Below are 72,089 nucleotides of genomic sequence, written 5' to 3'. Positions count from 1 at the left end.
AAGCACACCAAAACTTTATATGATCAGTCAAAAATTTAATCATTTCCATGAGCTTTATTTTTTCCCAGAAAATTTTAATATTTTCTATTTTAATAAAGAATCACAGCAATTCTATTTTAAATAAATGTCTCTGAGGCTATGAAAATGTTTTCTCTACACAAATAAAGTGAAATATGTCCTTAAGTAGAATAGTACAGTTGTTTATTCTCATTGGAAAGAAGCCTCTATTAATATCTAGTTCATATATTAAATTTCTTCTCTTTGTTACAGTTTGGATGTTTATGTGGTAACCTGCACTATCTTAAATGAATGAGATCTGACCTGGCTGGTGTGGCTCAGTGGATTGAGTGCCGGCCTGTGAACCAAAGGGTTGCTGGTTCAAATCCCCACCAGGGCACTGCCTGAGTCGTGGGCCAGGTCTGCATTTGGGGGTGCACAAGAGGCAACCGCACATTGACATTTCTCTCCTTTTCTTTCTCCTCCTTTCCTGTCCCTCTAAAAATAAATAAGTTTAAAAAACTAAAGAATGAAATATGATGAACATCTTCATGTGATCATTTTAATTCTTACATAAAAATATACTAGATGAGGTAGAGGTATACAATAATAGAAGCAAGGAGGCTACTTAGGAGGTTATTGAAAAAATTCAGGAGAGAGAGAATGTTTATTCTCTCTCTCACAATGTCAAACATTGTGGTATCAGTATGGAAGTTCTGGGGAATGACTGGATTATGGATAATTTAAAGTTTCAGCTTCTTGGATTTGTTGAAAGATCAGATGTAGAATTTTAAAGAAAGAGAGAAATCAAGGACAATACCAAGTATTAGTCTTTCAAAATGGAAAAATGATGTTTCTATTTACTGAAAAAAAAAAAGGATGGACAGAACAAGTTGGGTAAGGGGAAGATCAGAAGATTAGCATTCAACTGATATAATATTTGAGATGCTTATTGACACCTAACTGCAAAAGCCAGATAGGCAGTTGGAGATGTGAGTCCAGAATTCAGAGGATATATCTAGGCTGTAAATAAAAACTTAGGAACCATCAACATGATGATATTTAGATGGTATTTAAATTATGTGATGAGCCGAGACAAACAAGGGAATGAGCATGGAAAGAGGAAGAAGTCCAAAGACTGACCTCTGGGACACTGAAGTATTAAGAAATTGCGGAGATGAAAGGAAATCAGCAAATGTGACTGAGGCTGAAATCTGAAGGAGATAGGAGAAAATTCATGAGAGTGTGTTAGCCTGGAAGCTTGCTAAAATCTTAAACTCAGAATAAAAAAATTTTCTTGGACTATTTGAGACTTAAAAAATAATTCTTGAGCCTGTAATCTTCCCTAACAGAAAGCAGGCCATGGATGGAAATCCACTTTAGGTATATCTGAAGAGAACAATGGATCTAGTATTTATTCCAGAGGAAAAAAAAATCAGGTAACTTTTTCTACCTCATGCCTCTACAACATCAGTTCTGTGAGATTTTAAAATTTAGAAAAAAAAATTTTTAGCCCCCACCTGAGGATATGTTTATTAATTTTTTTCTTTTGAGTTTTGTATTTTAAAAAATTGTTTTGTTTTTTGTTTAGAGTGCGAGGAAGGGGAAAAGAGAGAGTGCAAGAGAGAAGAGAAATATCAGTGCTAGAGTGGAACATCAATGTGAGAGAGAGACATCAATTGGCTGCCTCTGTATGTGCCTGATCAGGGATTAAACTGCAACCTAAGCATGTGCCCTGACTGGCAATCAAACCCACAACTTTTGGTGCATGGGACACTGTTCCAACCAACTGAGTCACCAGCCAGGGTGAGATTTTAGAATTTTTATGGACAGTGATGACTGTTTCTAAATGGGAGTGTTTACTTTGTATATCCTGCCTCAGTTTTATCATTGCACATTGGGTATGTTTGTGATGCTGATAACGTGGATTTTCAGCTCAGTTTTCAGTAATGAGATGTCATATTACTGTGTGGTGGAGTGTTGGAATCTTGAATTTTGTGTTACTTGACAAGAAGTGCTCTGTGCTTGGGAAGAACACTGAAATGGATGTATTTTAACTGGCAAAGTGAGATGTGAAGATAAATGCTATGTATTCACTAATTTAGCATTTTCCATCTGCTCTTATTATACTAGGACCATGTGACTGCCTATTAAATAATGGAAGATGGACAGAAGTGATAAATCCTGTCTTAATCCTGGCCATAGAATTTTCTTTAAATCTTGTATGTCCTCTCTCTTCTCTATCAGCTTAGATGAAAAGCAGTGTTTTTATGGTAAAGCCACACAGTGAGATTAACTCAAAGTTTTGATTCACTAATTAAAAGAAAGACCCCTAGCAGAACCATTCAACTTCCACTAGGCTGTGGAATCAAATAATAATTTCTCAATTATTATTGAGAAATAATTTATTACATTATGCTGCTGTAACTTGGGGGTTTTATGTTACAGCAATCAACCTATCTTTAAAACTTGAGAGAATACCTAAGGTAAACAAATTTGTAAAAGACTAGAGGTAATGGGAAGTCCCATTGTTGGGGGTTATCAGGTATTTTTCTGGTAACCAGAAGTCATATAAGTCTTTAGAGTTAGAGTAGTGACATGATCTGATGTAGAGTTGGAAGAGGTAATGAATGGATGAGGGTGTTTGCAGTCATCATGTAGGAGATTTTTGAAGTAATCCAAGTCAGAAAAGATAATAGCTTTAGCCAGATGGTGGAAGTAGGAAGGGTGAGAATTTGTTAGTTTCTGCATTATTCCAAAGGTAGAACTGACAGTATATACTGAAACCCTTGCTGAAGTTTATGGGTGAAGGGAGTGCGAAAAAGATGACTCCGTATTTTGTGTGTTGATTTATTGAGATGCGAAAGAAAGAAAAACAAACAACTGTTCATGTCTTTATGACATGAAAGGTAAAAAGTTCAGTTTTTACTCCTAGAAGGCTCAGTAATAAGTAAAATTGGGTATTTCTCGAGTCTATGAGTTAAGATTATCTCAATATCTGTGATAAAAATTGCACTGAAATTAAGTAATACAAATTCTTCCAGTTATTAAATTCTCAAAAATTAAATTGCTTTTCCCTTTGAAAATATCTATTTAAAGTTAAAAACTGCCTATTTATTTCCTTATTTAGTTGAGTATGAGCATTTCACTACATATGCTGGTTGAGTTGGGTCTTGTATTCAGCAACTGCAACCTGGGTCATAAATTCTTATTCTCTGTGGAGAGAATCTTCAAAGAAAATTGCCATAATTGGGTATAGCATTGATGCCTATCATGTTGCTTTGCTTATCAACACTTAGTATGTTGGAAGATAGAGAAATAGTAAGAGAAAAAAAGATTAATGTTTCTACCTCTATAATGTAGTAGCTAGTTTATACCAGTTCTCTCTTTTTTTTCTATTTTTTTTATTTTAATCATTGTTCAAGTACAGTTTTCTCCCTTTTACTCCCATTCCAGCCCACCCACCCAACTCTCCCTACATCCCTCCCATTACCACCCTCCCCCTAGTTTTTGTCCATGTGGCCTTTAAATTTGTTCCTGTAAAACCTACACATTCTCCCCTGAAGTTCTCTCTTCTCTCCCCTCTGGTCACTGTCAGTCTGTCCTCTATTTCAGTGTCTTTGGTTATATTTTGCTTGTTTCTTTGTTTTGTTGTTTAGGTTCCTGTTAAAGGTGAAATCATATGGTATTTGTCTTTCACTGCCTGGTTTATTTTGCTTAGCATAATGCTTTCCAGCTCCATCCAAGCTGTTGCAAAGGGTAGGAGCTCCTTCTTTCTTTCTGCTGCATAGAATTCCATTGTGTAAATGTACCATAGTTTTTTGATCCATTGATTTACTGATGGGCATTTAGGTTGCTTCCAGCACTTGGCTATTGTAAATTGTGCTGCTATGAACATTGGGGTGCCAGTTCTTTTTATAACTATGAATATAAATGCTGGCATCGGAAATTTCTTAGATGATTTTCAATTGCGGAGCCATAGATCTCATTTGATAGGGAAATGGTACCTATGCATAAAAGGCTTTTTAGATTGAGATGGCACAATTTTTGAGAATTTTTGCATTTTGGAACATTTCTATTATTCAACTTTTACCCAAGGTTTTCCTTAACTTTTTAGTGTTCCTCCTATCTTCTCAAAGATCGTAATTATATGTTGATTGTTGCTCTTTATGTTATTAATATTCAGTCATATAGTGAGTACAGAATCTGAGGAGATTGGGAATCAACCTCAATCATTTCCTGAAGTCAAAATCTTAAAGATGTCAAAGTCTGTGCTCTTTGGGCCTCAAGGAATCAAGACTTTTCTCAGGTTTTGAATTTTTTAGGCCATCACTAACCCGTGTCACTGCACGAGCAGCAGATAACTTTCTGCACTCACTTTTCCATCAGTACTGGCATATGATTCTAGTGCTCCTGGGTCTTTAGTTCACCTACTTCGTGTGAGCAAATCTCAGCCGACTTTTTAATTATGTTCCTTTCCTTCATGCTTCATGTAGGAACAACTCTGTTTGCATGATCTCAGTCCTTTACATTTTATTTCCCCCTGATTTTTAGGTTCAAACAGACTTCACTAGGAACTCACATAAAGGGGATTTATATATTTCAACATATGAAGCCATGAGTTTGCCAAAGCATTTGTTCATTGCTCAAACAAATACTACCTACATTTCCATGACTGTATAAGATGATTTTACTAAGGCAGTGATTTTTAACATTTTTCATCTTGTGGAACACATAAACTAGTTTTTAAAATTCTGAGGCATACCAAAAAATAAATTTTTGTCGATCTGACAAAAAATAGGTATAATTTTAATTCTTTACACTGGATGGCTATTGTTGTGTTGGCTGTTGTCATTTTTTTTTAATTTGACAAACCTAAGGGAAAAGATCTTGGTCAGTGTCCCCTGACTAAACAGTCAGGTATGGCATGTTTTAAAAATTCTTGTGGCACACCATTTGAAAATTGTTGCACTAAAGAGTTATCCTTTCATCAATCCAATACCCAACTTCAATATGAATTTCATCTATTGCCATTATGGCATAGTGTAAAATGCCCACCTCAAACCCCTCGTCCCCAAGAGATGTCTCTAATCCTTGGAACCTGTGAATGTTATCTTTTCTGAAAAAAAAAAGAGTCTTTGAGAAATGTGATTAAGTTAAGGATTTTAAAATGAGTAGATACTGGATTATCAGAGTGAGCCTTAAATGTAACTCCATGTATCTTTATAGTAACAGGCAGAGGAAGATTGGAACACACACAGGGGAGAAAGCAGTGTAAAGAACTGGGAAGAGAGAGAGTCAATGGTGCATTCCTTGAATGCTGGAATGATGCAACCACAGTTAAGGAGTTCTAGTAGCCACAGAGAGAAGCTGGAAGACTCAAAACTCTCTCAAAGCCCATCAATGTACCATGGCCCTTTTGACCCATTGATTTCAACCTAGTAAAATGGATTTTGGACCTCTGGGACTGTGAAAGAATGATTTTTTGTTAATTTAAGCCACCAATTTTGTGCTAATTTGTTACAACAGCAAGGAGAAATTAATAAAACTACCATGAATAACTTGATATTAGCTTGTGTTATCTTCTAATTTCTAAAAAAGTTCTAATTTTGTGTTTTCTTGGTGTGCTATCTCATCTTCCCTCTTACACTTTCCTAGCTGTTTAATCTTGGCAAATCATTTATCTTCTCTGTTGTGTTTTTCTAGTGTTTAAAATGGGGATAATAGTACCTACTTGTGTCACTGAACCCAGATTCAGCTACCTCCTGCAACAAAAGCCAAACTTGTGAGATGGGTGCTGGTAAAAAAGAAAGAGGTTTATTCAGGTGCAGGTCAACTGAGAAGATGGAGAACTCTTGCTTCAAAGCCTATCTTAACATCTCAGTTAGATGCATGCAGAGGTTCTATAAGGAGGTAGCAGGAAAGAAAAACAAAGAAAAGGGGAAGGCCTTCGGATGTGTAGGCAATGTCCTTGGTGGTACTGATATGGATTTTCATGGTCAACATCCTTGAGTTGGCCATATGGAGTTTAGTCAGCTGAATTCCTATGTCTGGGCAGTAGGCATTAGCCAGGGCCTTGGGGGTCAGGCTGCTCCTTAGATTCACACAGGAATGGAATCTACTGAACTGTAAAGTATACTAAAAAAAACTTTTAACATGCAAGCTCTCGTTTCAAGTGGAAAATCAGGTTAGTGTAACAAGCTGGGTTTAAGATTAATGTAGGTAGCTTTATATAAGTATAATGTATTCATTCCCCCTTACACTTATATGGCAACTATAAGGGGTTATAGGCTAATAGTTCTTAGAAACTTAGAAGAGCACCTAAAACTGGCAAGTGCTATGTAAGTTACTATTAAATAGATATTTTAAAAGTAGACAAAATATTTTGGGGAAAGTGGGGTGGGAAGATTCATTGAATGATGGTTGTTTCCCCTTCAACAACTTTCTGTGAACTTTCAGAAAAAATAATTTGAACACAATGTTTGTTTTTAAATTCTATTTGTGTAGTGAGTTATTATTTTAGACAGTGCTCATGCAGGAAAAAAAGCATGTATTAGGAGTTCTGGCCAAGATGGAGGCATAGGTAGAAATACTTCACTTTCTTGCACAACCAAAAGAAGGATAACCACCATTTTAAAAACAACAAACAACCATAAGTGCTAGAAAATCAAACTGCATGGAACTCCACAACTAAGGAGTTAAAGAAACATTCACCCAGATCAGTAGAAGGGGCAGGGACTGGCAGCTGATCACAGAGGACTTGTGACAAGGTGCCAGATGGTGAGGGCAAAGGAGGGCTGGCTGAATGGGGAAACTAAAGACTCAAAACCTCTAGCTGTAAAATACTGTGGGGGGTTGTGATGGTGGGAGAAACTCCCAGCCTTACAGAACAGTACTTTGGAAAGTGGGGCTAGGGTGAAGCAAGAAAATGGCATTATTCTCTCTCTGACTCCTCCCCCATAGACAGTGCCACAATGCAGTGAAGAGGGTTGCCCTGCCCTGGTGAATACCCAAGGCCCCATGCCCTTACAACATAACAGGTACACTGAGACAAAGAAATACGGCCCAAATGAAAGAACAGATCAAACTCCAGAAAAACAATTAAGCAACAAAGAGATAGCCAACCTATCAGATGCTGAGTTCAAAACACTGGTAACCAGGATGCTCACAGAAATGGTTGAGTATGGTTGCAAAATAGAAGAAAAAGTGAAGGCTATGCAAATCAAAAGAAAAATATACAGGGAACCAACAGTAACAGGAAGGAAACCAGGACTCAAATCAATGATTTGAAACAAAAGGAAGAAGTGAACATTCAACTGGAACAGAATGAAGAAATAAGAATTCAAGGAAATGAGGAGAGGCTTAGGAACCTCTGGAACAACTTTAAGTGCTAAAGCATCCAAATCATAGGGATGCCAGAAGGAGAAGAACAAGAGCAAGAAATTAAAAACTTTTTTGAATAAATAATGAAGGAGAACTTCCCCAATCTGGCAAAGGAAGTAGACCTCCAGGAAGTCCAGGAAGCCCAGAGAGTCCCAAAGAAATTGGACCCAAGGAGGGACACACCAAAGCACATCATAATTAAAATGCCAAAGGTTAAAGATAAAGAGAGACTCTTAAAAGCAGAAGGAGGAAAGGAGAGAGTTACCTACAAATGAGTGCCCATAAAACTATCAGCTGATTTCTCAAAAGAAACCTTACAGGCAAGAAGGGGCTGAAAAGAAGTATTTGAAGTCATGAAAGACAAGGATCTACATCCCAGATTGCTCTATCCAGCAAAGCTATCATTTAGAATGAGAAGGCAGATAAAGTGCTTCCCAGATAAGGTCAAGTTAAAGGAGTTCATGATTACCAATCCCTTATTATATGAAATATTAAAGGAACTTATCTAAGAAATAAAATAAGATAAAAAACTATGAACAGTAAAATGACAAACTCACAGATATCAATGACTTGAACCTAAAGAACAAGAGAAAAAACTAAGCAAGCAACTAGAACAGGAAAAGAATTAGAGAAATGGAGATCACATGGAGGGTTATCAGTGGGGAGGTGGAGGGGAAGAATGGGAGGGGAAGTTATGGGGAATAAGAAGCATAATTGGTAGGCATAAAATAGACAAGGGGAAGTTACAAATTGAAATAAAGAACAATGTGACAATAACTGGAGAGGAGGGGGTAGAGGGATAATGGAGGGGGGGCCTCAAGAGACATGTATGAAGGACACATTGAAGAAAGCCAAAGGGGATGGGTTCGAGGTTGGGAGGTGGTGATGGGTGAGGAGAGGGGGGATGGGGGGTGAAAATGGAGACAGCTGTACTTGAATAAGAATAAAAAGTAAGAATTTTATTAAGAATAAAAAAGTAAAAGAAAGAAATGCCCTGGCTGATATGGCTCAGAGGATTGAGCACTGGCCTGTGAATCAAAGGTTCACAGGTTTAATTCCCAGTCTGGGCACGCACCTGGGTTGTGGGCCAGGTCTCCAGTAGGGGGCACACAACAGGCGACCACACATGATGTTTCTTTCCCTCTCTCCTTCCCTTCCCCTCTCTAAAAATAAATAAAACCTCTAAAGAAAAGAAAAGGAAAGAAAAAGAATATTATAGGAAATAAGAACTTCTATGTACAACCTGTGAACTTGAACTAAGGGGGGATGCTAGAGGGTGGGGGTGCAGGGCAGAGGGGGAATAAAGAGGAGAAAAATTGGGACAACTATAATAGCATAATCAAGAAAATATACTTACAAATAAAAAAATAAAAAAATAAAACCTGGAAAAAAGAAAAGGCACATATTGTCTTCAGATATTTAAGTCTCTGAAAATTATTATTTATATATTTAGGAGGTAGCCTTTTAAGTATTTGAACAAAAAGTACACCATAAACATTGTTTTGTATAAACTAAGTTCAATGAAAAACATCACAAACCAACCTACATAGTGCGACTGATAGTTTTAATATAATGAAATGAAAATCATTGGAAAAAAGTAAGTTTTTATAGATTTCACTGACTTCTGCACCAGCATCTGAAAAAGGAAAATGACATATTAGTATTTATTAGTATTATATAATAAAATTACCAAATTGCACTTAAAGCAAAATCACAGTTGTTGTCATCTACAAATCCATGCTATAATTAAAGTACATGTTTATGAAAATCAAGCTTGACTGCAATATTACACATTTTTGTAATAATTAAGTCATTTAAAAATGTCATGTTAATTCAATGTTATGATTTATTTGTATGCATGTATATATTATACATGATGTTTATTTCTTTGTGTATTAGATTCGGATAAATAGTCTCCTCAATCTGAATAATTTGAAATAGAATTTCTTCTCTGCCTTAAGAGATGTTTATAGAAAAATAACTTACCTGGTGTGAATTAAATAATTAATGTAGTAAGAAACTAATACAAATGCTTGATGAGAATATGAAATTATTAAATTTACCTAATGTCTTGAACTAATTCACTAACTGATATTCTTTTGGATACTATAAAATAAGTAAAAACCAAAAGAATATAGGAATATTCAGGGTTTAAGTAAAAAATGAAGACTTTCAATTTTTTTTGTCCATAGCTGCTCTTAAGAGGCATCACCAACAATTTTAACCATCATCACACATTTGGTTTTCAGTTCTACTTTACTGATGTCACCTCAATAGAAATTCTGATTTGGCTGATAAGCAAATAAAGCCTTGTTATTCTCCTGTGCAGGGAATATTTATAACAATAAAAATGGAACATCTTTTTTGGAAAGAATGAGGAATGAGAACTTGGAAAAGTGTAACTAAATTTTTTTCTTAGATGACTAAAATGGAATGAATCTAACAGCTTTTTGAGCAGTGCCTTTCTTACCAGGACACTGTATAATGGGGAATGGAGGTAAGGTTGTGGGGGAGAAGGTGGGCTGTGGGAGATTTCAGATCTAAATTGTTTGTTTATTTGTTACTAAAACAGTGGTTCTCAGTGTGGGTTAAGGATGGCGGCTGAATGAATAGCATGCAGAAAAATCTGAGAACTTTAATAATTGTTTTTCTCATTTACAATTAAAATCCTTCCCCGTATGAAATTTCTTTCCTACATTGACAATTATTATTTTAGAATATTTAGGTCATAATTAAATTGGATCAATTTGAAGAACTTTCTAGTTGCTTGTAATTTGCCTGAGTCCCTCACATAGGGCATGAGTTCATAATCTCAGAGGTTCTGAGACAGACTGCTGGTACCCCTCCACACCCCACTTTCATGTTCCATGTAGCAAAAATATATTTAAAGCTAGTTCCAGATTATGAGGTTTAGTTTATTTAATGTGTTATTTTAAAATTTCATTACTAATGTAACTTACAGAAACAAGTACATGATACTCTCTTCCTTGAAGAATTTCATTTTTTTCCCTATAAAAAAAGAAAGATTTTTCACACATGATGAACTATACTTCATTTCATAGTATTGGGCCTGTCTTTTCTTAATAATCTTTCTTCTTTAAGAAACTGTATTCTGCCGATCTCTTCAAAACTCATACTTCAAAAGCTCTATATAACCACCATATTTAGCTTTTGGAAACAGACAACTGGTCAAATCATCTTTCTCAAAAAACATCCTTAGTAAATTTTTTTTGGCCATAGGATAATGTTCAAAATCTTTAGCAGTATTTTCAATACCGCTTCTTGTCAAGTTATATTTCTTTTTATCCATACTTTTAAACATTTCTCCTCTATCCCTGTGTGAGCCATAAATTATGGGTGTATACTGGTAAGTGGAAAATGCTTTGTGTCAAAGAAACCTACTGGATGAACATGTTAATGTGTGAAGCATTGTAGAATAAGTCTAGCTCTTTATCCCTCTATGAATTGTTCCAATAAACTATTTAACTTGATCCTGATTCCTATCAGAAATGAAGGAACAAGAGAAAAAGTTTGTACCTTCTTGTAGGAAATAATTTTTAGAAGTATCCTGTTACTGACAATGTACTGAAGAATGTATTACTTGGTGGATTTAAGCTCACATTTCTTTTTTAATACATTTTTTATTTTTAAATTATGATTTACATTCATTATTATTCTGTATTAGTTTTAGACGTAGATCAAAGTGGTTAGAAAATCATATACTTTGTAGAGTGGTACCCTTTCTGCTTCAAGTAATTTGGCCCCATACGTAGTTATTATGATATTGAGTGTATTTCCTATGCTGTAACCTACATCTCTGTGGGTATTCTGTCTGTACCAACTGGTACTGCTTAATCCCTTCACCTTTTTCACCCAGCCCACCACTCTCCCTCTTTGACAACTGTCAGTCTATTTTCTGTATTTATGAGTCTGTTTCTATTTTATTTGTTTATTTTGTTCATTAGATTCCACATATGAGTGAAATCATATTGTGTTTGTCTTTCTCAATCTGACTTATTTCACTTAGCATTTCACTTATTTCACTCTAGGTCTATCCATACTGTTGCGAAAGGTAACAGTGCATTTTTTTTTATAGCTGCATAGTATTTCATTATATAAATGTGCTGCAGCTTTTTTATCCACTCATCAATTGATGGGCACTTGGGCTGCTTCAGTTTCTTTTCCTCCTGTGCCATGGTTCAAAATATCTTCTACATAGTTTGGAACCCCACTTTTCCTTTTATAAAATAGCTGAATTGTTTGGACCACATCTACTAAAACTTAGTGACTATGTGCTTCTTAAATATTTTTGCAAAAAAGATTGTTTTTAAAAAGGTTAGAGGACTACTCTTTACGTCAAGATGAGTTACAGGAACTGAATTTACCCTCTTGCCTAAAAAATATTTTATTGTACTAAAATTATGAAAAGCATCAGTCTCTGAAGATCTGAACATTATTAGGCTATGAATGACAGTGATTCCTAAAGTCAGGAAGCAAATACGATGACTCCTATGATTAGTCCTAGTTTACTGCCTGGAGATAAATAAGAGAGGGATGGGTGCCCATCTAATCACTTTTATTCAACATTGAACTGGAGGTTTAAGCCAGGATAGTATGCAACAAATGAATAATTACATGGAAATAAATAAGTGACATTCAGTTTGGAAATTAAACTGTTCATCAACAGATGAATGAGTAAAAATTATATGATATATCCATATAATGAAATAATACTCTGCAAAAAATAGATTGAATTACGTGGGTAAGTCTCAACATAATTATGTTGAGTAGAAAAAGCTAGATGTAAGAGTATACTGTATAGAGTATGCTTATATAAAATTCTAGAAAATGCAAACCAATCTGTAGTGACAGAAAATAGATTAGGGGTAGGAAAGGGGTGGGTGGGATTATAAAGAATAGGAAGAAACTTTTGACTCTGGTGGATATAGTCTGTATTGTAGTGATTTTTTCTTAGATGTATTCATAAGACAAAATTTACCCAAGTGTATACTTTCAGTGCATGTAGTTTGTTGTATGCACTCATCTCAATAAAGCTATTCAAAATATTTAAGCTGATGTGTTCACTAATGGAGAGACTGTGTTTCTTTTCTTGTCCTAAAAATATATTACGGGAGTAAGATTCAGGCAACCCACCGGATCAAGAGAAGTAGAAGAATAAGGCTCTGGGGCAGCATGTGTGACCGGAGCAGGTGTGGCCGGAGCAGGTGTGGCTGGAGCAGGTGGGGCTGGAGCAAGTGGGGCTAGAGCACGCTCCACTTCATCAGGCTGGGTTCCAGCAGGCTCAATCGCACATGCTGGGGCAGGAGGCAGGGGTGCACTAGATGGCTTAGCTACATACTTTATGGGGTCAACTGCACTGGATTGGACAAAAGGTCTTATAGGTCTGTTTGAGGTGTGAATGACAGAGGAATCCTTCTGACGAGGCGCATCCAACCAGGTAGGTGTGGGAAAACTAGGAATGCGGTTGAGGGGTGCTCTAGGAGCACTGAGAATCCAGGGATATTCAGATTTTCCTGGATCAGTGTTAGGATTCCCAAGGTTCTTGGGTAAATTATTCTCAGAAGGAGAGCCAGGAGGAGGGAAATTATTCTCTGACATGGGATAAGGAATATCCATAAATGGGTTAACTGGGTGATCCTAAAGGAAAAGCAAAGAAACCAATTAAAATTTGTTGTTTCTGTCTATTTTATTTAATACTCATATTAAGACTGTGGTGATGTACAATGAATGAATGTTACTTTTTAAAGAAAGAATTCTAGTTAAGTCTCTGTCTTAAGGCTGATATCAATAATAGACACCACTTATGAACATGAAGAGAACCAGCAACCCTTTGGCTTACAATCCACTGAGCCACACCAGTTTTCATATATTTTGGAAAACACTGCATTCTTTGTGAACAATATCTTTTTATGATATAAAAACTTTATTTGTATAATAAAATTTCTTTTTTTTTTGATTTTATTTATTTATTTTTTAGGGAGGGAAGGGAGGGAGGAAGAGAGAGAGAGAGGGGGAAGAGAGAGAGGGGAGGGAGAGAGAGAGAGAGACATTAATATGCGGTTGCTGGGGGTTATGGCCTGCAACCCAGGAATGTACCCTGGCTGGGGATCGAACCTGGGACACTTTGGTTCCCAGCCCGCGCTCAATCCACTGAGCTACGCCAGCCAGGATAAAATTTCTTTTTAAGTATGTTTTATTGATTATGCTATTACTGTTGTCTTATTTTTTTCTCCCCTTGTCCCCCACTCTTTCCCCTCCCGTTCCCTGCTGATAACCCTCCATGTGAGCTCCATTTCTGTGGGTCTGTTCCTGTTCTAGTCATTTGCTTAGTTTGTTTTTGTTTTTGTTTCTTTAGATTTAGTTGTTGATAGCTGTGAGTTTGTTACTGTTTTACTGCTCAAAGTTTTGATCTTCTTCTATTTCTTAGATAAGTCCCTTTAACATTTCATATAATAAGGGCTTGGTGATGATGACCTCCTTTAATTTTACCTTATCTAGGAAGCATTTTATCTCTCTTTCCATTCTTTTTAAAAATGATTTTATTTATTTATTTTTAGAGAGAGTAAAAGGGAGGGAGAGAGAGGGAAGCAACAGTGTGTGGTCGTCTCTTGCACAGCACCCCCTACTGGGGAACCTGGCATGAAACCCAGGCATGTGCCCTGACTGGGAATTGAACCAGTGACACTTTGGTTCACAGGCTGACACTCAATCCACTGAGCCACACCAGCCAGGGCATGCACTTCCATTCTAAATGATAGCTTTGCTGGATAGAGTAATCTTGGATGTAGGTCCGTGCCTTTCATGACTTTGAATGCTTCTTTCCAGCCTCCTTTTTCCTGCAATTTTCTTTTGAGAAATCAGCTGATAGTCTTAGGTGAACTCCTTTGTAAGTAACCATATCCTTTTCTCTTACTGCTTTTAAGATTCTCTCCTTATCTTTAAACTTGGGTAATGTAATTATGATGTGCATTAGTGTGTACTTCCTTGGGTCCAACTTCTTTGGGATGCTCTGAGCTTCCTGGACTTCCTAGAAGTCTCTTTCCTTTGCCAGATTGGGGAAGTTCTCCTTCATTATGTTTTCTAGTATGTTTTCTATTTCTTGCTCTTCCTCTTCTCCTTCTGGAACCTCTATGACTCAGATGTTGGAATATTCAAAATTGTCCTGGAGGTTCCTAAGCCTCTCCTCGTGTCTTTGAGTTCTTCTTTCTTCATTCTGTTCTAGTTGAATGTTCATTTCTTCCTTGTTTTCCAAATTGTTAATCTGAGTCCCAGTTTCCCTCCCTTTACTATTGGTTCCCTGTATATTTTTCTTTTGCTTTGCGTGGCCTTTACTTTTTCTTCTATTTTGCAGCCATACTCAACCATTTCTGTGAGCATCCGGATTACCAGTGTTTTGAACTCAGCATCTGATAGGTTGGCTATCTCTTTGTTGCTTAGTTGTTTTTCTGGAGTTTTGATCTGTTCTTTCATTTGGACCATATTTCTTGCCATTGTCTTGGCATGCCTGTCACGTAGTAAGGGGTGGAACCTTAGGTATTCACCAGGGTGGGGCAATCCATGTCACCATGTTGTGGCTCTGTATGTTGGGGAGAGATCCAAAAGGGAACAATGCTGCTTGCTTAGCTCTCACCCGCTTTCAATCACAAACCCAATACCCACAAGCAAATTGGTCCCTTGTGGTACTGATTTCCTGGGTGGGTAGGTTTTGTGTACATTCTAATACCCTGTGGGTCTCTTCAGTGAACTCTTCTGTGATGCTGGGAGTTTCTCCCACCATGGCAATCAGCACAGTTTTTTACAGCCAGAGGTTTTTGAGGCTTTAGTTTTCCAGGCTGGAACTCTGGGTTTCACAGTCTGTGTTGCTCCCCAGTTGTTCTTCCTGGTTTATCCACACACAAATGTGGGGCCCCCAGCTATTGCCTTGCCTTCCCAGTCTTCCAGCTGCCTTGCTGTGCATCCTCTCTGCCCTGCCTGTCTGTCTCTGTCCTCTACCTGTCTGGATGAATGTTTCTTCTTTAACTACTTGGTCCTTGGACTTCCATACAGTTCTATTTCCTGGCAGTTCTGATTGTTTTTTGTTTTTAAATTTGTTGTCCTTCTTTTGGTTGTGTGAGGATGCAAAGTGTATCTACCTATGCCTCTATCTTAGCCAGAATTCCAAAGAAGTCTATATAATTAAAGCTCATTTAAAATAATTTAACCTAATGAGCTGACAGTGAAACTAGAGTATCAGTAGGAATAAAAATTGCAGCATATAGAAATATAGGTATGCTTACATTTATATATTTATTTTTAAATGAGCCTATTATAGTAAGAAAAGAGAACATGTTCTTATATCATAGCTTTTAGGGAGAAAACAGTAATAATGTTAAATTGTTTAATATTAGATAGAAAATATTGTTTTTTAAAAATTGATGATGTAAAATACATTTCAATTTCTTAAAGTATAAGCAAATATGACATATGTTTTCTTTTCATTGGATGAGAGAAATGTCTAAAACAGCCAAGAAAACAATACTTGTTTTAAATTTTATGGCACTAAAATATATATTTCTTTAGAACACTACTTAGATTCACAGTGGCTATACCTGACAAAATTCATTGAGTGACTTTAAACTTTTAAGCAGTAGAGTTTTCTTTTTTATTTAATTTAACTTTAATTTAATTTAATTTAACTTTATTTTTATTGTGGTTCAAGTACACTTGTCTCCATTTCCACCCCACCATGCCCCCCACCCCACCCATCCCCACCCCCCACTCTTGAACCTACCCCCTTTGGCTTTGTCCATGTGTCCTTTATACATTTTCATTGATGGCCTTTCCTCTATTATCCCCTATTATCCTTCTCCTCACCCCAGTTACTGTCAGTTTGTTCTTTATTTCAATGTCTAAGCAATAGAGTTTTCTTATGACAGTGTGGAATAGTCTTGTTATTCTAAATAAATTCTTACAAAGTAGTTATGCAATGACCAATTTTTAAAACTAAATTTTTTTGAGGTGACATTGGTTAATAAAATTATAGAGATTTTAGGTGTAGAATTCTATCATACATCATCTCTTTATTGTGTTGTGTGTTCACTACCCCATGTCACTATCATTTATCTCCCTTTACCCTCTTCTAGCTATCCCCACCTTTCCTGCTGAATCACCATACTATTGTCTGTGTCTATGAGTCTTTTTCTTAGTCCCTTCACCTTTTTTCACCCAGCCCCCCAAAACCCTTTCCCCTCTGACAGCTGTCAGTTTGTTTTTTTATCTATGTCAGTTTCTATATTGTTTGTTAGCTTATTTTGTTCATTAGATTCCACATATAAGTGAAATCATATGGTACTTGTCTTTCTCTGAGTGGCTCATTTCACTTAGTGCAATACTCTCCAGATCCATCCATGCTGTTGCAAAAAGGTGAACTTTCCTTCTTTTTACAGTAGAGTAGTATTCCATTTGTAAATGTACCACAGCTTTTTTTTTAATCTACTTTTTTCATCTACTTGGGTGCTTTAAAAGCTTGGCTATTGTAAATAATGTTGCAGTGAACATAGGCATGCATATATTCTTTCAAATTCATGTTTCAAATTTCTTCAGGTAAATTCCCAGACTGGAATTACTGGGTCATGAGGTAGTTTCATTTGTAATTTTTTAAGGTAACTTCATACTGCTTTCTGCAGTGGCTGCACCAATCTTCATTTCCACCAATAGTGCAGAGGAGATTCTGTTTTCTCCACATCTTCTCCAAATCTTGTTGTTTGTTGATTTATTAATGATAATCATTCTGGCAGATGTGAGATGATAATCATTCTGACAGATCATCATTCTGACAGATGTGAGGGGATATCTCATTGTGGTTTTAATTTGCATTTCTCTGATGATTAGTGTTGTTGAGTACATTTTCATATGCCTATTGGTCATCTGCATGTACTCTTTGGAGAAGTGTCTATTTAGGTTCTTTGCTCATTTTTTAATTGAATTGTTTTTTTAATGTTGAGTTGTATGAGTTATTTATACATTTTGGATATTAACCCCTTATCAGATGTATCATTGGAAAATATATTCTTTCAGTGCATTATCTTTTCATTTTGTTGATGGTTTTCTTTGCTCTGCAAAAACTTTTTAATTTGATGGTATTAGGTCACAAATACCATCAAACTAAAAAGTGCACATCCAGACCATATTTCTTGGCCTTTCTATTTTAGAGTGTTATGTTTAGGTACTACACACTTGTGATTAGGTACAAGTATAGTTTTCTTAGCACTCTGTTATCATTGTAATTTGTGGCAAAAGTAACAAGTAAAAAAGGTCTAACATCAATTAATTGATGAATGGTTTGGTCTTCTACATTGAGATACTTTAAGGTTATTTTCTGTACAGAAGTCATCTAATTCTTTGGGACACACTCCTCCTGCTAGTAGTTCCTAGATGATATTGTACTTCCTTCTGCTCTAATCTTTCATACAGGCAACATATAGGCAAAGCCTTCCTGGATTTATCACTTAGTTTGTTGAAATAAATTTAGTGCATTTTAATAAAACTTTATAGAGCCATGAGGAGAAAAACTTGGCATAGCAAAAACTGTATCACTTACTTAAGGTTCTTACTCACTGAAAAAAGTAAAGACCTTATGGTAAATATGTTAAACAGAAATGTGTAATCCATAAAGATTTTTTGTATTAAATAAGAAGAGATTAATAGCACTGATATTTTAACAGTATTAGTAGTCACAAAATTGTACTGTAAATAAATCAGTTTTAAAATGTAAGACACTCTTTAAGGTAAAAACAAATAGTGATAGGTAAATGAATTTTTTTTTTTACCTCACCAAGGAAGTGGAAACGCTTCTAAAACAAAGAAAAAAATATTTCATTATGGTTATTTACTTAAAAACATTTGTACCCAGTACTTTATGTCACTGAAGAATTTGTACAACCTTATTGGTATATTTTTTAAAAATATGAGAGTCATTAGTATAAATTATTTGTATACTATTGTTATTATCATTATTATTACTATTATATGTTTTGACCCAGACAATTGTCTAAGGAAGTTTTACATTGGCTGATGGATTTTGGTTTGTAATATTCTACATATGTGTGAATCTTTCCATCTAAAAATTAATCTCTTATTCATGCATATTATTATGCTGTTCTCTTTCACCTCTTTGGATTTGGTTGCACTCTGTGTGTATGTATGAAGTAGGTCTGTTGCCACCTCTTTACAGATGCAAAAGGACTGTATATCCAATTGTTCTGCAGTTAAACTTCAATGTATTTTATGAATTCACCACAGATTATACACCATAGCATATGATAAGAATAAAAATGGTGTAGGAAAATCATCATTTACAGTTGTTAAAAAGGTAGAGTAGGCGTCATAATTTTCTTCACTTTACAAATGAGAATTAAGAATTTTCCATCAACCATTTCTTATATTAGAGTCTCATCTATTGACAGTACATTGAAGGTCATTGTATACATTTACTTTTATTAATTTACACATAAATAACCCAGCAATGAGACTTCACTGCCAGAGGAAACCCAGTCCAGCTTTCTATAATTTGAAGACATAAACTAAATGACCTACATGGTATTCTTGTTCCTTATAATTTTATCTTCTTCAGCCCAATGCATTTTTGAACTCACTTCTTTTCCTTGCTATTAATCTATTTTCAGATAACTCAAGTTTATTGTTTGGGCTATCAAAATTTATTTTGAAAGTTTGGCACAACAAACCTCATACCATTGACATGCCTTGCTGTATCATCAACACTTTAGTGGCATATTATTAATGTAAACCCTTGTCTATAATTGTTTGGTGGTTATACTACAACTACTACAATTTTAAAAGTCCATTTACTTACCCTCCTTGCAAAAGCCACACACACAATGCAAGCCAAAAGTAGAATCTTCATTTTGATTGACCCTATGAACATTAATATAAATTGGTTGTTTCAGAAAATACACAATATTTCTCTTAGTTATTTCTCTTATCCTAAGAGAGAGACAAAAGAACCCATGGCTTTATTAGTCTGACTAGTATGGTCCTTAACAGAAAATTTGGTATCACTATTTAACTACTGTCAGCATGACCTAACAATGACACTACATCCAAAATTATCTTTCTTTCCTTCTTTTTTTTTTTTTTTTTGCAGATGCCCTTCAGCAATTAAGTGTAAATCAACTGATTTAATTACCTCGGGCTACATTTTGCAATTAATTTGTCTTAGAGGGATTAACAGGAAATAAAATTGCTTAAAAGTAGGAATTCTAATGGCTGTTTTATAAAGATATTTTAAGTATATAGATTCATTTAAAGATTGGTATCACCTACTTGGAAAAATTTCTAGTTCTAAAGTTGTTGCTACCATGTACTATGGTACCTTTAGAGTTTTGATCACTGTTTTTAAAATCTATTTCTGAGAAATCATAGGGCAGCCATATATTCAGGTATATGTCTGGATTAGCTCAATTTTTTTTCAGAGAAAGTAAAACTAATCTCTAGTTAGTTCATTACTAAATATATGGTTTCTGTCTTCTTCAAAAATATAAATCATCTCTACATTAAAAATAATGTATATACAAAACATTTATTAAAGCATTATTTTGTATTACTAAAGCATCATTTTGTATCTCAAAGTGTGAAAAAATTTCCATAAGCATGTTAATATTAACAATAATATTATGTTTATGATCTTTTGCAAAATAGATTTTAAAATATTAAATATAACTAAAGCATTTAATGGGATATTTCTAATTAATTGATGGGTGATTTTAAAAAGCAGTTTTCTTAATTCAGTTTTATCTTCTGTAGTCTAAAATTTTTTTTAAAAGATTTTATTTATTTATTTTTAGAGAGGGAAGGGAGGGAGAAAGAGAGAGAGAGAAACATCAGCGTGCGGTTGCTGGGGGTCGTGGCCTGCAACCCAGGTATGTGACCTGACTGGGAATCGAACCTGCGATGCTTTGGTTTGCGGCCTGAGCTCAGTCCACTGAGCTACGCCAGCCAGGGCTGTAGTCTAAAATTTTTTTGTGAAATGACAATGTATTACTTGTGTGCTAAATATGTTCTAATAATGAAAGACAAATACCATATGATCTCATCTATATAAGTGGAACCTAACCAACAAAGCAAGCAAGCAAAATATAACCAGAAACAGTGAAATTAATAGTAAACTTATAGTAACAAGAGGGAAGGTGGGAGGGGACTATGTGGAGAAAAGGGGGAAGGGTTTTCAGGAACATGTATGAAGGATGCATGCATAAAACCAAAGGTGGGTAGGATCAAGGGTGGGAGGTGGGGATGGCTGGGGTAGTAGGGAGTGGTAGGGGGAAAATGAAGACAACTGTACTTGAACAGCAATAAAAAATAAATAAAAATATGAAAAAAATTCAAATTTTAATGAGACTGCTTATGTTTTACTGCCCATTTTTTAACATTATGCAGGCCAGAAAAATTATATTCATAGAGGAAGCTCTCAAAGTTCATCCACTTCTCAAAATATATTTTTTATTCTGGGTCATTTTGCTTACCTGTTAAGATGGTTTTGACCATATACTGAATGGTTTTTACTATACTGTTCTTTGGTATCACACAGATGGTTTTTATTTAGAGAAAATTAAAACAAAATACTAACATGCTTATTATTGTTATGTTATAAAGATATATAGGCTAAAATCTGTGCTTCATTCCATCTCTGCAGATATTTATGACAGGGTCCAGCCCCTAGGATTTTCTTGAGCTATCGGTATATTTTCATGTCTCAGATATACTGCTATTGTCTATTTCTTGATTTTGCATTTATTTTTGTTTGTTACCTACCAGGAATTTCAAGGTCAAATATCATGCCCACTTTTAGAACTCTACAAGGTACCTCATTTAGGGATGCTTACTTCATCTCTGAATTTATGTTATTTAACCTAGTCTCATTGTTCCCTCATCAAAATATTTGCATAGTCTTTTAAACTTTTGTCTTATTTATTTTGCAAGCTGCCTTAAATGCTTTTAGAATGAGTCATATTATAGACAAACATTAAAAAAAATAAATTAACCAATCAAATGAATTCTCCTAAAATTATTTATAGTGTATAAATTTCTTTTTAGTATATTTTAACATTTTTGTAAAAAGAAAATTAAAAATGGTTAAGTAGTGAAACAAAAATATTATGAATTTGTGCTTAAAGAAGATGTTTTATTCCTAATATAGTCCAATTATTTTTAAAGTAGTCTATATCTCATTATAGAGCACACATGACCTAGATTATCAATAGAAAGTTAGCTGAGGTTTTGATCTTCTTTCTAAAATCATTACTTTTATTTCTATTTGGGTTTCTGAAATAGAAAGGTTAATAGGCTGGGGTCAGATATTCTCAGATATATTGGGCAAATTATCTAATGTACCATGAGAATCTGTCATATTTTCTCATAAACATCTAACAACTGCCATATTATAATTTAGAAGAATCCCTTACACCATTATGATTTTGGAAACCTATGAATTTGATTATATATAATGATCTATAACTATATAAATACAAATAAAAGAGATAATATAAAAAATGCACATTCACCTTTTTTGATGTCCTTTTGAAAAGGACATCAAAATAAATGGCAATAAAAATACAATAAAACAATGTAAAAAATAAAAATTACATTAACTTTTAAAAATTCTGGATAAGTTGTTCAAAAAATACCAGCTTAAATTATTTTATTATGGATAATCCAATAAGCATATTTTACTTAAATTTAACTTTTTTCATATGACAGCTATTATTTAATTTATTTTTATTGTTTTTTCCATTACCATTTATTCCTCCTAACCATCTTCCATCTCCATCCACCCCTTCCCCCCACAATCACCACACTGTTATCCATGTATGACAACTATTAATTTCTTTTTTTTAAAGATTTTATTTATTTATTTTTAGAGAGGGAAGGGAGGGACATAGAGAGAGAGAGAGAGAAACGTCAATGTGCGGTTGCTGGGGGTTATGTCCTGCAACCCAGGCATGTACCCTGGCTGGGAATCGAACCTGGGACACTTTGGTTCCCAGCCCGTGCTGAATCCACTGAGCTACGCCAGCCAGGGCTAACAACTATTAATTTCTTAAAGCTCTAATGCATTAGCAATTCATTAAAGGTGAGAAAGTATTTCTTCACAAAGAATATACAGAAACAAGGTGTCCATTTATGTCAGAATAATTCACAGCTAACAAAAAATAATGGAATTGTAGAATCCTGAAAAAATTACTTGAGAAATAGAAAAATCCCTGCTTTATCAACATTTAAAGTTTTTCTTCAGCATCTCATTGTCTCAATGTATTTTTCTACTCATATATCACTCATCATTTTGTACTTTAGAATGTTCTAGAAGTAACAAAACATTCATGTCCCATCTAAACAATACTTTGTCCTCCTTTTCATTTTTTTCCCTTCCAATAGTTTGTAAGTGACATGGGCTTACTTGACCCCATTGTTCAGTTCTTCAGAAGAATATGAGAATTCCTAAGTTGAAGAAACCCATTCTTGTAGAGTTTATGTGAATTCTAGAATCCAGTCCAGACATAGAGAAAAACAAATTCTTTTGGTAAGTGTCCTCTTATATAGGCTTGAAGTGAGAATTCAGGTGTGTGGATTAGACTTACATGACACCCTGTGCTGCCAACTTCTCAAAACCAGGAGAGAATATAAATATGCCATGAATTCATAGGCACTCCCTCAAAGTTTATCTAACTGAGACCAGGTAGAGAATCTTTAAAATGGGAGCATCTTAATATGAAAAAAACAAAACAGAAAGCCTTTTTTTCAGGTTGAAAACTAATGGCTGTGGATGCTGGTCTAGGTCTGGACAATGTGCCTCACTCTTTTTCCTCCAGGGGTATATACAACTAGTCCTTAATTTAATTATTTATTTTGTTTTGAAATAAATCAACATCAAATCTGACCACAATAAAAACTTTCTAATTTAACTTATTTGGCTGTAGATTCCTTCATTTCAGAGAACCATAAAAATGAGGAAGTTCCCATAATATGACAGTAAAAAACAAATTTAGAAGTGACATTAAACTTAATTCCTATATTCACCTTTAAATATTCATTACTTGACAGAATTAGGTATCAATTAGAAAGTGTGATGAAGTAATCTTTCATTTTATGTTAAGCATGGAATATAATGGATTAACATAAATACTTTAAAAATAAGTTTGATGTCTCTTTCTATGTAAGTGTTATAAATATAATTGCCTATTAGAAAAATATTGAAACCTGGAAGAGCCCTTTTATCTTGTGAGTTTGTTACTGACAACAAAATACTTCTACTTATATGTAATAACAAATAAGAAATCATAAGCCCTGGCTGGTATAGCTCAGTGGATTGAGAGTGGGTTGGGAATCAAAGTGTCCCAGGTTTGATTCCCAGCCAGGGTACATGCCTGGGTTGCAGGACATAACCCCCAGCAACCGCACATTGATGTTTCTCTCTCTCTCTATGTCCCTCCCTTCCCTCTCTAAAAATAAATAAATAAAATCTTTAAAAAAATTTTAAAAAAAGAAATGATAAAACATAGCTGGCAAGTCATACGTTTAAGTCATAATCAAAGTAATGGGAAGTGACGTAGCTTGATGCCCTCTTTGATCATAATAGTGGGTGTAGTTTTTGTTAAGAGTTGGAGAATCCTCTCTTCCAATTATGTAATTTTCTCTCTGTGGAGTCAATTAATAACCTCCCTCTCCACACACATTAAAGTCCTCACAGAAGGAAAAGAGTGCTCATATACAAGCATAAAAATATTTACTTCATTATTGACTGAACTATAACATTCAGCATTCAGTAAAATATTTCAAGTCACACAGAAAGGCAAAGAATAAAAAAGTCTGTAGATAAAAAAGCAATCATCAAAACCAGAGTCAGATTTTTTATGTAAATGTTGAAATTCTCAAATAAGGAAGTTAAATAATTTTGATGAATGTTGAAGATCCTAATGATAAGATAGACTTGCAAGATCACATAGGTAATTACAACACAGAGATGAAAATTATGAGGAAGAAACAAGTGGAAATTCTAGAAATCAAAAGGTTCACAAACAGAAAAAGAGTACATTTGATTGGCTCATCAGTAGACTGAACACAGCTTGAGAAAGAATTAGAGAACTTAAAAAATACAGGAAAAATATGTGAATTTAGAAAAGAAATGGCTGAGGTCAGACACTTGGAGAACATCAGTGGTTGTGTGGGAGAAAGAAGAGGAGGCCATTCAAATAATTTAGAAGAAAAAGCTAAAGTAAATTTATAAGAATTACTAGGAAGTAAGTCTTATTCAATAGGTCCAAATAAAATTGTGCCCCTGAGGCCGCTTTCTTTTTCTATTATAATTTCAAGGTATAATATTAAGTTATTAGTAATATAATAGTAATGTTAATAGTTGAAGACAAATATGTTACCCTGTACATATCTACTCAATCAGTCATAGATATTATAATCATCATTATGACCTTTGCCACATATTTAAAAATGATAGATTACAGAAGAAAATTTCAAAAGCACTGAAAGAGCTATTGGGACTTAGCTCTTAACTCAAAGAGCAAATGCCTCCTAAGTTAAGAGCTAAGTCCCACATGCTTTGAGACTTGAAGGAAACAGTTAAAGTTATGTTGAGATTATCAAATTATTGAAGTGTCATATGAGGGAGATGGATAAAGTTTAGGCTTAATGGAGTCAATGTTGTCAATGTTGACAATGAGGTAAGGGGGAAATGTTTTCTAGTGAGATTAGTTGAGAGCTTAAAGAGAGTTGAAAAAGGCAGCTAACTCTAATGCCAACAAGACAGAGCCTGATAAGCAGTCTTCTCTGATCAACAAAGTTTAAAAAAGAGACTTACTTTAGAATTCAGCTGTTTGATGCGGCGGAGGTAGAAATCAAGTTTACAGTGTTTTTAAGGTAGGACTAGGTAAAAAGAGACAGAAGAGCTATACAAAGACTGTGTTTAAAATAATCAAGGATTAAGTCTGCGCTGTGTAAGAGAAGTGAGGCTAACAGGGAATAGAGAGAATGGAGTATAATCAGAATGTTAAGGAATGGAATGTTCTGTGATGACAAAGAAAAATTCTTAACTTCTACCTGTTATCCCCTTTCAAAATATATGTCATATGTTACCTCCTTCTGAAAATAAAAGTCCAGCCTGAACAAGAAAGGGAAGTGAGGCTAAGAAGAATTTGAAAGAATGGTTTGAAAAAGAAAAGTCTCCAATTTTCAAATCTTTTCACCAGACTCATATCATACAATGCCACCCCCCTGTGACAACTCCTCTAATGTCTTCCCATCACAACCAAATGTTTAACATAAATTTTTAAGCTCAAATAACTTTCATCTTTTTTTCTTCCTCATCCAAGGACATGCCTATTGATTTTAGAGAGAGGGGAAGGGGGTGGGGAGAAAGAGAGAGAGAGAGAGATAGAGAGAGAGAGAGAGAGGAACATCGATCCATTGCCTCTTGTATACACATTGACTGGGGACCTAACCCACCACATAGGCATGTGCCCTGATGTGGAATTGAACTCACAACCTTTTGCTTCATGGGACAACACTCCATCCAATTGAGCAACACCAGGCATGGCATAACTTTTATCTTTATTCCTTTTTCCTGATCCACTTCACTTTAACTTTCCTCATCCCTATAGCCTCTCTGGACAAGTTCATCCTCCTAGAGTTTTTTCCTATAATCCATACATGCATCAACTTATTTACTTTTGCTTTTTTTTCATTTGTTGATACCATTCATAAGGGATTTGGAAGATGTATGTTTTTGTAGGGGTTCAAAACATGCCATCCCAAGATATGCCTCAGTAGTATGAGGATTATTTTGAACTAGAGGCAACTGAGGCCATGTGGGATCAAGAGAATCTTCTCCCCACTTAACCATCTAGATGAATTCACATTAGGAGTCTGCCCCATGGTAAGAGTTTAGACCAGACATGACTTTCTATCCATCTATATGGTAGGCCAAACTAATAATTACTGAACATATGTTCTCCCTGCAATTATTTTCTAAAGCCCCAAGATACGTTACCTCATTCTTAGCTTAGAATGTCATACACACTTCATTTTCTCTTTCTGTCTCTGAACTTCTTATGTCGTATGGGGTCTCTGACCCTCCTGTCTTCAGGATTCCCATACACATGTGTATAAATAATTTGGTCATTTTCTTTTGCTGATCTGTCTCATGTCTATTTGATTATTATTATTAGACTAGCCAAAATAACCTTCAGGGTAGAGAAAAGTTTCTTCCCTCCTACATTCTCAATGCCTGACTCCCTACTGTAGTGTGAAAATGTGAACTGAGAGAGGCACAAATTGAGGGTTATGGTGAAGGTTTGAGACTAAGGTGGTGGCAAATTGTTATGATGAATAAATCAGAGAGATGGAAGGATGATGGCTAAATGGAAGTGTGAACCCAGTTTTGGTTGGAGAATATGATTTGTAGTGTTCAAGGGTCTCCATTCTGAGAAGTACATTAAAGTACCGAGAAAATGTCCAGTTGTCTTGGTGTTAGCCAAGCTGGTTTAAATTTAAATGTTCAAAGACAATTTATATTATCATCAGCAGCCCAGTGGGCCAGTCTGAACAATGGAAATGATGATTACACACCAAAAGATGCATTGGAAATTTTATTTTTTGAGGAAAAGAAATGTGATTCCATAACAGAATGGTGAAAACTACTCTTAAATAATTATCTGCCCAGCTGGTATGAAATCACAATACAGACCCAGCATATTCAACATGACCTAACAGGAAGAGTATAAAGAATTCAGAAAATACTCCACTCAGTTTTCTATTGGCTCGATATGTATGCCTTGTTAATAGGCCTGTCCAAACATGCTGGTATTATGAAGTAGTATCATAGGTAGAAAACTGCAGGAGATAGATTTTCCAGTCAAACCTAAAAGGAAAAAGACAATACTTGCATTATTTATTAGACTTAAAGTGTAGCCCTGCCCTAGGCACGCCCCCCCCCCCCCGCCCCCCGCATCCCCATGCACAGTTTTGCCTTCTGCAGTTTCAGTTACCTATGGTCAATTGTGGTTTAAAGATTAAACAGAAAATTCCAGAAATAAACAATTCATAAATTTTCAATTGCATGCCATTCTGAGTATCATGATAGAATCTTGTACTATCCCACTCTGTCCCACCTGGGTTGTGACTCATTCCTTTGTCTGTCATGTCTCTGCTGCATGTACTGCCCACACATTAGTCACTTAGTAGCCTTATGGATTATCAGATCACCTTTCATAGTCACAGTGCTGTGTTCAGGTAATCTTATGGTGGCTTAATGCTACAATGCCTATATCATTCACCCCACTCTGTCTCATTATGTAGACACTGTATCGTCTCATATCATCATAAGAAGGGTGGGTATGGTAAGTACAATAAAGTATTTTGGGAGACTATATTCATATAAAATTTATATAGTATACTGTTATCATTGTTCTATTTTATTTTCACTTATTGTTTTTAATCTCTTACTGTGCCTAATTTATAAATTAAATTTTATTATAGGCATGTATATGTAGGAAAAATTTAGTACATGTAGGGTTTGATACTATTTTCTTTGGATTTCTATCATGGCTTTACAACAATGATTAAAGTGTCCATGAGAGAAACTATGAAAACTAGAAAAATAAGTCTTCAGTATTATTTAATAATGATGATTTTCCAGAGAAAATGTGTGGGAATTGGTTTCACAATAACTTGACTTATATAAGAAAGTTTTGATATTCCTGTATCTTCAAACAAACTGAAATGTTGTATCTGAAGTTTTTGTCTCAATTCAAACATGACAAGTAAACATCTCTGTGAACATTAGGCTTGTGAGAATTTCCACCCAAAGCCACTGCTTCTGGCTGAATGTATCATCAGTTACAGAGAAAAGTTTTTATATTTTTAAAAGTATTTATAAAACACAGGCATGCAAATTACACAGATGCCTTACATTTGTGAGTCAAGAACATATAAACAGAATTTAAAATATTTCATAAGACAAAATATTATTTAATTAAAGTTGAAATTATGTTACTGAATATATAAAGGTCACAGTCTTCACATAAATTTTCTATTTAAATTACTGTTTAAATGCTAAACCTAAAGGCACTTACCAAAATCGAGTAGAAGCAGTTAATTCAAGAACCTTAAAAGTACCTCTTTAAAAGGAAGAAATGACATATTTTAGCTACTAATAATAAACAAAGAATATTTACATCTCCATGGAAATACTTAGAACTCTCTTTAGGCATTATATTAAAAAACTACAGAGGGGAAATTCATATTTTCTCTTCTATGAAGAAGATATCTTTAAATGCTACATGTATATCTAAAAAACTAAATCATATTTTAAAGAATCCTGAGAAATGAAGAGATTTGCCCGAAATCAAAGCTTATTTATGTCAGGTCTTCTGATTTTAAATTCCATATATTTTATATTAAATTATCAGTTCTTTGGGTTTGATTTCCTGCTCTTCCACTTATTCTTCATATTAAAAAATGTTTCCAGAGTCACATTTAAAAGAATAAAATAAAAAATATGTTACCTTGAGCTTCATCTAGCTAATTTTTATCATTTCAGACACTTTTGTAAAATGGAAATAATATTTTATATCTTGACCTACCTCTAAGAATTGTTGTAGGAGTTAGATGAAATATAATAAGATAACACTTAAGAAATTTAAATCCAATATAAATGCAATTTATTATTATAGTTATTTTTGTTTATCATAGCTATATTTACACTGTGATTTATAATTTAATTTTCAACCTTGAAATTTTCATTTTGTTTCAAGCTTCTACTTGAAAACTTGATATTTTATTTCTTTATTTGATTTGTTAGCATGCTTTTACTATAAAAGATAACTCTATTTTTAAAATTAAAAGTAAAAAGAGAGGACTCACCACAATGGGGATAATTTGGTAAGCATTACTCTTAATTTGATTCCATGGCTTCATAGCTGTCTGGTATTGAACAGTCTTGAAATGTTGAGGCGAGGGGAACTTCTGGTGATATTGGGCCATTTTATTCTACAAATAAATTATAAGTAAGTTATAATATATTTATAACATAAATAATTTGTAAGCAAGTTAATGTAATTTATTTATCAATTAGAAATCCCATGTGTCAGGGCACACTTGGCCATAACCAAATAAACTAAAACTTTATTTATCTGGATCAATTCTGAATGATATCAAACACACCTAACCAAAATAATATGTATCATACAAATTTAATTCTGTATTCATATACACAGAATTAACTGTAGGGATGAGAATATTTGTTGCTTAATTCAGATGCCCAAGGCCAAAATGCCTAAGTAAAAAACAAGAACAAAATAAAACAACAAAAATCAAAAAATACAAAAAAAAGTGAAAGAAAAGAAGTATGGGAAGGAGACAAAAAATACATTTTTAATTTATAGAGATAAGTATCTCAGATTGTGGTTTCTTGTCCATGTCTAGAGAAAGGCTGTGGTTCTTTGAGTTTAGAGAATGTGTGATTTCACTTAGTAGAACCTGACACTGAGATAATTGTTATTCTCTCTGAATGGCACTCACCTTGTAGAAGGTGATAAAAGTACATAAGTTAATATCAAAAGAGCACTTTGCATAATACCTGTCACTCATTTTATGGTTACATATTCTCTTCCTCCATTCTCTATTTTAAACTATATATATGCACATGGCTATAGATTATTATAGGAATTAAAACTGAAATTGTATACACATTGTTACATGCCTTCAGGATAATTTCCTATTTTTATAAAATGGAAAATCAATGGATTTTCAAAATAATCAGAAACAGCGTTTGGGTGGATACATAACAGGTACAATGGGAGACAAATTATAATTCTCATTTATAGAAATTAGAGTTTATAAAAAAGTTTTTGCTGTTATTGAGAGGATTGTAGTACAGCAGTGTCTAAGCAAAGTCTGAATGTGTTATACATGTTTGTATGGAAACTTACCAGAAGATTTAGAATACTCTTGTTTTCTTTAGTCAGCTTAGTTTTCTGTTAGGAGCAAAAATAAACCAGTAAATATGCATATAAAAGAAAATGTTATGAGGTGATATTTAATTAATTTTGTTTGAATACAAATGATTTTGTTGAATGAATACTTCAGTTGATTCCTTAGGGAAAGAAAAGAACCAGTTTTACTTGGATGGCCCACCAGTAATATTGTCTCGATCATAAAGTAGAAAGCTAGAGTGAATTATTTTAATGATTTAGGGCCAAGCCACTGCTCTAAAGAATGTGATGTTTTCTAGGAATTTATTGTGAATTAAATGAGTTTAAATATTCATTATCAGAGTATTTGTTTCAAGATAACGGTACTTAGTGGAAAATTTCTTATTTCAAAATTTCCTTTTATCTGCATTGTTCATATAATGTCAAGTTGTCATGGAATATAGGGAGATGCCAAAAATAGAGAGAAAATGTGAGAGACAGGGAGGGAGGGAGGGAGAGAGTGTGGGCACTGGAAACCTAATGGAAAACTAATCAGGTCTAAGAGGTCTGTGGTAAAGCCTCCATGTCCTTTCTGGGAAGGCTATTGTTCTTACTTTTGGCCTTGGGCCCAAGGTTTGAGAGAAAGGGTAAAAGCAGGATTCCGAAGGCACTGAGGAAGAAGACCCTGGGCTGCAATCCATGCTTTATCTTCTCCCATTTTCCTACTGTGCTTATCCACTTTCATTTTTCTAACACAGTAGGTACTCTTTTACCTGGGATTTACACACTCATAGCCAAATCTAGTGTTTAACTCCCTAAACAATATGAGAGAGAATCAGGGTAAGACTATGGCGAAGGCAATTGACAGGATCTTGATTTGGCATTGGCGTATTTTAAAAAAGCATTTTTCCAGTGAACCAGAGTTCACCTATATAAAACAACCACTCTTGCCTATGTAGACAGCTTATTCCAGACCTTTAAAACAACTTTGCATGTATGTTTATTTTTGACAAGGATTTTTCTGTGTGCATTGGACATGTTGAAGTGGCTCTATTAAACTTTTGGCAATACCTAATTTACCAAAGATAGTTAACCAGTAGCATGCAAGCACAGTATTTCTTAATAAAATAGTGAGTCTTTTTATTTTAAAAGTATAATTTCTCACTAAATGAAATGCTAGATCTCTTGAGAGATAACAACAACAACAACAACAACAACAACAATAATTTGGGGGCCAGGGTAATTGTGTCTATAGCAATATATTCTTTATATCAGTGGAATGAAAGATCTCTCTCATATTACAATAAGGATATTAATATGACAGATGAAAAAAAATTGCAGTAAAATTTCCAGTTCAAAAATAGTAAAATTCTGAGTTTTTAGAAAAAGCAGTGAAAATCATATAAAACTAAGGCTATGTGGAAGAATCTTGCTTACATGGAAGGAATTAATTGAAAGACTTCAGCACAAAGTTAAGAGGTAGAGTGGAATTGTATTATTAAGGGAAAAATATCACTCCATTTTATTAAAAGAAGAGCATTTCAGATAGGCCTAATTAGTAATATTTTAATATTAGTTTTTAAAAATAAGAATTAAATATAGCTTCATGTAAAATCAGTACCTTACCATATCAGTACTCTTGGGGATTTCCTTAAAAAAATAAAAGAAGAATTAGAGACTTCATTCTCACTATACTAGATATACATAATTTCCTCTTGAATATATAGAGAAAATAACCCTCTTTTATAAAGGAGAAGAATAAACTTTAATTTTATCCCTTCTTTTAATCATTTATATATTCCCAAGATCTAGGAACATGTAGTACTTATAAATACATATTTCTCAAATGAATGATGAGTGAAATGTCTCTTCAGTGAACCAATAAATAAATGAATTTTATCTGACTAGTATACTTAACCATATACTTTTTCTGCTCATGTTTATACAAAATAAATAATATTTATTATATAGCCATAACAAAATAAAAAGTAATTTTTAAATATAATTAATATTAGTGGTTTTCACTTACTTCCTGAGAGATGCTGGCAGATTCCTTTAAAAAATGAAATAATACATTTTAATCTTATTTATAAAATTTTTATTTTAATTTTATTTTTTTGGACTTTTATTCATTCTCAGGGATTAAATAATTAGGAATAAAACTAAGTTGTTTTTGGGTGTTGTGAAAATATCTTTAGTCATCTGTGATGTGCAGGAATACATTTGGCCGATAGCACTTTGTATGTATCTGGATCAACTAAATCCTTATTCCAGAATGACACATTGCATTCCTCTACCATGCTGACAACATTTAAGACATGCACTGTGCTGCTCAGGCTGTGTGGCTCAGCTGGTTGAAACCTTGTCCAGTGCACCAAAAGGTTGTGGGTTCAGTCCCCGTCAGGATACATACTGGGTTGAGGTTCAGTCCTCAGGTGGGGTGCATATGGGAGGCAACCAACTGATATTTCCCTCTCTCTCTCTCTCTCTCTCCCTCTCTCTCTCTCTCTCTCTCTCTCTCTCTCCTTTCCTCTCTCTCTAATATCAATAAACATATCCTCAGGTGAGGATTAAAAAAGTATGTACACCATGTCTCCTAGTGTGATAGCAATATTGAGGTGATATTTTTAAAAAGTAGTATTAAAATTTTTGGTAAAGTCTACTGGCATAAATCTCATTCTTTTGTGCTTGGATATGTACAATTTTGTTCTGTCTTCCCAAATTTTTCTTAGAAGTATGAAGTTCTAATTCTCTAACATATGTAAATCTAGATTTACTGCTTAAAAAACTAAATGAAAGGTTATCTAGTACAGTGTATTATATATATACATACATATGTATATATGTATATAAATTATATACACATATATAATTTCTAGTTACTGTGGTATTGTCTACATATTAAAATGTCTTACCTTGCCTGTGGAAAGCTGTTCTCTGCTCTGTATCTCCCCCAAAAAAGGTCAAGAGAAGTTTTGTTATTTATTCTTCATGTGAGAAAACATAAAACTTTTATAAAACAAAATGGAAGAGAGTACTTAGACTTGCAAGTTACTTCACTTCCTTACATTGTCTTACATTGTTATTTTCTCATTATATAGACATAATGATTTCTAACCCCTCCCACACAAGAGTAACCAAGCAAAATGGTATATGAGCACTTAGGACATGTATGCTAAATTTAAATGAAATTGCTCACTTGGCAGTATTGTCATCATTGATATTTGTTACTCCTCTATTTGGACTATATTTCTTGCAATTTAGTTTCTGAATCACAAGGTTATATTCACAATTGTTCTATGGTACTTTCTAAATTAGAACTTGTTGGACACTTTGTCTCTATTTTACATATCTTTATCCTGAGTTCATCCCTTACCAAAACCAAAAAGAACAAAAGAAACCCATAAACAAACAAATAAACAAAAAACAAAGAAAAAGACAGCACTCACCACAGCTGAGAAAAAGGGGTGGGCACTTGATTTAATCTGATTCCATGGGTTTCTAACAATCTGAGGTTGACGAAGAGCCTGGAAATATTGAAGGAAGTTCTTTTTCTGATAAAATGGATTGATTTTGTTCTAGAGAGACAGAAAATTATCAGATTTACTCCAATATTGAATTTCTTACAAGGGGGAAAAGCAAATTTTAGCAGAACAAAATTCCTTAGAACTTTAATTAGATGATTTATAAACAGTAGTAAATTTACCTAATGAAAGAATAGTGCAGGCCCGTACAATTTACTATAACTGTCTACATTTATAACAAATTATAGAACTAAAGAAATTATCTTATAATTAAGGCCTCCAAAACATTCTCTGTGTGAGAAAAAATGTATATCGATAATTCCATGAATTAGAAAGTATCTTTCATTTCTTTTCCATGTGTATAAGTAGTCTGGTGTTTGGAGTCAGAACTTATTTTAGATTCCCTTGATCCTGAACACTAGTATCAAGATCCCTTGATCCTATTGCTTAATCTTTCTGAGAATTAGTAACATATAGGATTATATCTGTTAAAATATGTAGCAGTTTGCATAATGTCTTTCATTTTTTATCTATTATCTATCATCTATCTATCTATCTATCATCTATCATCATCTATCTACTTAAACTTTAATCATCTATCAGGCTCAATAAATTGCCTAATAATTTCCAAAGCCTATGATCTAACTCTAAAGATTTTTTTAAAAACAATAAAATATCCCTGGCTGGAGTAGCTCAGTGGATTGAGTGCGGGCTGAGAACCAAAATGTCACAGGTTTGATTCCCAGCCAGGGTACATGCCTGGGTTGCAGGCCATGACCCCCAGCAACTGCACATTGATGTTTCTCTCTCTCTCTCTTTCTCCCTCCCTTCCCTCTCTAAAAAATAAATAAATAAAATCTTTAGAAACAAACAAACAAAAAAAAACAATAAAATATGAAACCACATGATATCTTTTTCAGGACAATTTTCATTCCATACATATTGAGAATAAATGTCAATTGATCTTTAGAATTGCCTTGGAGTAATTATTCCAATTATTGAATGATTCCATTCTAATTAGATTAATAGCTGTGCAAGGAAGAATGCTACTGTTTGACAAAGTATAAGAATGGCCTTCATAGTAGTTAGAATTGCCTAAAGAGAAAGGTTTTATGTGGAGAGTCCCATTTTTCAGTGTTCAAAGAAAGGTTGTTTCTATTATGAAGATTTTAGAAGGAATTCCTGCTCTGTGTAGTGATATGATAAGGTGTAACCTTTTTAGATACATCTAGTTTCTGTGTTCCAACATTTAAAAAACATATTTTACATAGATATCATCTATTATAACTCTTCAGGGTTAATATAACTATCTTCATTTTTAGTGGAGGAAACAGTAGCATGGAGATGTTAATAATGGTTTGTGGTCTTGGGTTTGGAATGCAAGTTCCTGACTGAAGTGTGTGCTCTGCCCTTGCACAGGCAGCAAACTTCTCCAATCTGTGAAGGATAGGGTGCTTGACCACCTGTTTGACTTGAAAACTATTATTTTCAAGACATCTGTGCATGATGCCATTGTCAAAGAGAAGCTGAATGGGCAATAATGTCATATCTCAACTACTACACTGGTATCTAACTTGCACCATTTAAACTTGAAAGAAATTTTCAGAAACCTCAGTTTATGACTCCTTCAAAATCAGTTAGATAATTACTTGACCTTCATTTTTCCTAAAATATAAATCCACACATTTGACAAAACAATAGCAGGAAAGTAAAGTAATACAAATGGAAAAATATATATTACTATTAATATTTCACTGGGATGAAATGAGTTATGTGATCATTTGGGAGAAGAAAAGGCCATGATGTAATGGCTTACTTGAAATTATAAATTATATTAGAAGTTTATCAGTTGTTTTAGGTAGTGTTTTGTCTTTCCAGAGTGAACTTAACTCTCCCTTAAGAAAACAAAAACACTTGATACAAAAACATGCAAAAAACCTCCCAGCATTTAAGTGGTAATTATTTTACTTGAATGAAAATTACTTACCTCTGTGGGAACTTCACCAGATTCCTTAGGGGAAGAAAAGAAGAATGAACTTAATTTGCATGACTTAGCCTTAGAGATGTACTACAGGAGAAGGGGCAATTAATTAAATATTTAGGGCTCCAGCAAGTACTAATGAGAAAAATATATCATTTAGGAGGAATTTAGTAAGGTAAATATTTATCATCACTCTGTGGCTAAGTAATAACATGTAACTGAAAATGTTTTATTTGAAAGTTTTGATCAATTCTACATTATTCATACAATATCAAATGCTTACAGAGTGTAGGCAGGTGACGAAAAGTTACTATGTAGGTATGGAGACTAAATCCTGTATACTTGTTCTAGAGGACACATTGTTATTTAGAAGTGGCCATTGGCTCTCCTTTTGAGCCAGACTTGCAGCCTAGAGAAAAAATGAAGCTTCCTAGACACTAAACTGGAGGACTTTAGGTTTGTCTCTGGCCTCAAGGCTCCAGGCCACCGCTGTGCTTCCTCCTTTTCCAAACACCTTTAGCTCCATTGTGCTTGCTGCTTGGGTATTTCTACCACAGCAGTTGTTTCCCATGCCAGGGGCCATACATCTTGATCCATTCCTGAATTTGCTCCCTTTAAACACTAGGTTCTCATATTTAAAATTACCCAGGTGATGCTGATTCTGCATGTTAAGGGAACACCACCTGAGAACTTTGAAGTAAGCAACATTGAGAGATTTTTCAGGGTAAAACTATTTTGAAGGAAAATGGTAGGCTCTTGATTTGACACTGACTTGATGTAAAATGCACTTCCTTTTGCAGCTAAACATCTGATATTCCCTGTCAAAGAGCAGCAGTGTAAACCATGGCAGAGAGGGTCACTTTCTATTTTCCCCCCAAAAATGATAACTTTGAGTAGATGATTTCTCCCTTGCTTACCCTATTTGTGACTTTAACAACAATTAACACTTTGCTAGAAATCACTAGTTCTTCATAAACTTGCTATTTAATGTTTAAGGAAAAGTTTGCTTACCTCACTAGATGAGCCGACAAAATGTTCCTTGGAAAATAATAAAAATAATCAAAATCTGGCAAGTAGAAGAAATCTTCAGCATTCTTTTATTGTTGGTGGTCATTTAGGATATCTCATGTTACGTACATGGTCATTAGTAGGATAAGCTAAAATCACTGAAATAAAAGCAGTATTTGGAAAACAAGTGAAAGAGGTAAAACTGATTTTCTAATTAAATGAAAGTGTCTCAAGAGAATATGGACCAAATTAGGTGAATACTATTCAAGTGGACAGGGAAAATTGTCATTTTGAGGCAATTTATAAATCTTTTTTTAGTTTATTAAAAGAGGGAATTTACAGATAGTTCCAAATGCCATGAATATTCTAATATTACATATTGGTCATACAAATTAAGAAATTTTCAAATAAACAAATTTCTCACCATTTCTTTTACATTCCTTGCTCTTTCCTTAAAGACAAAAGAAAAAAATTAGATCTATTATCTCCACGGCATTTTAAATAAAACTTTCCTAAATTCAGAGGGAAAAAGCACTCTTTCATAAAGAGAAGCATTAGAATAAATTTATCTTTATTGTATGAGTTTTGTATAAATTATATTAAAACTTCTCATTTGGAAATAAGCATACAACCACTGGTATGCATTGTTCTTATTATATTTATTATTGTAACCCTAGAGACTAAGGCAGTTTTCTGGACAGAGTTCTTGTTCAATAAATGTTCGTCAAATAAATAAGTGAATATGCAAGATTAGTTTAGGCATTACATGGATGAGCTTTTTACTTTTCATTTGAATAGTCATCCTACTACATATTAGAAAAGTATAACACTAAACATGTGTTTTTAAAGGAAATATACAGTTTCTATGACAAATAGATCAACTATTTTTAAGCTATTTGTAAAATGTTTAAATTAATTTCAAGAAAATATTGCAAAAAAGAAAATAATTTTTAAAAAGGAGAAAGTGTTAAGTTTGGAGCTTTTACAATTCTGAGAATCAAGTGTATCAATTCATGCAAAAATCTGTTTTCTTTAATAAAATTAAATAATAGGGTGCAATTTTTATCTTATTTTAAAAAAATAATCTTGGTTTTCTAATTTGTTTGAATTGGAATATATTTGGTTCAAAGTACTATAATGTTTTCACATTTTACTATAGATGTGAAATCAATATATACCTCACAAGATGTGGAATAAATGCCTTCCTAAAATAAAACACACAAAACCGAAAGGGATATAACGTTTACTAAAATGCAATTGAATATCCTTGGGCATAAAGTGAAAGCCAAGATAATATGAATTTGTGGACAAAACAGTACAGAATTGAGAAGAAAAGTAAAGGTAAGAGACCATTAACAAGAATTTTTTTCAAGATATTCTGTTTTAACAATGTGGCTTGCAAATGCTCCCAAATCCTTTCTTAGGATCCCTTTCATGGTAGTCCATAATATTTTGGTAAAACAATGAAACATCACCATTTTCACAATCATAGTTAAAATAATTTTAATTTTGAGTGAATGAGAAAATGACCCATGTTCCATAGAAAAAGATATCAAAGATTAATAGATTAAAATATTTAAAATTTACCTTAATGGGATAAATGACCACGTTTTTTTCTTGCTTAAATTTCTACAAAACAAATAAATTTATTTTTTAACCTCAATTCAATAAAAAAGTTGAAATACATGTAATTAAAAAATTAGCACTTACTTCATGTGACATGTTGACAGATTCCTTAGAAAGAAAAACAATGTAATTTATTTACCTTAACTGTACTCATGTTAGCCATAAAGTATCAATCCACAAGCCTTATCCATTGGGTAGATAACATGTTTAGTTTTTGCTTGGATTACAGAACAAAGTTGACCAAAGTTTCAGTTTCTTTATATAATTAACTCATCATATTTCAGATACCAAACTCATTCCACACTGTGCTTTGGGTTGTGAATTAAAAGCTTTTCCAGATACTATTTGCAGAGAAGAAAATTTTTTTTCTTTTGTACAATTCCCAATTTCCTTTTTTTTTCATTACTACCTTTTTTTTTCTTTTGAGTTTTTTAAAGAGATGAAATACATCACAGGACAATGAGAAAATCTGTAGGTGATGCTGAAGTAGTCTTTGGGCATCTGTCATACACCCATGGGCAAGTAGTCACTTGGAAATTAGCATTTAAAATGAATCCAGAAAAGCATGACTCCTAATTGCAGAGACATAGATTGGATTCCTGTCACTGTACTCACAAAACATACAATGTTCATAAGGACTTCTGAGCTAATATCATTACTATTGAGAGACTTTTAGGTAAAAAACTCCACAAGTCTAATCTTGGTAATTTGCACAGATTTTTTTGTTTTTACTACTCCATAGGTATTGTTTTATGGTTGCACTTCAATTTTCTAAGACTCTATAGCTCTAGACATATTGACTTAAAAAAGCAAACAAAAACCTGAATAAAACTATTATAAAGACTTAATATTTTAGGGCACATTATGGTTTTACTAGGTGAAAGGATTTTATGTTTATGTTCAAATATCTTACCCCACTGGATGAGCTATGTTTCATTTTCTATATTGGAAAAAAATCCCCCAAACAAAGCATAGGTTTCAGTTTTGTGGTTTATTTAAAATACTAAGCTCTCTCACTGTTTGTTTGTTTGTTTCTGTTACTGGTTTGGTGGCAAGGGACTTTTAGAAATCTGGTTGTGGGAACTTTTAGAGTTTAGTTGAATGTTTTCTATAATATTAATAAGCAAATCATTATATACCTCAAATAAATCCTTGTTATGGTTCAATATATTTCTCACTTTTAGGAAGTGGTTGGGTTCTTGGTTTTAAAGCATTAATCCTGTCACATTTTAAAGTATATATGTAGATGTGCTACAGAATCTTAAAATGCTATAATATAATGATATTATTATTTTCATTTAGTTTGTGTTAATTGCTAGATTTATTTAATCTGAAAGGAAAGATTGAGGACAATTACTGATTTAGAGAGAAAGGGAGATGACTGGTTAAGGCTAGTAGATTATAAGCAGTAGAAACAATCAAGCTTGATGTAAGATTTATCACCAAAGCATTATTAGTATTTTTTTCTATTTACCTAACTAAAATTTGTACCCTACTTATATTCTTGAATTGGCACTAAATTTAATAAATAACAAAAAACTTTTCAAGATTTATGTGTGAGAAACAGAAATGTGGAGGAAACAAAGAACCTTGACGGTCCTGAGGATATGGCGCACTTGGAGGGGTGACGGTGAAGGCTACGGAGTAAGAGGGGGAGGAGCTCCTCCTGAGGAGCTTTATAGGTTACTGAGATGTGGTTTCAGAACACAAAGCACCTCGTCCACCTTTGTCATTCTGTGATATGAACATTTTTGTAACATTCTCCCCAGAAGAAAAATATGGTGCTTTGAGAAGGTAAGGATTATCTGATGTTTGTGTATTTGCCAAGGGATTTTTGGAGTTACTGCTCTAACACATCCTTGTTTCCTGTCCAGACATCACGGATGCTGATCTCCTGGAATGAAAATGGTGAAATTCTCACACTTGCTTGAGAGATGGTTTTGGAATCTACATCTTATTTATATGGTTGTCTGGAACTTTCAAATATATCCTAGTTACGGTTTATATGTGGCTATACATGATTTATATATGGATTATATATGGTTGTATATTTCCTATTTTTAGGAAGTAGTTCTTAGAGTGAAAATAGTTGCCCAGTAAATTCAGACATGAATGGAAGTGTATGCTTTTTAACCTAGAACTAAAATCTCCCCAAACCTACAAGAAAAATGTTTTGTATAAAGAAGTTTGTCCACCTTGATAGCTTACATAAGCCAGGACCAATGCTACTTTTGATTATATAGTTTTAAAGATCACACACTTAAGTTTTCCTTGTTGCCTATTTCTGCTATCATGTGCGTAAAAGATTCACTCTTCTTATGTTTAAATATGAATAAAGTCATAAAGTTCTCATTACACTTACATGCTTTGCAAGAGCAACAGCCAAAAGGCAGGTAAAAATGAAGAACTTCATGTTGACTTAGTCCTGTAAAATACATAGAAAGTCAATAGTAGTTTTACTTAAAATCACATATTTCCTTATTATTTATCTTGATTTACCTTTCTTCCAAATAATTGGGAAAGGGGAATACAGACTGATAAAATCAAATTCATTGAGAAACACACAAATATGAATATAACAAGCTCTTTATATGGACAGCTTTTGTTAACAGAACATAATGTAAATTCTGTCAACTGTAATTAAAAACATGAAATAAAAAATAAAAAAACAAATTCATAATATCTAAAATGCAGAAGTCCTTTACTGGCATAGCAAGCTAGTATTATTTGTATTATGTATAAATGACTAATTTATTTATTAACTTACTCAATGACTATTTGCTACCACAGATCACATTCTATTCCAGACATGAAGATACAGTGATGAAAAATAGGTATAATCTATTAGGTCATATTATTTACAACTCTTGTTCAGTCTTGTGGAGAACAGCTATCAGAAATGCAAAATACCAAAGGAACTAAATTTTTATTAAATTTGTTGGGGTGATATTGGTTAATAAGATCATATAGGTTTCAAGTATACATTTCTATGATACAGGTTCTGTATATTGCATTGTGTGCCCACCCCCTAAAATCATGTCATCTTATATCACCATATATTTGGCCCCTTTTGCCCTCTACTACCCCCACCCCCTTCCCTCTGGTAACCACTATACTAAACTAATTTTTTAAAACATTTTTATTTATTTATTTTTAGACAGAGGGGAAGGGAGGGAGAAAGAGAGGGAGAGAAACATCTATGTGTGGTTGCCTCTTGTACATCCCCTGCTGGGGACCTGGCCCACAACCCAGGAATGTACCTTGACTGGGAGCTGAACTGGTGACCCTTTGGTTTGCAGGCTGGTGCTCAATCCATTGAACCACACCAGCCAGGGCACTGAATTAATTTAATTTTTGATTTTTAAAATATTTTTGTATTTATTTTCATAGAGGGGAAGGGAGGAAGAATGGGAGGGAGAGAATCATAAATTTATGGTAGCCTCTCAAATTCCCCCCACTGGGAACTGGAGCCACAATCCAGGCATGTGCCCTGATTGGGAATTGAAATGGTGACCCTTTGGTTCACAGGCTGGCGCTCAATCCACTGAGCCACACTAGCCAGGACTAAATCAACTTTAAAATCAGATTTCTAGTGAGCCAAAACATGCAGTGTGGCTTCCTCATAAAGAGAAGTAGCAGGTGAAAATATTACTGTGTTGGGTACACAGAGATCTACTAGTCTTGTTTGCACCTGGGACTGATTGCTGAAGCCTGTTTAAGTGGCTGTATATCACTGCACCTTATTTCTTACATCTAGCAAAAGAGTTATTTGATGAAGGATACTTGATTTCTAAGCCCCTTTCCTGCTCAGTCTTTAATACTGTCACTATATATAAATCCACAAAGTTCTCTGACCACATATCAGTTCAACATTTTCTATGGATAAACAGAGAACTGAAAATGAAATAAATGATTCAAATGCATTTTTGATATATAACAGTGCTTTGCTCTCTAAAACTAGAAATACTAAATTAATTACTTTTAAAGGGCAACATTTCATTTTATTCAAGCAATATTAAGTTTGCTGGTGATCTGTACCTATGCACATCTAGAATGTATACACACAGATATTTTCTATTTTAGATTTGCATTGCCTCATTTTGTTATTAATTTTTTATTTCTACTAAAAATCTCAGACATATTTATTTACTTATGATAAGGATGACATGTATAATATTCATTTAAAAGCATTTCACAACATTTTAAAGTAAAATTATAAGCATATCATTGCCTCTTAAAATCTGAAATGAATTTTTACATGTTGTGGCTTGCCTTTATTTTACTTAGACATTTGCATGGATAGAAGAAATTGGAACATGAAAAAATGTTAACTGAGAGTTAAAGAAATGCTTTTAGCTGTTGTTAAATGAGAAACAAAAATAGTTACAGTTACTGGGCACCTGCTATATACCAGGTATTGCACTGGGATGTAAAAATATTATCTGTAGTCTCCAGAACAGCTATGTTAGGTTAATGTGTCTGAGTAACAGATGAAGAATGTGATCCAGGAGGTCACACATCAAATGTATACTGCCTGGGATTTCCAAAAAATCTCATTATGATGACTTTGACTTTAAAATTACACTTTGGCACTTCAGTCTAAGATACAGAAGTATAATAGACGGTTTCCATGTGTATATGTTAATTGTACCCAGAAACACTGAAAAGGAAATACATCAGTAGCTTATGTTACAAAACGACTTCTTAAAGTGTCTTAGGGTACACTGATATTAGTTTCTTTAAAATCTATTTTAGAGCATTGTTGTTAGGTTTTATAATATTACAAGGGATGTAGAATAACAAAAAGATGAAAAAATATATTACCTTGTTTCCCACGTGGAAGACAAGAAGTCCAGGCAGTAGGAGATCTGCAAAAGGTGACCTGCCACAGCACTATTTAAACCTTGTTCCTCCATGGTATGGTAATTCTGTGGTTTAAAATACCTAAAATGAATTTGAATTCTAAGAAGTCATGATGATTAGAAATTGTTGTTTATCCAATGTTTGTAGCAGATATTCCAAGAAGTACTTCCTCTCAGGTTGATTTAGGACATAGCAAGAAATGAGGATCTTATAATGTGAAGTGATTATCTCTATTCTACATTTGTGTAGCTCACCTCTGCCATATACTAAATGTAGACGTTCAGGACAAATTTTTGTTTTTTCCTGGAGGCATCTTAATGCTATTTCTAGTCTAAAATATCTTGAATAAATATCTAAACTGACACTTTGGATAGGTTATTTAAAATGTCATTAGTGTATTAAAAATATCTTCACCATATACTGTGCTTACAATTTGCCAGCACTAAAAATATGATTATCATATGCAAGTTCATGTGAAATAATGGGAAACCCAGCTCTCTTATTAACTGACACTAACTTTCATACGCATGTACTTTCTTAATGTCTCTCAGTAGTTTCTGAATCCATAAAATAATAATAGTCATATTTAATCCAATTTATAAGACTGTAATGATTACAATAATTTATGTAAAGTGAATTTGTATCTATATGGCACCGACTTTCAGAAATCAAAATGAAGTGGCTACAGTGACCAGGCAGGCATCATAACTGTCTAGTTATCATGGGGTTTAAGAAAAATAAGATATTGTAGGGATTGCGGGTTTCCTGAAAATTGCAAACCTGGTCTGAGGGGAACGGTTAATACTCAGCTCCAGTTAATTTTGGCGAGCAATATAGTATATGCTGCACTGCTGCTGCAACTTCCATTTTTTTAGGATAAAATGTTTTATTATTTATTGATACTTTGTTCATATATTGTCAACAAATTAAAACTGTTTATAAAGGCTGTGTCTGCTGACAGAGCCCCAGCACAGATGGATTTTGCCCAGTGCTGCCAATCTGAGGCTTCTGGAGAAAATGCAAATTTCTAGGTGCATGAAATTATTGGAAGATGAATCATTTTGAAAACCAAGTCTTCTGGTTAGCTGAAGCATTACTGTTTAAGCATCAAGATATTAAAATTCCTACTAATTTTATGTAGCAATCATTGCAAAATTTACTGCACATGTGACTATATTCTTAACACTTAGGAAGACTAATTATAGTACTCATGGTATTCAACAGCTTAAAGTTGTTTCTCCCATGGGATTATGTGCCATGGAACTGATATTTTTACTTATTTTAGTTTTTAGTTTTTTTCCTAGTAAATATTTTTATTTTTTAGGTACAAGGTTTACTTTTTAAAAAATAATGTTTGTACATTATAAAAGAAATTAATATGATCTTTGTGGTCTTTTAAGTGGTATCAATCAAAAGGAATTCCATGACTTAGAAGGGTTGAAAGCCCCTAGAGTAGTCTAAGGGCAATGAGCACAAAATTTTTCTCTTTTTAAAAAATCATTTTACTACAAAATATGTAGAGAGAAGTCTCTTCTATCATGATGTCTGTAAAGTCATAATTTAAATCAATCTATTATAGTTTCAATGTGTGTTCTCTTTAAATTTGACTTGTAATTTACATATTTTCACATACTGCCATTATTCACACTCTTGTTATTTTTAATAGCTAAAATGCATCCTATGATTTGCAATTCTCCAATATTCTTTGATTGGTGCTATGAGTCCATGTAACAAAGCAGAAACTGTGTATTTTTTTAATTGTTGTTTAATTACAGGTGTCCCCATTTTCTCCCTATTACTCCCCCTTTCCCTACCCACCCTGCACCTCCCACATTCAATCCTATCCCACCTTGTGTTTGTCCTTGGGTCCTTTAGACATGTTCTTTGACTTGACCCTTCCCCTTCTTCTCCCTGCTACCCGCCTCCTCACTCCCCTCTGGTCACTGTCAGTTTGTTTTTTATTCCCATGTCTCTGGTTCTATTTCGCTCACTTGTTTGTTTTGTTGATTAAGTTTCACCTATAGGTGAGGTCATATGGTATTTGTCTTTCAGTGCCTGACTTATTTCACTTAGCATAATGCTCTCCAGCTCCATCCTGTCCCATGAGGTGAGGAGGGTAGGAGTGGAACTGTTGTTTTTAATGTGTTTCTAATTCTTTGTCTCCTTTGCTGCTGCCTAGCAACCATCTTGTTGTTGTTATTTTAATGGAATTATTTAAATAACTTTGTCCTCCAAAGAAGAAATCTGGCTTTCCATCATTTTTTATCTGCCACTTAGATTGGCCTGACACTTAGTCTATATTTAATTTCCCTTGACAATCAGGACTACTTGCCTTTTAGCAGCAACAATTTCAGCGTTTACTTACTGCTTTTAATTTTTAAGGGCATGGTAACAGGACAACCATGCTTGTTCATTTCTGTGACTCTCCAGTGTTTGACCTATGAGTTACTTTTCTAGGAGGTATGAGTCCATCTGCTCCTTCTCATCCTCTAAGAACTTATCTAAAGTTTATCCCTTTTCCCTACTATTTGTTTCCTTTGTACTTGCTCCTTTGCTAAGACTACAATATCCTGTTTTCCTTCATCCTACTGATACCGTCTCATTCGGTGCCAGCCACTGGCCACATCACTCATTTTCTTCTTTCAGTCACCACTGAACTTATTGGGAGACTTCTACCCGAGGCTTCCTTCTAACCTCTAAATCCTTCTGCATCAGTTTATCTTCCATTGCTTAGGTAATTGTTAGGAGCTTCCTAGTAGATCTTTCCACTTCTTTATCTATTATTTTTAAAGTGCATTTCATAGCTCTTTATAAATATTTTCTTTCTAAAATAGATTTTGTTGTATCAAAACATTTCCAGGGTTTCTTGTACTGTCCAGGGTAATTTTTAAGATATTTAACATAGAATACAATTTCATTGAAAATATCTCCTTACCAGGAGATATTTTGGGCTCTCTTTCTTGACATGTTTTATGCAGCATTCACAATCTTCCCAGAGCACACCGTGAAATGTCCCTGTCCCATGTTCCTTCTGAGTGAGAATGCCCTTCCATCATATTCTCTGCTTCATAAATGCCTGTGTGTTTGTGAGTATCTAATTGAAATTTAAACCATCTATGAAAAGATCTCCTAATTTTTGATGTACTTGAACTTTTTAGGTATGCTATGAACAAAATATTTGGACAGATGTTGAAGTTGAAAATGTAGTTAAGATTCTTTACTTTATTCAGTGAATAATTCTTGAATACCTGTATGTGCTAGAAATTATTCTTAAGCATCTAGAAAAAAGCCATGAACAAAAGAAAGATTTCTGCTTTCATAAAGTTTATACTTTTACTGAGAGAGATAAACATATGGTAAATAATAAATTGGTGGTTTGTAGTGATGTATGCTGTGGAGAAACTTGAATTGGAGAAAGGAGATAGGAAGTATTGGTAGGAATGGGGCATTCACTCTTAGACAGGATGGCCAGGAAATGCTTCTGTGAGCAACAGAGAAAAAACTAGAAGGAAATGAGGAGGTAAGCACTGAAGACAGTTCAAGAGGAATTCATCTGCAATGGTCCTGGTATATGAGTGTGCTTGGCAAGTCAGAGAAGTATTGAATAAGCCAGTGTGGTTGGAAAATAGTGAGTTTGGTGGAAATGATCTCAGAAAGGCAAATGTGGCCAATAATGCAGAGTAAATAGTAAACAATATTGCTTAAACTACCTAATGGGATTAACAAAAGTGTTAAAGGATAGACTAAGACAAAACCCTTATCAGTATTTACGGTCATCACGGTTTCAGCCTTTCCTGATGCTATTGATGTACAGCTAATGTGAGAATGCAAAGAAAAGGAATCTCATACCATCAGTTAAAAATAAAAGACCTAGAATAGAGAAGCTCAGTAGGATATAGATAAATAGAGAGAAAGACTAATAATATAGGAAGTCCTGTATTATTTCACTGGGTGTGTGCATATACCTATTGTCATATATTTAATGCCTTACAATGGTTATAGCTCATCAAGGCACTTAGTTTTATACAGAAATGTCCTTATGTATAAGGAACAGGTCCAGAAAGAAAATAATAAATGAAGGAGATTGTGCAGAGTTGAGAGAATTGGGAGGTAGGATATACACAACCAAACAAAAGGCCAGCAGCCCTCTAAGAACGGAAACAAAACTTGAACACAGGTTCATAAGAGCTAGAAATAATTAAAGGTGTCTATTACCACTAAGCATACTAATAATTGATTAGAGAATGTTAAGTCATTGGAAATAACTTGATAAGTTTCATTAATTTCAGTCTTAGGGGAAATGATCTCTGGTAGAAGAATAATTTATGAGAAATACGTCTAACCATTTGTCTTTCTATAAATATTTAATTCCATATCTATTCTTGACATGCTTTAAAAACCTATGAATTAATTCTTATGCGGAATCAAAACATGAATAGTTACCTCTAATTTTAAAACCATAATTGTTGGGGACTGCTTTGTGTGGTATCGGAGACTGTAGTCCTGCGAGACCAAGGACTTAAAAGAGGCCTGTAAGTCTCCACCCACAAAACTGGGAATGCAGGTGGCAGACATGACACAGTACTGACACCGAGGGTTCCTGTGGGAATTCAGGCCTGAAGAATACATTGTACCCTTTGAAGCTTGTTTTGCCTTGTATGGCACTGTTGATATAAACTGGATGTTTAAGTTCAAGGCATAAGGAGTGAACTCCTTAATTCATGAAACTCGTCTTAAAGACCATCTGGCATCAGCATGTCTCACAGACCCTGAGGCAGATCTCTGTGTTACTTCAGTCATTATCTATAGACAATACCTGTTTTCTATAACTATGGCATTATGGCATTGATTGATGAGCTATGTGTGCATGCTGTATACCCCTACACATACCTATTCTAACAAACTGTTTTGGAGAAGGGCTTGGGGCATTCTCTACTAGAGGGTATCACCACCCCCTTTCCTGCCAGAACCACAGATTGTGTCTGGGAGGATTCATTTCATCCTCAACTGGGAGGACTCTGTGGGACAGGGTTACCCTCACATACTGTTACTTTAATACACAGAAAAAATACTTTTAAGCTAAAGAGCCCATTGCTATATGTATGTGTAGTACAAGTATAATGTATAACACCTGGGAGGCATACATACTAATTTCAGAATCGTGATTACCTCTGAGGAGATATGGTTGGGGATGAAGCTGAGTAGGAAGAACAAAGTTTCAGTTATATTGTTAATACTTTTTATTTTCATTAAGGGCTTTTAAATGACAAAATACACATATATTATGTGTATAGGTCAATTGATTACCAGGGTCAAGGTATATAACATTTCATTCACCCCAGAAAGTTTCTTTCTGCCTTTTCCCATTGATCACCCCTCTCAGAAACAATCATTCACCTGAATTGATTAATAATCAGATTTTTCTGTTTTAGAACATCACTTGTATGTGATCACAGAGCATGGCAAAATGTTTTTGAGATTTATGTGAATTATGATTAATTTAAGAATCTACACATTTTTAAAATCCATCTTCAATTGAAGGGCACCTTGGCTATTTCTGGTTTGAGATTATAATAAATTAACTTGCTATATTATTTGTACAAGGAGTTTTTAAAAAACATATACTTTTATCTCTTTTGGATAAGACAGGTGGCATTACTGGGTCATATGATAGAAGCACATTTAATATTTTCATAAACTGCTAAACAGTTTTCTAGAAAAATATTTGGGACCATTTGAAACTTCCAGTAGCAGTAGATGAGATTTCCTGTTGCTTACTTCCTAATCAACCTGAATTTTTAGTCATTTTGACTTTGGCCATTCCAACATGTGTATAGTGGTATCACATCTTGCTTTTAAATTGTATTTTTTCTGATGAGTTAGAGCTTGAGCTCTAAATTCTACATCTCTTAGAATTTATTCCTTAAAAGCAACTTGCCTCAGATGCTTTAATTGTACTATTTCTGGGGAAAATGGCATCTTTTGTTTAGTTATCCATCTATTTACTTTATCAATTAGTAAGAAGAGATTTTTGAAGTCATGGTATACTACTGTTTCATACTAAAGTGTTATGAGATATTTAAGTCACATGTCATTGGAAAGGTTAGAAGGAATGAAATTTAGAAGTAACTTCTTGCATTATGCTATGTTATTTATGACAATTTATATAATTACCATCTAAAACATGCTAGAAACATAGTATCACAAATATCACTAACATCCTAAATTAGGCATATACTGTAGTTAATAATAAAAGAAGCTCAGAGTTTCTTCAGATTAACCCATTTATTTTCCAGATGAAGATGATAGATAATGAAGATAAATTACTTCCAATTTGGAATTTTGGCATTTTCTGATTCTGAATATAAAATAGTTGCTAAGAGAAAAATATCTTTAGGTAATGTAAGATTATATATTCTATTTTTCTCAGAGAAAGCTTACAAGGTAATGGTTTCTACTAATGGTTTCTGTTTTAACTTCTGTTAAAACAGAAATATTTGAAAAATAGATTATGAATAGTTAATGTAAATAAATGTCTTACTTTTCTAGATGAATTATCAGATTTATAGTAAGAGAAAAGCAGAGAAAATATCTTTTATAACATGGTTGAGAGTAAAGTTTAAACTGATCCTATGTCATTGTTATGCTTAAACAGAGAACTGATGTAGATCATTGGTAATTTGTATACTAACCTACTCGTTTCTATTTGAGGATGTAATATAAAACTAGTAGTGAACATTAAGTAAAGATGTTTCTTAAGTAATAAGAATAAGAGTTTCTTAAATTCAAATATTAGCTTTGCTGATTAGTACATTTTTCTGTTTTTACCTTCTTTTATGTAATAGTCCCTCTCCTTTTTTTTCCATGCCATATGAAGTGGCCACCATGGTTCTATAATTCATTTCTAATTTTAAACTCAGGGTAGAGCATCTGTTAGTATTTGGAGTGTTGCCACTAACTATATATAACTTTCCCAGTAACTAGATTCAAGGAATGTTCAAGGTGGAAGATCCTCTAATTTTACCAGAAGGGGAAAAGAGGCCCCAGGAAGTCATGTGAGGGGTCTATGTATGCAGCTGGACTCAAAACAGGAAATATTGACATCTATTCTAAGGATTTTTACATTTAAGAACATTCTCTCACCTCACTTCTTTAGTAAGTAACCTTTTCAATTTTGATTTTCAAGTACATCTCAGTGAGTGTGTGTGTAAAAATGTATTTGTTATCATAAGGAAGTTTCGTGAAGTAATTTTAGAAAATGTTTACATAAAAATTATAGTTTAATAAACAACATATACAAACACAGTGTAGAGCATACATAAATGAGATGCCATTAATGCAACTAATAAGAATTTATCCTCTAAATTTTCTTGTGTACTTACATATGTGGCAACTACCAGAACAAGAATAAAAGTAATGAACCAAACTTGGTTTTGAGTCCTGATAAAGTTGATATGATAAAGGAGTAACTCATTCAATACTTTTGTGAAACATGTACTGGCCATTTTATGTGCTAATGCATTATGACACTAGGAATAAAAAGAAAATTCAGATTAAACTCCCTGATTTCAAGGAGTTCACTTTCTAATAAACTTGTACAAGATAAGTTAACAAAATAGTGTGGCATATACTAAAAATCAAAGTGTTATGAGATACTAAAAATGTTTCTATTTCTCAAATGACTAAGCATGAACATTTATGTATGGATCAAAGTAAATGTTGGGCCAGGTCCTACCATAGGAAGGAGTTATAGAAATAAAGAGGTGAGCAAATGTAAGTTGTTGAGAGCCTGAAAAGACATTAAAATTAGAGTGGAGCATGGTTAAGAGCAAAAAATTTGAGTGCAAAGAAGGATTAGCAAGAGCTGAGGGTAGAGGTCTGCAAAGGCTAAAGATTCTATCTCTTATTGTGAGGACTTAGTGTAGCATGAAAGACTTTAAGCCAACGTGTGACATGGGAAGAATTGTATTTTAGATTAATGACCATGACATCGATACAGAGAAAGATTAACAGTGGAACAAACTAGCAGACTGGATGACTGTGTAAGGGGGTGTGTGAATAGACTGGTGTAAAATTATGAGAGATCATTTGGAGAAAATGGCATTAGGGATGATGATTAAGAAACAGATTGAAGGACTTCTGATAAAGGTGGTGGAGTATAAAAATGCTGTGCTCACTTCCTCCCACAACCACATAGAAATTACAACTAATTTACAAACAACTATCATTCAGAAATACCTGAAATGTAGCTGAACAGAAGTGCTTTAACTAAAAATATAAAGAGGTCACGTAAAGTCGGGAGAGGCAGAGATGCAGAAAAATCTGGTCCCATAACGGTGTGGTTAAAAATCAGAAGAAATGTCTTGGCTGTGGCAGTCCTCCCTGAGGAGCAAGGGAGGGGGTCCTAGCTCCATACCAGGCTCTCCAGCACAGGGTTCTAGTCTGAGAACACTTACTTCCAGCTGTGAGCACCAGCAAGGATTGTAGCTGGGTGAGACAGAGGTCTTCTGGAGTCCCAGGCAGTTTCTCTCAAAGGGCCCATACACAGGCTTGGAGTTACAGCAGCTACACAGATGTCAGGAATATAAAGGGAGGAACTGAATTGTGCAGCAAGTGCTATAATGGCAGGTTTCTCCCAGACAGAAGTGCTGACAGAGGCCATTGTTTTTTCCTGAGCCCTCCCCCAACAGAGCCAGCAGGCAGGTACCATATCAGAGTCTCCATCAACCTGGCTATCACTGGTTGCCCTACCCTGACACCCAGCCTCACACAACTTGTGGTCTCACCCAAGCTGTTTCCAGTGACTTTTCCATACAGCCTACCTTGGCTCATAATTTAGATTATTCTAAAATTTCTCAAACATACAGCATCTGGCCTCTGGATACCATGTACTTCTCATTAAATGACCTCAGGTCTGGCAGTGGTGACAAACACCCATGGTTCATAGTTTGGAATCTGCCAGGCACCTCCAAGCCCAGCATAATAGCAACCATCTGAGAACTGCATTGCAACTCATACCCCCATGCCCTCAGAGAGAGTAGAGGTGACAATTGACCGTGGACTGCATGCCTCATTAAGGCCTCAGAGCCAATCCACCCAGTGGCCAGCTTCAGACCATCTCCCATATCCACAGCTGACACACTCTTGGGACCAGCACCCCATGGAAATGAGTGCTGCTCTGTGGGATAAGACCCTATGCTGTGGTAATGGCCACTACTTGAAGCTGGTTGGCTTTGGAGGAAGCCCCTCCCATTGAGGTGCCAACAGCAACCAAAGATCAACTACAGCAGGAAAGTGTACACAGCCCACACAGGAGGTGCACCTGGAGTGTCCAGATAAGGTACAGGCTGTGCCACTGTGTCCTACAGGATCCTGCTACAGTAGACCACTATACCAAGCCTAGAAATCATAGAAGCTCTACCCTAATATACAGAAAGAAACAAAGAAAGAAAGCCAAACTGAGGAGACAAAGAAGCATGTCCCAAATGAAAGAACAGAATAAAACCTCAGATAATAACTAAGGAAAACAGAGACAAGCAATCTACTAGATGAAGAGTTCAAAACATAGTTATAAGGATGCTCAATGTCCTCATGGAGAATTTCAACAAAAATATAGGCAACATAAAAATGGAGATAGAAAACATAAAAGAGTAACCAGTTGGAAATAAAGACTATAATAATCAAACTAAAGAATACAGTACAGGGAATTAACATTACAGTAGATGAAGCAGAGGATCAATCAGTGATTTGGAAGACAAGAAAGCAGAAAACACTCAAAAGCACAGAAAAAAAGTGAGGATAGTGTAAAATGCCTCTGGGACACTTCAAGCATACCACCTTTCACATTATGGGGGCGCCAGAAGGAGAAATGAGAGAGCAAGAAATTGAAGACCTACTTGAAAAAATAACGTCAGAAAACATTTTTAAGAAGTGGTGCATATAGACAATGAGTCATAAAAAGAATAAAGTCTTGGCATTGGCAACAATGTGAATAGAACTGGAGGATACTGTGCTAAGTGAAATAAATCAAACAGAGAAAGACAAATATCAGGTGATTTCACTTATATATGGAATCAAAAAGAAAAGTAAAATAAGCAGAAGAGAAATAGACTCATATATACAAAGGACATTTTGATGGCTGCCAGATGGAAGCGGGTGGGAGATGGGTGAAAGAGGTGAAGGGATTAAGAAGTACAAAAACTGGTGGTTGCAAAATAGTCACAGGGATATAAAGTACAGCTTAGGCAATATAGTCATTGATATTGTAATAACTATGTATGGTGTCAAATGGATACTAGATGTATCAGGTAATCACTTTGTAAGTTATATAATTTCTAATCACTGGATTGTTTGCCTGAAACTGATATAATATTGTATGCCAACTCTAATTGAAAAATTTAAAAAAGTATTTAAAAATAAAATAAAATTAAACCCTTTGCTTTTCTCACCTGTCCTCCAAACTCTCCTATCTTATAACTGCCAAATTATTCTGGACCTATGAGCCTATTTCTGTTCTGTTTGTTCACTTATTTTCTTTATAAGATTCCACATATAAGTGAAATGGTATGGCATTAGTGCTCCTCTGTCTGACTTATTTCACTTGAACAATACCATCTAGGTCCATCCATGTTGCTGCAGGTGGCAAGTTTCATGTTTTCTATGGGTGAGTCATATTCTATTGTACATGTGCACCACTTCTTCTTTATCCATTCATCTATTGATAAACAGGGTGCTTTTATATCTCGGGTATTGTAAATAATGCTGCAATGAACAATGGATGTATGTATCTTTTTGATTTCATGTTTTAGTTTTCTTCAGATGAATATCGAGAAGTGGGATTTCTGGGTCCTTCTTTATCTCATGTTATATAGCCTTTGTTTTAAAGTTTATTTTGTCTGTTATAAGTATTGCTACCACACCTTTGTTGTCGCTCCCATTTTCATGAAATGTCTTTTTCCATCTATTTATGTCCAGTCTGAGTGTGTCTTTCAACTGAAGTGTGTCTCTTGTAGACAGTATATATAAAGGTTTTTTTGTTACACATTCAACCTCCATATTTCTTTTGTTGGAGCATTTAATCCATTTGCATTTAAGTTAATTGTTGATAGATATGTATTTCTTGCATTTTATTCATAATTTTATCTTTTCTTCCTCTTCTTAAAGAAGACCCTTTAACATTTCTTGTAATACTGGTTTGGTGGCAATAAACCCCTTTAGTTTTTTGTTGTCTGAGGAGCTCTATATCCATCCTTTGATTCTGAATGATAGCTTTGCTGGGTAAACTTGCCTATCCCTTCTGGTCTGTGAAGTTTCTGTTGAGAAATCAGCTGACAGTATAATGGGAGCTCTTTTGTAGGTAACTAACTGCTTTTCTCATATTGCTTTTAAGATTCTCATTTTCATTAATCTTAGACATTTTAATTTTAATGTCTTAGTGTCTTCCCCTTTGGGTTCTTCTTGTTTGGAATTCTCTGTATTTCCTAGACTTGTGTGTCTATTTCCTTTACCAGCTTCAGTAAATTTTCTGTCATTATTTTTTAAATAGATTTTCAGTTTCTTGCTCTCTCTTTTCTCATTCTGTCAACATTATGAGGCAAATTTTGGTATGCTTGAGTTGTCCCAAGGGTCCTTTTGCTGTTTTCATGTTTTGGGGTTCTTTTTTCTTTTTGCTGTTCTGATTGGCTGTTTTCTGTTTCCTTATCTTCCAAATTTCTGATTTGAAATTTGCTTTATGTTCTCCACTTTTGTTTTCTTGTGATATACTCTTCACTTCAGTTAGTGTATTCTTCATTTAAACTGGTTCTTAATTTTGTTTTCTCTCTTTGTTTTTATCCTTCCTATCTTTTTTTGACATTCTCACTCAGTTCATCTACTCTTCCCCTAAGTTCAATGAGCATCCTTGTAACCAGTGTTTTCTGGACTCTTGTGTCTAGTAGATGGCTTCTGTCCATTTTGTTGAGTTCTATTTATGGACTTCTGTTCTGTTCTTTCATTTGGACCATATTTCTTTGTTTCCTCACTTTGGCTATCTCTTTGTGTGTATTTCTCTGTATTAGTTAGAGCTGCTATATATCTTGGGCTTGGTATGGTGGCCTAATTTAGTAGGTGTCCTATAGAGCCCCATGGCATAGCCTCTCCAATGACCCAAAGTGGGAACTCCAGGTGCACCACCCATGTGGGCTATGTCCACTCTCCTTTTGTAGTTTAACTGTTTACAACTCAGTTGAAGGGATTTACCCCCAGGCTGATTGGCTGCCAGGTCCAGTGTCAACTGCTATGAACAATCAGCTGCATAGGGGTCAACATCACAGAGCAGCACTTACATAAGAGGGGATTTTGTATCTGGGGGGTTCAGAAGAGGGGGTTCACTTTTAGTGTATCTTTTGTGAAGGAGATTGGGTGTTACTTTGATGTGGTCTGAAGTTGTCCACTGGATTCATGGGCTCTGGGGCCTTCTGGGAGGGCAAGCCAGGGTTATGTGCCAACTGTGTCCTACCTAAGGTCACCATGCATTACCTACAAAACAATCTTTGGGTGGCTGCTACTTCAGATGGTGCTAGGCTAGGAGGCACCCAAGACAGGCCATTGTGAACCAAGGACAGATGTTGCTTATTTGGAAGGTTTTTAGGAATCTCCACAGCATGAGCCAAGTCAGGTTGTTGGTATTACAAAGCTTGGGTTGGGCCCTAAGTTGGGTGGGGCTGAGTCTCAGGCAGTCACTAGTGCCAGGTTAACAGTGTTAACCAGGTTGATGGAAACTCAGCTATGGCACTCACCTGCTGGCTCCATGGAGTGATGGCCCACATGGAGTGACATGAATCACCACAAAGTGAAATTGTGGGTTGAAACATTTGAAATAAATTTATATACATGTAAGAATATTTCTTTGAGCTGGAGGGCATTGATCAGATATTTAAAAGCTAATACTTGAATCTAGGTTCTTTCAAAAGAAAATTACAAAGCAGAGTTACTTGCCAATGCTTAATTTTATCACTAATGACTAATTAATAGAATGTCTACATGACCTCTGTCAGTTAAAGACATGCATATTTCAAAACCATGCTGTACTTGAACTTCTTTATGAATAAATCTCACTGTGGTCACAAATAGTGAGTTGAGAAGTTAATCAACTATATAAGTTTGTTGATATTAGAGGCAGAGCTTATTGAAATGCAGAGAAAAAATTTTTATTGTTGGGTTTTGAATGTATGTAAGCACAGGGCAAAAATTAACTGAGACCAGAGGAGAGGCACAACAAAGAGTTCATTTTTTATTTGTTCAATTTCAGGCTATTTTTGGTACAGAACAACAGGGGGTTCCGCCCACCTATCTGAGTCCATTTTGCCCACTGCCTGAGGAAAGATGTCTCTTAATACCAGATCAGTGAAAAGGAAAGGAATGTATCATTCATTTGAAATAACACAGACTAAAGTTCCCCACAAATGCTCACAGTCCTCCCAGCACCCTCCACGTGGCAAAAGGGGGCACCTCCAAAGCCTTGTGATCCTGACTCTCACCCAAGCCTCATGGCCCCAACCAAGACACCAAAGCCAAGTGGTCCTAAAGAGATGTGTGGTCCCCAAAAGCAAGATGCCCAAAGGCTGCTGTGCCTCAATTTAAATCCCAGCACTAATCTTCCTCTGCAGCCCCATTTCTGGTTCCTCTCACAATTGACCACATCTGCCCACATTCTGGGCAGGTATGGCCCTGTTGTGTGGAGCCAATTATCTCCAAGCTCTTCTGGACCCTATTACAAATCCCTATTTTGGGCTCCCCTCTTGGCTGCACCCTGTTATACTTTTACACATCAGTCAGAGTGTACAAACTGGAGGGTCTAAAAAGAAATTCAGGAGAAAGCACACAGGAGGTGCAACTCATTATTCTGCTACTACAGGGAGTTAGCTAGTCCCTAATAAAGCAAAGAAGAAAAGGGAATTAGACCTTGTTGAATATAGTCAACTAGGGAGCATAAGCCTGCTTGCTTAGCCAGGAGCTGCACCTTCACACACTCCAAAGGATCACAGCATTGTCCTGCAAAGGGGATTAACAACCTTCCCTCTGTGTTCTGGGAGGAAGGCCAGTTTTTACAACCTCTTGATTCTACTTCCCCAGATTATAGGTGGAATAAGCATGGGAGCAATAGAAGTCAAAATGGCACAACTGAGGTGCTTCTATGAGGCATGCATGATAGGAGCCCAAATGGACACCATAGAGTCGTGTCAGTCTAGCCTTGGGAAAAAAAGAATTGGTTGGGAGGTGGACGCATTAGAAGCCCATGAAGCTTTGAAGTCCCTGGTCTCCCAAGTCTGAGATAATATAACCAACCTTAACAAAGAAGCCCTCTTTCCCTCAGTGAAACACACTTGCCCCATTCACTCACCATAGCAGGCACAGCATAGCAGGCACAGCAGCTGTCTGAACTCCAAGGCAGGCTTCAGGCAGAAGCCTGGGTACAACAGCAGAGCTGGGAACAGAACTAAGCTACCTGGATGAGGACTGAGACTATTAGCAGCCTACTATGGGCTCCAAAAGACTAAGCTTTAACATGACACAAACTCCAGATAATGGCCTTTGTTTTGGTCTTGCTGAAGACACAGTTGGACTTTTTCTATGGAGGGGCAAGAGGAGAAGGATATTGAAAACCCAGAGGCAGTCGAGTAATTTCATCTGAATAAATCTTGCTACACCAATATCTCCTGTCTGTGGGCTCGTGGAAAGATTTCCTTGTGATCCCAGGAAGTGATATGATTTCAACATGCAGCAATTCTACCAAATTTTCTTAACTCCCACATTCTTGCCTCAGCATCAGAGCCTGACTGTTCTCCTGTTGTTTCCTTCCAATTTCTTTGGTTCCAAAGATGCTTTCTTTGTTTTGTGCCATCCATGTGGGAAGGAGATTGCCCTTTAGGTTTGGCAGGTTTTCTAAGGAACAGAAGTCCTCTGTCCATAATATTTTGGTAATGAATGATTTAATCTCATAAAAATTATAGTACATTGTAATTTGTAGATTTTAGCTGCCAATATTTAAACCATTTATAGAGCTGAGAATTTTTCCCAGTCACCTGCTAAAAGGAAATAAACTTTCTCTATAAATATGATTAAAGACCATGTTTTAATGAATTTGTGTACACTACATGGATTGGAATTTCTTTTAACACAGAATTATTCTCAATTAAAATGAGATGGCCTAGATGATAATCTTGCCCTTTGAATAGTCATCCAGCTGTGTCATAACCTGCTTTCTTCCATACAGGAGATAATAAAATAAAACTGTATGTCTTTTCTTAAAAAATACTAAAATAGTAAAAAGTATTGTGTGTTGGCATAAAATGTTGAAAAATGCTAATGAGAATCAGGAGAAACACCGGTGCCATGCATTCAGTTGTGTCCTACGCATAGATAAGTTCATAGATAAGTTCAAGAATTTGATCACACTTGAAAATATGGGTTATTGCAGATGCAATTAGTTAAGACCTGTTTATCCAGGAGTAAGGTGTGTGTCCTTAATTAAATATGACTAATGTTTATATGAGAATAGACAGAGAAGGAGAAGAAAGCTTTGTAACAACAGAGATAGAGATTGCAGTGATGGGCTTACAAACCAAAAATTGTCAAGGATTGCCAATAATGCCAGAGAAAAAGTAAAAGCACAGTTGAATTGCACCCTAGACCTATCACAAACAGTAAAGCTCAGCTCTTGTTTTGTTTTGTTTTGTTTTTGCCACTAGAGTTTGTACTTTATTTCAGCAGTGCTAAGCAATTAAAACAATGATATATCTGGTATTTGCTTCATAGATCAATTTATTGTGTGAGGAAAGATTTTTTTTGTTTAGTTTTATGATACTTCAATAGAGAGAATAAAATAGAAAACAATCAAATAGTGAAGAGAATATCATTACCACTGTGTTAGAAATATAGATCATTGATCTCGGGTGTGTGTTTTTCATCTAACATGATTCAATTGGCTTTTTTTTCACAGCTGGAATTTGTACACAGAAACCTTATTAATGGGTTAAATTTTTTAAGTTACAATCTAATACATGAGAGAATACAAATAGTGCTCTACTTTTGGAATTGTTTTATAAAAGATGCTTTCAAATTCACTTTGGATGTATTTATTTTACGTGGGCTGATAATATATTGCTAGAAGGGGAAATCATTCTTGAATAAGAAGAATGGTCATGAGTAGAGAGCAAAGACTTCTGACGAGGACTGTGGAGAAAGAGAAACATTCCTTTCATTAAACTAAAGACTAGATCATTCATAATATCAAACACTTTCTTGATTTTGAATTTTATCCATATCTATTTCTTTGTGTCTGACCAAGTGCTTACAATTGTCTTTTTGATATCCTTTACTTGGTCTCCACCAAATGATAGTCAAGGTGTTCTGTGACCCCCAATTCTGCTTGCTCTGCAGCTTGAACAAGAACTAAAAGTGGAGTATGCCCTTTATATCAGCTTATTCTGAGAACTGGTTGACCACAGCGAACACTATTTTCTATTGGTCATTTACATGCTTGCTCACCTTCCCTTTAAAAGCTAGTGCTATTCTTTGCATACCTCTATGTACCCTTTTAAAAAAGGCTTTTCCTGTTAGATTTTGAGATGCTTAATGATTTCTGAGATTTGAGCACTCACCTCATGATCATGTTCTTTTTTCTGAATAAAATCTTTCATTGTCTGTGTTTGTATAAGTATTTCCTTGACATGACAGAGGATCCTTGACCCAAAACCATGCTTTAGTTAAAAGAATTCACATGAGAAAGCTTTACTAAAATTATCTAAACTAGTTATGTAATCAGATTCACTTTAGAATGAATTGCTAGCACCTCTGCCAATTCTTTCTTGGTTCAAGCTCTTATTTTGCTTCTTAAATAACTGTTATAATTTCCCAATGAACTTATTGATTAATGGTCTGTCAGTGCTCCCCATCACCCACTGGCTAGACTCACCCACTGTGAGTCTCCCACTCACCCAGTGGCCACCCACTGTGTAATAGGCCTCAAGAACACATGCAATCACATTACTGCTTTGTCAAATGATGTTCTGACTGCTGATGGCCAGCTCTGATATCCATCTTTATAACTAGGTAATAAGCTGCAACTGCAGAGACTCTGGCTCAATGGTATTTATATTCCAGTGCTATCTCACTGCTTGCTCACAATGAGGCCCAGAAGAAGTATCTGGTGACTTAATGAATACATATTTCAGCTGAACCCCTATTTCCTCAAATAATATCTCAAGTAACAGCTTTTATTTCCCATAGATTTTTCCCAGTCATGCAAAGAGCTCTTAATTTCCATGTCTCTAAGTTTCATGGACAAACTAATTCTATGCCAAGCTATGACTTTTTCTTGCACTACATCAGGGTCTTAAGAAACATTGAACAAATAATGAAAAACTTGTTGAATAAATTTGTATCATTTTTTTTCACTTCTCACTTTTCACATGAGGTTCACTTCTGCATATTAGCCCACTTGGCTTTTGAATTTGAATGTTATTCACCTCCAAAACTAACATTTGTTAATACACCTTAATGTAAACCAAGCAAAACATAGGGATACAGTAATATTCCCTGAAAAATAAAACAAAACAAAGCAAAACAACCTCAGTCACACCAAAAACAGATAGGAAAAAGGAGGGCATTGGGAGAGCATTGATTCTTTTCTAAGAGGCATATTTGCTAAGCACTTCTATGTGCTCCTCCAGTTCTGAGATCATATCCATTTCCTTTTCTTCCCCTTCCTTCCCTGGTTTCACCTTTCATTCAGTCCATCATCAGATCTGATGATTCCTTTTCATAGTCTTCTTTCTCCTGTTACTTTTAAGTCTTTGTATCATGAGCCTATCTCAGGTCCCCTGCCCCTTTCCTTAAATACAGTGTACACATTTCATTCATATTTGTGTCTCTCAAATTATATTCTTAATATATTCTTTCCTTTTTAAAATATAGTCTTTCCTGATCAATTATATTCACCTATTACCTAGTGTCCTGGGAGGAAGTTCAGACTCTTCACCCTGTCAATAATGTGAATTATTTAGACTATATTATCCATGTGCATTCAAAAGTAATTGAAATTTATCAGAAGTATTTCAACTTTGAATTATAGAACTGCTTTTTTTCTGTAGTGATATTTAATCTTTCCTGAATTTTATACTGGAGCAGTGTCCCTATCCTTAATGCTCATCACAGTGCCAAGGTGAAGTTTCTCAAATTCTCTTGTGGTCTGATTCAATTAGGGGCCTTATTAAAATGCAGATTCTGATGGAATAGCTCTGCATGGGCTTCAGACTCTAAATTTCTGACAAGTTCCCAGATGGTGTGTGTGCCACTACTCCAAACATTACATTTTAGAAAGATATCCAGCCACAGATTTAGTGGCAGAGCATCATGGAGTCACAATTACATGCAACTCTATTCACAGGCATTGATGGAATATGTCTGTCAACAGTCTCCCCAATTTTATGAAGTGGTCACATATTGCTATAATGCCTGTTTGTCCATGATTAAAAAGCAGTTTAGAAAAGATAAGGAATGGTTTAAGGTCATGAAACTGGTAGTTGCTGAACCAGAATAAAAAGACACCAGAGCTCCCATTTGAAAATCCCACCTCTAACCATCCCAGGACAGGTGTTTTCTTTTAGAAACTTTTAGATGAGTAAATGCACTTTAGGGGAACTACACCTGCTTATGTTGCTTTAGCTGTTTTGCTTTTGGTTTGATGGCTTGGTTTTATTTATTCTTGTTATAACTATCACCACTGAAATTTCTGGAGAACAAAAATTGTCATTAGATCCTTGGCTGGGTGGTTCAGTTGGTGGAGCATCATCCTTTGCATCATGATGGTTACAAGTTCTATCTCTTGTCATGGGGCACACCTAGGTTGCAGGTTCGATTCCTGATCGGGGAGTTTATGAGAAGCAACCATACCACGTTTCCCTGTCACACGTTAAAGTTTCTCTGTCTCTCTGTATTTCTTTTTCCATTCCACTCTTTCTAAAATCAATATAAACATATTCTCTAGTGAGGATTTAAAAAGTAACAATAAAAATAAGATAAAAGTATTTTTCAATGTCATTAGTTGTAGCTTACCTCTGTAATCCATCCTGTGCTTACTACTCTCCTTCAAATGGTTGAGGGTATGGATATCCCTGTGGATATTCCTGTGGATATCCCTGTGGTTGATATGGATACCCTTCCTGAAAACACAATGACAGAATTGAGACAATGGTAGTGTAAATAATTCACAGTAATTTCAATTACAGTCTGAGTTTTAAAGTTGGTAGAAATTCATGGATCATCTACATGTTTGATTTTTCAAAGTTTTGTTATGTTTTCACTTTATTATAAGAAAAATGTTTAAAGGAAGAGACAAATAGGAAGCCATTTTCAGCTACACTGTTTGTTGACAGTTCTATTCTTTTATAATGCAAGTGAATCCATTGATTATAGAGGAATACACAAATTTTAAATGATCATTAAAACATTACCTCTGAGCTCCTACTTTGCCTATCCTTGAATTTTCCAGTGAGAAGGAATTTGTTAATTTCAGGTTTGGTGGAATTGCTACTTCTCACTGCTGACCTATAATGACCTTAACTGTCTCTTAAAACTCCTACTTTTTAAAATATCCACTGATTCAATTTCAATATCCTATCCCTCTTTCTTCATGTTTTAATTTGTTTCCTTGTTAAAATTCATCTACTTAATATATTAGTGGAATTTTTGAGAACATAGGATATTGATTGACATGGGAAAATAATATGACATTGAGGATATATTTTATTCTAAAAATGCTAGATAAGTGAAATTTTCCATCATATTTAAGAAGATCAGTTTAACTTTTCCTAATGACTTCATCATCCTCCACAAGGATAAAAAGGTGAAAACTTACCACATTATGTTTTTAGGAGACTTTATGCCCTCCCTTAGGCATGTATTATATTTTATAGATTTAGAATCTCATTATTCTTTTTAAAAAAGATTTTATTATTTATTTTTAAGGAGAGGGGAAGGGAAGAAGAAAGAGAGGGGGAGAAACATCAGTGTGTAACCACTCTGACCACGTGACTCTCACGTGCCCCTTACTGGGAATCTGGCCTAAAACCCAGGCATGTGCCCTGACTGGGAATCAAATCAGCGACCCTTTGTTTCTCAGCCTGTGCTCAATCCACTGAGCTACACCAGCAATGGCTAGAATTTCATTATTCTTTGTGTTAGGGTAATTATTTACCAAAGATACTTACATTTTGCTAAATTAATTGGCTTCTTCAGGGCAGCATTATAAGTCTCTATCTAAGTCCTACCAGTATACAACCTGTGGGTCATTTACCAGTATATCATAAAACTTAATATATACTTCATCCACTCACCATAAAGACGTTTCAGAGATAAATATTGATTCTTATGACAGAACAAATAGAGAAGAAAATGTGTTTCATTATACCCCATTATCCGGGAATACTTACATAGTATCTGTCTCTAAAGAAACGATGTTTCTGTTAAAATAGAGAACAAATTAAAATTGTTATCCATGCTTAATGATCAAGCTTTCCAGGAAATGAAAGTGTCTTACCTCTTCAGATGAAGAATCTGCTCCCTTGAAAAAGGAAAAGAAGAAAGAGTGAACATCTAAAATTTATAATTCGATATTGTCAAAAAGGTGTTTAGCTGCCACAATTATGAGCAAACACATGGGGGCAAAGTCTTAGGTAACTGAAACCCTAAGCTAGTTGTTTTATATTTAGTGACATCTTTAACATGAATGAGGACTAGGCTTTGGCTGTACTTAATTTGCTACATTCTCACACCAGTTCCCTTGGGTCCAAATTTCTTTTGTGTGTGATTTAAAAAAAAAAAACCTATCCCTGTGACTAGGATAGTGAAATTGAAACATTCAAGTACGGGTTAGCTCAAGACCAATGTTTTTTAGGTGGGTGTGTTTTAAGTTTCTGAAAAGCCATGTCTGTTTAAATATAGATTGTATAGGTAGTCTGGTATTACGATTATGTTTTCTCTTCTTTGATTTTATTGTTTCTCACATGCACTTTTGTGTGTGCTTAGTGACTCTGAGTGGGCACCTAAGAATTATCCTAAGTCCTTAAAGTACTGATGTAGACTAATTGAAGGAAAATACTCATTCAAAACTTTAGAATTTACAAACCCACGTTCAGGCAATGTATTTATGTTCTTGGCACAACAGAGACATTCTCTGAATAAATAATGAGCACATATGCTCTTAAAAATTTCTGCTATACTTACAATCATGACAAACATGAGAGCCATGATAAAGGCCAAGGCAAGGATCTTCATATTTGGCTGAGTCCTGTGAAAGCACATGTGACAAATCAGTAGCATATTCATTCCTGTGCTTTTATTTATTTATTTTAAAGATTTTATTTACTTATTTTTAGAGAGGGAAGGGAGGAAAAAAGAGAGAGAGAGAAACATCAATATGTGGTTGCTGGGGACCATGGCCTGCAACCCAGGCATGTGCTCTGACTGGGAATCGAACCTATGATGCTTTGGTTCGCAGCCCAAGTTCAATCCACTGAGCTACACCAGCCAGGGCCACTCCTGTGCTTTTAAATCACTTATTGATCAGACTATGATCTATGGCTTTGTGAAACTGGCTAGAGGTGCAGAGTATTCAAACTCATTGCATGACAACATGGAACTTAGAGACAAGTAGGGGACATTGTTGTGGCATAGAGATACTAAAGTATCATGAAACAGAAAAACAGGACATTTCAAAGAGACCAAAAGAGGATGGAAACATGAAAGCAAAGAAAAAGGCAAAGCTTGTGTGAGATTATATAGAATAGGTAAAGAAATACTTGTGGAACCTTCAAAGAAACAATGCAAGAGAGGATAGTATGTAGGAAATGAAATAGTTCTCCAGTTAAGAAGAACAAAAATGAGGACAGGCTGACCATTTAGATGGTTGTGAAATTATAGGGACCTTACATAATGATATATGGAATATTGGTTAAGGCAGAGTTTAAAAAATATTCAGAAGGTAGAATTACAAGAAACAGAGACAGGTGTTATAATAGATCTTGAGAAAATAAGTCAGGTTCTCACTAAAGAACTGTGGAGTTAGTGTAACCCTAGTATTAGAAAAGGAAAGATGATGGATAGAGTCACATCAAATTGATAAAGAAGTTTCAGGGAAAATATTTGTAGATACAATGGTTTTGGTAAAAATAATTAATCTCCAAATTATCTTATTCAATGCAAGTACCCTAATCTGGGCCTCTTTGAGATATTTTTATAATTGAGTTTACACAACGAATTCAGTACGCTTACTGTTATGTAAGAAGTAAAGCAGATTATTTATTTCTCAGTTACAAACTTCTAAATAAAAACATTTTGCAAAGTATAAGGTAAGTAATGATAAAAGCTCTTTTCTTCCTGATCATTTTAGCCATCAGTTTTGATAAAACAATAGAGTAACATCTTTTTTTCCTGATAACAAAGGAAACTGTTTTCCTGCCTAATAACTTTAAACTTTAACATATGAAGCACAGTTCGTGACTGATGGTATTTCCATAGTTCCTTACCTGATGACTTTGCCTCAGTTGTTGAAACTCGGGACTTTGTCAATGGACAAACTGAGAAAATTGTATGTTTCTTGATAACATTTTGAAAATCATCTAATACTTACCCAAATATTCATTCATGTTATGATACAAATAAAGATGAAGCTTTCGGTGTTGTTCATACATGAAATTTTATTGAAAGTAGAGCATTAAGAATAATTCACAGAAAATGGTCTTCTACAGATGGACAGATACCCAAATGGATATTTAGTATCTTGGAAAGATTATCCAAAGAACACAATGTTGAAGTTTAACATAGCATAAAAACTCATTTGAAATAAAATCTCAAATGAAATGAGTATAGATTAAATAAAATAAATTAATAAAAGTCTGTTTCATTAAGTGCTAATAAAGCAGAAAATCATAAACTATTTTAATGATAGGAAGGATGATGAAAAGGTAAATAAAATGAGTTAGTGATGGTACTGCAGTAACTTTGATGAAGGTTAATTAAAGCTTTAGAATAATACATTTGAAAATGAGAGCTTTTGCTATTCTAACAATCGTTTTCTTATAAAATATAACCATGAAACTTAAGTTCAAGGTAAAACAAATGATCACACAGTAAATATTTTATATTTAGTCAAAAGAATAAAAAGACATCTGGGTACCAGCAGAGACCAAGGAGCAGAGCTCCCCCTTTCCCCTCCCCATTCATTCGGTGCAGCGTTGCTGTCAATGCAGAGGCATTGCGACCCTGTCCTCACCTTCAGATCCTGATGTAGGATCACCATTTAAGTATTTCTTCATGAAAAATTATTGGTAAATTCTATACATTTAAAAAATAGTTTACAATTCATTCTAGCAAATAAAAATTAGAATAAGAGATCATATTAGATTGTCCATGAATACATTACCTTTTACCCTAGATGAGACACAAGAGTTCGAGAAGCTGAAATGGCAAAGCCAGAAGAGATGATGTTCTTTTCTAGAAGACTGATGTATTTATATACACTGAAATCCTGCATTTGTTTTTCTAAATTACATCAATTATGAGATCATATTATTGAACTAAAAATAATGCCCAATATCTGTCTTGCAAGATACGAAGAATAAACTTATACTTTATAATAGATGATTGTGAAGCAGAGTCACCAGAAAACACTATACCCTTTACTTGTTAATCCCAGTATTTGTCTAGGTATGCATGAATAAGACAGAGAAAAGTATGCTAAAGTAAGCATGGAAATGACTTGAAATGGTAGAAGTGTTTCCATAGAACACCATCTGCCCTATTTCAACAAATGCATGTGCAAGATGGAAAAAACTCTATGCCCAAAATGATACCATCTTATCAAAATTTTACTGGTTCTCTAATATAGGGTGACAAATGGCATACTAAAATTGAAGCCATTTCATTCAAATGTGGCTCCTAAGATTATTACAATGTATCCTTTTTCTACTGAATCTAGTGTATTTTAAACCTTTTTTAAAAAGGATTTTATGTGTTTATTTTTAGAGAGAGGGTAAGAAAAGGAGAAAGAGAAGGAGAGAACATCAATGTGTAGTTGCCTCTCCCATACCCTCCACTGGAGATCTGGCCTGCAACACAGACATGAGCCCTAACAGGGAATTGAATCAGTGACCTTTTGGTTTGCAGGCTGGCATTCAATCCGCTGAGCCACCACACCAGCCAGAGCTGAATTTTAAGTTTTAAAGTGTATTTAAATGTTTGACAAAATACAGTAGTCCATTAGAATACAATAAAACAGTTATTTTTAAAGTCCAATGACCACAGAAGCTCAGTAATCTATGTCTCACATAGCAACTTGGTGTATATGTTTGGGTGTCGATTTTACTTCCTTTGAGTCTTAAGGGGTTCTTGTTCCTCGCTGGAAGCCATGTGTTAAGTAAATAAGAGGAACAATTAATGTTCACTTAGTCCCTAGACAAATTTGTATAACATTCACCTCTTTGCTACAAGTTGGATAATGTAATGTACTCAAAACTAAATACACCTGTAAGTACCACTTTTAAAGTTTAGGAATCCTTTATGTCCTAGACCATTGTTACTCAAAATGTAGTGCACATGACGATCAGAGCCAGCATCATCAGAGATCTTGTTGGAAATGCAAATTCATAGCCTCTCTTCCCAGGCATTTGTGTCAGAATCTAGGTGGTGCAGCAGGAATCTAATGTTATGAATAACTCCAGGTGATTCTTTGTTTGGACCATAAATTTTCAGAAACCACATAATTAACTCATAATTATATTATGTGCCCATAGGCCTGACCCTATAAATACAATTTAAGCTATAATTTTGTATCAGATGTTTTAAGGAAGTATTTATTAGGTCTATCTTCTATACTATGTTTGGATAAATGCTTTGGAAATTATTGTTATTCTCTGAATGGAAAACAAAACATTCTAAATGTTTTATTAAGGCCAATCAAGTCCAATTCAATTTAATCATTCTGATATTTTTTATTGATTTCTATGCCTTTTAGATATATAGCTGATTCTCAATGTGAAACAAATCTAATCTATAGTATATTTTTAATGGAAAAAAGTTATACAAAGTTCAATAAGTATTAAGAGAAGTTTGATATTTTAAAGGTAAACCCTGCTTTAGCCATTTTGAAAATGTAAAATGGATTTCTTCTTTCCTCTCTTCATTACCTACTTACTGAACCTTCTTTCTTCACTCATTTACTTCTTTGGTGATATCTCTCAAGCCATGTTGAAAGGCAGTATTCTAACAGGTCTATGGTATTACAGCCTACTGAACAATATGTGAACTAGTGATTCAAAGGCACTACCAAGCAGCAACATCATAAAAGAAAAGAAAGAAAAAGCCTGCCAAGGTAATAAAAATAGATGCATAATAATACACAGAATTTAAACCTATATTTAATTTAACTTACCCATATTTCAGGTAGGGACACAAAAGTATAGGTGTTATTCCACACATCATTTACTGCTTGAAAATGTTAGGAAGTGTGGGGATTATGTGTGACAGAAGGAATCAAGAACAGGGGACTCTAAAGACAGGAGTACCTTTGTATGTTTCTCATGGTTTGATCCTCCAGGAATAGGTGGACTTAGAATATCGATGGACCTGAACTTGTGCTGTTATTGTATAATTAAGTAAAACAGGTATCATAACTTCTATAACCAAACACCACACTGTATGAAAATGCCAGGGTCTTTCAATGAAGGGAACAATTCAATAAAAAGTGACTGATACAATACAAATGTGGTATTAAATTGGTGGTATAAAGATACTATCTCCAAAAGGGGGTTTATGATGATATTTATGCTGGATTTCATATCTCCTTCTCCTTTTCCCTGTTATTTTTCTTTCTCATCTTTCTCCACTTTCTCCCTCCTTTCCTGCTTTTCATCTTTTACTTCTCCTACAATGAAAGTATGCTCAAGATTATATGACATAATCTGGATGTTTATTTATTTAACTAAAACCCAGCTTGTATTATATTCCTGTAGAGTCAGAAGAGAAGCAGGCAAAAGACCAAACCCTTTGATAACAGCAAAATAATGTGGGACAAAAATAGAGATCCCGAAAATCTCTCAGAAAGGAAAGAGGAACAGAAGAGGGAAAAAATTCCAGACATCAGTGAATTGTGTAAGCCGAGTGTGAAATATCAGAAAGGAAGGTTAATGTTCATGAACAATTTATACAGTAACCTTGGAGATTGCTTAAGGTTCTTAAACTACAATTTTCTTAGCTACAATAGATATAATCAAGTAGGACTAAATTAAATAAGAAGGTATATAATTTACATTGCAGATAGAAATAGTTCAAATATAAATTTAAGTATTATTTTTACATTTTTCATCATAATCTTCATTAGGAAGAACATTCTAATGTAAAAAAATTTACTGAGGATTATGCAGAAAATGAAAACTAAAGCACAGTGACAAAATATCTTTATAAATTATGTATCACCTGAACCTTCATGACTAGAGTGAGAAAGTTACAAATCTGATCATAAATAAACCACTTTACAGAATAAGGAGGGTGGGAATTTGAAGTCAGTCATGTCAAATGGATGCAGTTTTTTCTACAGAACAGGTAATTGTTTTCTGTAATTCAGTAATGGGTGTGATGATGTAGATATGTAAGAAATTAATGTTACTTTTGGATAATTTATTGAAGGAAAATGATTAAAGGTGTATGACCGATAATTAGAAAAAATTAAGCTGTATTTTAGTCCATGTTTACGAGACATAAATTAATTTTTTCCAAGAACTGAGTGTCCTAAGTAAAACAACAGTATAAGTAAACTGAAGAATTTGCCAAGATTGAGATTTTAACAAGTAGGGTTACTTAAACCCTGAGTTTCACAGAAGTCATTTGAGCTATTGCAAGTATGCAATAAGTGATAAACATGAAACCCTAGATTTAAAAAAATGAAATAAGATTTAAAATGAACAGAGGAAATAAAAGTATATGGACAGGGCAAGACCTTGAGGTTTCTGTAAGGTCAAAGTCAAGAAGGTATCATTGCTTCAACCTTTGCTTCTTTCTAAAATATAAATGAAGATCATATCCTCTTCCAATGGCCTCTTCATCAAACCAAAGTCTAAACTTGACCTACTGAGCTTTAACAATTTGTATACCCCTTTACCTGTGACAGTTTCTTTCCATCCACTTCCTGCTTTCTTCTCTATCCAGCTAGTCTCCTTGACATTCCCCAAACCTGGGAAATTTTATTTATACATATATGTGTGTGTATATATATATATATGTGTGTGTGTATGGTTATTAAATTGTTCTTACTACTTTTGCTACTTGAGATTTTGTTTCTCCATGCTCATTCCCATACTTAATTTTTTTAAAAAAAATGTCAGAGATGATGTTCTGGACTCTCCTATTTAAAATATTCTCTGGGCCTTTGTCCTGTCAGCCTTTTGCTTTTTCAGAGCACTTATCACCACTTCAGATACGTGTAGAATTTTGTTACTCTGGTTTGCAATTCCTAACTATAATATAAACACCATGAAGGCGTTGCTTTTGTTCTTTTGTTCTCTGCTGTGTCTTCATTCAGAGCAGTGCTTGACATCCAGGCACTCGACAAATAGGTTACTCAATAAATATTTACTGAATGAAAGTCAACAAGGCACCACTAATGGAGGGCCTTAGATCATTCCCATTTTTGTTACTTGCCTGTTGCCTGGAGTGACATAGGGGTTAATTTTAGGCTTCTATGAAGTTACAGGAAATATGAGACTCCTGAAAAGGTTGAGAATAGATATTGTAGCTAATGGAACCAGGGACATATCAGAGTACTATTGGAAAGAGTAGTTCAATAGAACCCTGCTGAGCATGGTCCAATAAGCTTCACAAGCAGCATAACAAAGGCAGATCTCTTCATGCACGAAACTTGCCAAGGTGAATTCTGCTTTGCGTGGTCAGTACCTGCACAGCAGTTTGGACACTGCAGTTGGGGTTGATCCTCACAGTCAGCCAGCCTCAGGGTCAACTTCAGGAATGAAAAAGTCAATAACAATCAACACTCTGTTACGATAGGAGAACCCACATAACCCACATGAGAAACATTCTTAGATAACTGAGCTCAGGTGATCAAGGTGACTGCACCCCTGGAACCCATAGGACACTTAATTCATAAGTCCACTGCACAAAACTGGAAGTCAGAGTAGATCTACCTTGTACATAAAACAAACACAAAGAGTTAGATAATGTGGAGAGACAAAGAAACAAGCCCCAAATTAAAGAACAGGAGAAATCTCAAAAAAGAACTAAAGAAATGGAGGCAAGTAATTTCTCAGATATAGAAGTCAAAGTAATGTTATAAGGATGTTCCGCAGCATGAAAAAAATGGAGACCATAAAAATGAAGACATCAGAAATAAAGAATACAATATATGAAATGAAGGCTATACTGGAAATAATGAACAGTAGGATGGACAGAGCAGAGGGTCGGTCTTATCAGTGATTTGTAAGATAAGGTTGCAAACAAACACCCAGAGAGAGCAGCAAAAAGAAAAAAAGAATAAAAAATAGGGATAGTTTAAGGGTCTTTTAGGATGTAGCATAACAACCTCTACCTCATAGGGATACCAGAATGAGAAGGGAGAGAGCAAGAGAGCAGACTGCAATAATGACTGAAACAATGGCTGAACAAATA

The 72,089-nt window shown here is 34.7% G+C and overlaps 1 protein-coding gene across 1 annotated transcript; it reads right to left on the bottom strand.

The window, feature by feature from the left end:
• Positions 1-12,495: 12,495 nt before the first annotated feature.
• Positions 12,496-64,691, bottom strand: PRR27 (proline rich 27). Its single transcript, XM_045857700.1, has 3 exons — positions 64,641-64,691; positions 63,955-63,978; positions 12,496-13,038 (listed from the first exon to the last, which is right to left on the bottom strand). Exons 1-3 carry the CDS (start codon positions 64,689-64,691, stop codon positions 12,496-12,498), a joined length of 618 nt encoding a protein of 205 aa, XP_045713656.1.
• Between the last annotated feature and the right edge of the window lie 7,398 nt (positions 64,692-72,089).

Source organism: Phyllostomus hastatus, unplaced genomic scaffold, assembly GCF_019186645.2.
Source record: "Phyllostomus hastatus isolate PE091 unplaced genomic scaffold, TTU_PhHast_1.1 phas_scaffold_1674, whole genome shotgun sequence".
NCBI classification, from domain to species: Eukaryota; Metazoa; Chordata; class Mammalia; order Chiroptera; family Phyllostomidae; genus Phyllostomus; species Phyllostomus hastatus.
The sequence above is the reverse complement of the archived record's forward strand: the minus strand, read 5'-3'. Positions and strand labels throughout refer to the sequence as shown.

Bases quoted from the DNA above. Each gene is read 5' to 3' on its own strand.
- PRR27 (XM_045857700.1), bottom strand. From the start codon at position 64,691: ATGAAGATCCTTGCCTTGGCCTTTATCATGGCTCTCATGTTTGTCATG. The intron at 63,979-64,640 runs GTAAGTATAGCA...TCCTTTTTCAAG, and splicing joins CTCTCATGTTTGTCATGATT to GGAGCAGATTCTTCATCTGA. The intron at 13,039-63,954 runs GTAAGACACTTT...CTTTTCCTTTAG, and splicing joins CAGATTCTTCATCTGAAGAG to GATCACCCAGTTAACCCATT.